The sequence below is a fragment of the Mesocricetus auratus genome, unplaced genomic scaffold, assembly GCF_017639785.1.
Source record: "Mesocricetus auratus isolate SY011 unplaced genomic scaffold, BCM_Maur_2.0 Super-Scaffold_6730, whole genome shotgun sequence".
NCBI lineage: Eukaryota > Metazoa > Chordata > Mammalia > Rodentia > Cricetidae > Mesocricetus > Mesocricetus auratus.
The window spans coordinates 44,911,937-44,984,025 of record NW_024429184.1 but is presented as its reverse complement, the minus strand read 5'-3'; the positions used below and the strand labels follow the sequence as shown (position 1 = coordinate 44,984,025).

At 40.3% G+C, this 72,089-nt stretch overlaps 1 protein-coding gene and 1 long non-coding RNA gene across 5 annotated transcripts; one reads left to right on the top strand and one right to left on the bottom strand.

Moving 5' to 3' along the window:
• Positions 1-12,385: 12,385 nt before the first annotated feature.
• Positions 12,386-54,766, bottom strand: Tmem64 (transmembrane protein 64). 4 transcript variants are annotated; one of them, XM_040741245.1, is made up of 5 exons: positions 53,836-54,766; positions 41,792-41,947; positions 39,572-39,743; positions 20,644-20,682; positions 12,386-12,501 (listed from the first exon to the last, which is right to left on the bottom strand). In XM_040741245.1, the coding sequence occupies exons 1-4, from the start codon at positions 54,622-54,624 to the stop codon at positions 20,678-20,680; spliced, it is 1,122 nt and encodes a 373-aa protein (XP_040597179.1). In that variant the 5' UTR covers positions 54,625-54,766; the 3' UTR covers positions 12,386-12,501; positions 20,644-20,677. The 4 variants fall into 4 exon arrangements, with proteins under 4 accessions (XP_040597179.1, XP_012966428.1, XP_040597182.1 ...); XM_013110974.2 differs by lacking the exon at positions 20,644-20,682; XM_040741248.1 differs by lacking the exons at positions 20,644-20,682; positions 39,572-39,743.
• Positions 54,700-70,911, top strand: LOC121138592. Its single transcript, XR_005875513.1, has 3 exons — positions 54,700-55,479; positions 61,291-61,364; positions 70,701-70,911. It is a non-coding gene; the product is annotated as an uncharacterized LOC121138592 (long non-coding RNA).
• Positions 70,912-72,089: the final 1,178 nt, after the last annotated feature.

The window sequence follows — 72,089 nt, the reverse complement described above, 5'->3', positions numbered from 1 at the left end:
AGTTATTTAGGATTTTTCCTTTAAAAGCTAATCCATATTCTTTTGGAAAATGATATGATTTAGAAAATTGTTTTGAGATTCTGGGCGCAGAATGAGCTTTTGAAACCTAAAAGCCTACCCTCAAGGCCACACCTCCTAATCCTTCTAGTCTTTTTGAGCAATTTCACTCCAGTGACTAAGCATTCAAATATACGAGCCTATGGAGGACATTCCTCTGCAAACCACTACACTTGTCTGACATGTCTCTTGGTCATATCTACTCTCTCTGAATCCCTCAACTCTCTCTGAATCCCTCCCTCCTCCAACTACATGCAAGCATGCAGTAAGTGCTTCTTGTTCAATTCTGGTAGATACTTCTGAATTTTATCAACTCTGTACTGAGTTAACTATTATTAACTTGCTTAATCTGGAAATCAGTCTACACATCTTCCACCAGCCTCCACTGTTTGGGAGAAATATATCAAAAAATCTGTCAGTATTGGCTCCCAGACAGTGAATGTTACTCCTTGCTCTCAATGAGTCCATGAAGGGCATTACCTTCTAACAAGCTGTCACCTCTTACTTTTCTGGTCTTGTGTCACACCCAAATCTTCTGATAGTTATTCTGTTCCTGGTCAGACAGAGTGACCTCTCAGGGTGAGGGTTTGTACAGCGAGCAGACCCAGCACACTATATGTGTTCTAACATTCCTAATCCATACTGTCCTTTCCATCAATCTGAAAACAAACAGCTTTAGGGCTGATTCACAGGCTGATTGGGTGCAGTTGAAGTTGATACTTCAACTGTGGATCCCAAAGCCTTAGTAGAAAAGGAAAAAACACAAAAAAACTGTAACAGAATGTAGGAAATGTAGCTAGTGCTTAGAGACTTCATGCTAACTGCACAATAGCAACGGCCTTAGTAATTCAAATCTTTGCAGAGAGTGAAAATGCCTCTTTAATCCTGACAGGGGAAAGGTCTCATAAAGTGATGGAAGAGCACGAGGACAGACCCCAGAGAACCCCGAATGTGTAGATGGGGAGTTGCCACAAATCCTTCATGATGCAGGCACTGATGAAGGGAGAAGTCGGCAGATATGCTTTGCTTGAGTTCATTCTTTTCCTTGTGTAGTGTGGAGAAAAGTTAAGTTTGTTTATAACTAATACAATCTAGTTTATTGCAGTTTCTTTCAGCTCATATCTTGTGATCCTTCCTAGGAAAGGAACCCGTGTTATGGTGGAGGAAAGGGAGTAAAACACTGAACAGAGAGATAAAGTTTTCAATTTTTAATGAGGTTCATGGAGTTTGTTAAATATGTCAGGTTCAAAGGAAACTCTAAACAAATCGCTGTGGTGCCATTAGCGTACCAAGGCGCAGGCTGGCCTCCAGGGTCACTCAGTCTCTGTGGCTCTTCTCACCCCATGTCCTACCCTAAGCTTCTCTAGCTCTCAGGCTTCCCTTCCCCTAGCTTCTCCTTCCTATACAGCCCCACCATTTTGCCCATGTGCTCTCCTTTGCTCTTTCGTTTTGTCTTTCTCTCTCGGTCTGCCTCTCTTGGTCCACCTCCCACCCCAAGGTCAGGTCCAATCTGCTGCCTATGTTCTCTTCTGCTCTGGATTCTTCCAGATGCCTCTGGTTGTGCTCTCCCATGTGTCTACATTAAGTCCCTCCCCTGAACCACACCTTGGTGCAGTAATGATCTCACTTTATACATAATCCATGCAATCACTTCAATATCAAACAACCAATAAGCGGCAGCACCTCCCTTTGTTGCCTTTCTGTGTTGGCCAAGCCTTGCATCCTGGTGAACCTGCACTGATTGCCTCCAAGTCTTCCAAGCCATGGCATTTCCAGTGACACCCAGTCCCTGTACCGATGACACTGTGGCTTAGGCACATAGTCTGCTGATCCAGCTTCAGACTCCAAATGTAAAACAGCGACCATAATGTATCTAAGTATGAAGAATTGTGAGGATCAGGGCAGATATGGGGGAAGGGAATTTACAGTGTGGTGAGGTTTTTGCTGTTTGTTTTTGGTTTTGTTAGTTTTTGAGGTTTTGTGTTTTTTGGGGGGTGGTCCCAAAGCAGGGTTTCTTTGTATGGCTTTGGAGCCTGTCCTGGAACTCAGTCTGTAGATCAGGGTGGCCTCCAGCTCGCAGTGATCTGCCTGCCTCTACCTCCTAAGTGCATGTGCCACTACGAACTGGCAGCACCACCACCCGGGAGCACAGCCACTGCAAAGCCATTTTCAGTGTTTATATGAATATGCTGGTATCCCTAGGCTCTCTGGTCATGGTCAATCCCAGGGAGAACCATTTCTCCCCTCTCCATTTATTTTTTCTGCTTCTGCCGCAGTAGTCTACACACTGGACAGATCAACATTACAACTTCTCAAACTTGTCCACAGACGTCCCTTTAACGGCTGAAGGATTCCACAGATACCTATGGATGGACTGGACATTATCATCAAAAGCAACTCAACAAAGATGCTTTTGGAAGAATTTACCAAGACTTTTACTCTGTTCTCTGCTACAATAAACTTTAAAGTGTTCAATGAAATGATATTCATATTTCAATCATGAAAAGGATTTCCACTTACAAGATGCAACTTCAGCTCCATTGTAAAAACAACTGTTCAGTTGGTCATTTATTTTGGTTTTTAAGATAGATCTCTCTGTGGAGCTCAGACGTGCCTTGTCCCTGCCATTTTATCCTTACCTGTCAAATGCAGACACCGTTACACCTGGTAAAAAAAATGCTTCTCATGTTGCATAAAAACAACACCTAGGTGTATGGCACTATGAAGGCTTTAAATGATAGCAGACTCCGATATAGTCAAAGTTCTATTTGTCTCAAATGTTTCTAGTGGGACTTTCAAGGTAAAAGTAGATCAGTACAGAACCATTGCCAGGAACATACTGTAATACTTGACACCATTGATTTTTGCATTATAGTAAAGCCTTCGTTAAAACCAGAAGCTTGGGCATGTAGCTCAGCAGTAGTGCATTAGTTAGAATGTGCGAAGCCCTGGGTTTGACTCACAGTACCATACACTCAAGAAAGAGGCCCTAAAAACCAAAATGCTACCTTGAATTACGCCTTTTTTCAGAGCCCTGGAGGCACCTGGGTTCCCTTCTGGATCATCTGTGTGAATGTGTACCAACCCTGCTGAAGTGAGCCAGCACCGTCAGACCCTGGAATCACTGTGGTAAAGTGGAAGGTGGCTTTGAAGTGACTTTGGCTGAGATCCAAATAGGACTCAGGAATCTGAGCAGAAGTGGAACGGGGTCATCAGCCTAATAGTCTCTGTGAAATCTCCATGCTGATCTGCAATCATTAGCTCCTCTCTGGAGAATGACTGGTAAAATAGCTGAATGCAAAGGCCTTTCTGATTGGAATAAATGTGTCAAATAAACTACAGTAAGCACAGAGAAGGACAAGGGATAGGAGCAATATAAAACAAACACAAAAGACTACATGGAGTTCATATGTTGCCTCTTCTTAGTATGTTTGATAGCCTTTGACCAGTTGCACCCCGGGATAGAGTTTTTGGCATTTTTTCAAGCCTACAATGTGATCCAGATAGCAGAAATAAGAAATTAATACAAACCTTCTGTACAGAAGAGAATAACACAAATTCTTCACAAAGAAATTTTAAGTCTGCAGCCTATTTCTCAACACTAATGGTCACTCAGGGGTATACCCCCAAACACTCTAAAAAATAAAAAGAAAGAAAAGAACCCAAACACTCTCAAAATTTTCTTGGCATTTCTTGAAAACATGAGTCAGTTTGTGGTCCACATTAACTCATTGTTTTACTAAAAGTGTTACCAATCAGGTAACTGGTGTCCTTTCCTTCTACCAGGATATAAATCCTGAATGCACCAGAAGCTCGGCCCATTTAGAACTCCCCAGCTCTAGACAGTACTTTCATTACAGCATCCCAGCGTAAGGTTTGTCAAAGTTTCCAAGACCCTGACAAAGAAGAAGGTCACAGTTTCAGGCCCAAGAGTTCTCAGGCCTTTGGCACCGAGGCCTCTCCTGCTCTTCTACTACCATTGTTGATGCTGCGGCTGCTGCGGTGGCTGTCACATTGACCTTGCTTGCTCTGAGGCTTTACTCTGCCATTGCCATGGTTGCCAGTGACTATGGCTCCTCTGTTTCTGTAACTCTGCCTGCCTGACATTCACAGGGTGACCTCCTCAAACACAACCACAAAAGGGACATTCAGGCCAACCATAGCATACCTTCATGTGACATTTACACCAAGGAAGACATGACGTCTTTTGCTGTGGATGTAACAGTGCAGTTGCTAGGCCATGAGAGCAAGTACTTCCCCTTTGGCCTGGGTGACTATGATGGCAAAGAAAGTTTGGTGCAAGTTGTTTGAAACAGTTGGGGCAGCACCTTCAAAGCATGAGTCATGCTATAGTCAAGGCTGTCATCCCACAGCATTGTTGATACAGTCATTGATACTCCTCATTGACTATCCACATGAAAGCACCTGCTCCTTACCAGTCATGTGTCATAATCCCTACGGTTCCTTGCTCAATTTTTCCATCCTTTTCCTGTCTGTGAGATATCTGTCACAGGGCACTTCAGCACTGACTTTAAAAAATAAGTCAGTCTTTATAAACATCACAAATGAGTCCTAGAAAGGGATTCTCTTGGTGAACTAACCAGTCACCACCGCAAATAAAAATCTTTGCTTCCTTCCATGAATAGTTACATAAGAGTTTTCTCAGACACAGAAGGAAGGGTTTTACACACACACACATACATACACACACACACACACACACACACATACACACTTTAGGTACTCAAGACTACACAAATGCTTTTGTTATCCAGCTAATTATTTTAATGTATGTGGCAGTATTGTCTATTATGACAAACTTCTAGAAAACATGTATATACATCATTTACTTACTTAAAAATTGAAATGGATTTTTAATTCATTTCTGAAAGGTTTGAAAACAGTTCATGCATTAAATAAACATGCTGAGTAAGGTAAGACTACAATGTGTAAAGGAGGTGAACAGATGTTTTTAGACATGTGAATGCAGTGGGTTGGATCATTTAAGCCACATACTAGTTCCAAAGTTCTTAACTCACAGTCTGGTAATGTCATAGCCCATCACAAGGCAAAAACACATTTAGTGTATCTAACCTGCCAAACATCACAGCCCAACCTACCATAAGGTGCTCAAAGCATTTATGTTAGCCTGCATTTGGGCCTACTGCATAATGCAAAGGTGTTGAGTAGCACGTGTAATTTATGAACTATTGTACTCAGACTGAAAACCATTTTGGTTTTTTAAATTTTTTTATTTTAATTTTAAATAGCTTGTTTTACATGTCAATCCCAGTTCCCTCTCCCTCCCCTCCTCCTGCACCTCCCATCCTCCCCCAGCCTCCCACCCTATTGCCAATTCCTTCCACATAGGGGATATCTAGAGTCTGTCATTTCACTCAGGGTAGGGTCCAAGCACTCCCCTAAGAGTCCAGGCTGAGAGAACATCCCTCTTTGTGCTATGGACACACAATGTCTGTTTGTATTCCAGGGATAAACACTGATCCACTACTCAGGGCCCCATAGGTTGCCCAGGCCTCCTCACTGACACTCACATTCGGGGGTCCGGATCAGTCCCATGCTGGCCTCCCCGCTATCAGTCTGGGTCCAAAGGCTCTCCCCTGTTCAGATAAGCTGTCTCTGCTGGTTTTGCCAGCCCATTCTTTGCCAATTTGCTCATTGCTCCTCTCTCTCTGTCACTGGGTTCCTTGGGTTCAGTTCAGTGTTTAACTGTGGGTGTTTGCCTCTACTTCCATCAGTCACTGGATGAAGGCTCCCGGATGGTTATAGACATCAAGTTCATTATCAGGAATGGGCATTCGAAGTGGTCTCTCCACTATTGCTTAGCTTGCCAATTTGTGTCATCCCTTTAGATCACTAGAGGTCACACTGGTGCCTGATCTGTCTTCTAACCTATGATTCCCTCTTCCCCCTATTCTACCCTCCCCCACTCAACCTTCCTGTTCCCACATGACCTACTCTCTCTTCCTCTTCTCCCCCTCTCTTTTTCCCAGCTCCCACTCCCCCTCCCACCCCTGGCCGTGTTCCCCATCTGTTCAGAGGATCTTGCCTCATTCCTCTTCTCTTGGGTACTATGTGTATCTTTTAGGTTCTTTCCTGTTTCCCAGACTATCAGTGGAAGTGCAGACTGGCACTATCCTGTTTTTGAAGTGATAGTAGCAGTTGCCCACTTTTTAAAAAAAACACTTGTTAGCCTGTAGAATTTTCAGATGGGAATTCATTTTAGTGATTTTTATTAGAACTTGTTCACATATTAACACACTTTAGGAACTAGAAAGTTCCTTTGAACAGAACATTTTCATACCTACACCGTGTATTAGATCTTAACCAAAAAGAATTCATGCCAATGCTCTGGAAACACAGAGAAACAAACACCTAATGCGAATCGGTGGATGTCTTCCATGAAGGAGCACTGTCAAAGCAGAGTGTCACAAACTAGTCTGCTTGGACAACAGAGATTTATGGCTAGAAACATGAGATGGAGGTGTGGGCAGAAAGGGGCTCTTCATGAAAGTGTAAGAAAAATCCCATGCAGCATGCTTCTCCTGGCTTCTCACAGCTTGCTGGATGGCTGGTTTCTTAGCCTGACATGCATTATTCCGAATTCATGTCCATGTGATCTTCATCTCCTTTAAAAGGACACAAGCCATATTGCATTATTTCCCCACCTTAGTTAACTGATTGATTGTATCCGCAATGACTATGCTTCCAAATAAGGTTGCAGTCTGAGGTAACGGGATCAAAAACCTCTTCACAGGCCTCTGGGCAGAAGAAATCAATTCGGCCTCTTGCAGGGCACTGTGGGACAAATATTGTAACAGAGCTAACCAAATACAAATGCAAACCTGGGGTGTGGAGCTGAATGACTGCCTTTACTCAGTATGTAAGGCAAGCTATTTACAAGTACCAGTTCATATTTAATTCCTGGCCAAACGTCTTGTTATCTACTCAGTAGTAGAAAGACTTTACTGCTAAAAGCTTATGAATTAGACTCTATGTGAGACACTTAATTATTTCCCTATCCAAAACTGTGCCTCAATATCCTATAGATGCTTGGAACCTTATCAATATACCAGATGTTATCAGATGTTCTACAAATATCTGTCACTAGGGCCCGTGAATGATAGGGACAACTGTACCCATGTGTACACCAGCAGGAGTATGACTGCATCTCATGATCCACTATGTATGTCTTCACTTTTCAAACACATGTCAGGATATTATATAAAAATATTATCAGTGTCTTGTGTGTGATACTTCTAAATGGTAATGCATTTCATTGAGGTAATGTGTTTCTCTGAGGTGTTAGAGAAGTTTAACTCGGCATCCATGCTCAGTGCCTACTGTCCTCCCTTATCTCACCTAGCTGACTGTGGAATTGAACTCTGATGAGGATTCTCGGGCTGGAGGACACAGTCTGTGAACACGGCTTTCCTTATTTGCCTTGACTCATCTGAGAATCTCACTAAAAGAATGTTTTTTTAACTTGACTTTGACTAATAATTTACAGCATTATGCTCTTTTATCCAAAGACCAAATTATTGAAGCCTGACAGAAGCTAGTATAGAAGAGAATCCTGAAATTAATCCTCAGTGAGATACTCTTTTTCTTATCTAAAAGTCCCTCAATTTTTCAATCCAAGCACTCGGGGAGGCAGAGGCAGGGGAATCTTTATGAGTTCGAGGCCAGCCTGGTCTAGTTCCAGGACAGGTTCCAAAGCTACATAGAGAAATCCTGCCTCAAACAAACAAAAAGTTTCTCAACATTGCCCTTCTTATCTGTGATTGATGCTTCCATTTTTACAAATGGCTTGAATAAACTGGCTAGTCCTGAAAGTCTGTGGAAGAAACTGGAGGGAAGTGACATACTAAAAAAAGCATAGGAAGATAATGAGGTTTTAAGAACTGTTAATGGATTTCCATATAAGTTTCAAAGGCTCAAGATATAATTAGCTAAACATATAAGTACGAATAGGACAAGGCTACTGCCCAACCCAAAAAATATTTTAAAAGTTTGAGGAAAAGTTTAATTCCTTTGGCCTAATTTATTTCAAAGTGTGTTTTGCTTATCAATGGGATCTGCATTGGTGCTCTTTGCCAAACAAAGTATAGACTGTTAGACTGTTTTAGAGAAACTTTATCCATTAATACTCTGTACCTTTTCATCCCAGACCATTTCTATTGGGAGAATGGTATTTGAAACAGCAAAGTTGATATAAAAGAAGTTCTACAGCTTCAGTAAAACTTTGCCACATAAATAAAGACTAGTAATGCTCCATAAGGCTAGGGAGATAGCTGGTGTGTGCGTGAAGACCCGAGTGTGACCATCATTACCCAAGAACAAACCCTGTGGCACACGCATGAAGTCCCAGCTCTGGGGAGGTGGAGACAGGCAGATCTGTGACTCACTGACTATCAGGCCATAGCTAATGGGGGAGCTCCAGATTCAGTGAGAGACCCTGTCTTAAAAAAGCCACAGAGATTAAAGAAGGCACAGATGTCAACCACATACACACACACAAACAAACACACACCATACACTCACATGCACACACAGAAACACACACACACTTTTTAAAATAGTCTAGATCATAAAACTCTCTAGAATATATCAAGTCCTTATCAACATCAAATTGTAGTACCAATGGAATTAAAGACAATTCATTGAATAGAGAATATAAAACTGAAAATTATCTACTAAATTATATAATTGGTTTGCTGTTTGACTGCTCAGTATGAAATCTAGGATGAGCAAAGACAAACCAAATATACTGAAAGAATTAAGTGAAACTTTCACTGGCCCTGGAAGGAAGGCAATTATTTAACTGGCTGGTGCAACCATGCAATGCTATTATCAGATAGAAGGGAATGGCCATGTGATCAAGTGGATTAAAAGCAAGAGAGAACACTTCATAAATACCATACTGAGCTGGACCTTACAGCAGGCAGCCATGAAGGTTGCAGTGTGTGCTGGTGTAGCCATCAAGGACTCTGTCCCTGAAACCTGACAAGATTATACACATGTAGTCAAGTCATTTAACTTCAGTTTTGCCACTGAAATACAAAAAAAAATCTGTGTTCTCAACTCACAGGACTTCCTACTGGGATTAAATAACACCAAATGTGGAAAAGAGCAATGTAAACCATAAACCTGTAACTTTTACTAAGTACATGTTTACCAGAATTCATTTACAAATGAGCTTTGATATATACCATCGTTTGTATAATACAGTGGCTATAGATAAAATGCACTCCATCAGTTCAATCTGGTTGTCAACTTTTAGACTCCTCCTGATAAAATACCAGCTCACCCTTCACACGTGGCATATCTTAATACAGCCCTTCCTTGCAGAAACAAATTTCAGTGTTCTTCGGGGCTTTGAATTGGGCACTGCTAGCCCTTTGAGAATGCAATGCCAACTTCCTAATTTACAATACAGATCTACAAAAAGGTCAGGCATATCCAAGTATGCCTTGAATCAACTAACTGGAATAAAATGTAAATATTAATCTGTGATATAGAATAATGGACAAAGATTATAAAACATGACCTGTTGCAATGAACCTAAGCCAAGGTCATATTTGAATTAAGATATAAAAAATAAGTCAGCAGTACTTTTGCATTTATAATCAAATATTCTGTTGAGAGCAAAAATTTTCCATCTTTTCTCTGGAATGAATGTTAAGACAGAGTAATACGTGTTCTGGCTTAGGTGGGTAGAAAGAGATTAGGAGTCAGGAAGAAGAGAGATAGATGGGGTCACTGCCTCGGTGGGTAAGCCCAAATCTGACACATATCTAGAAAGGGACAAAGAGGAGAGAGGTGGGTATCCCAGAAGGTCACTATGGCCAATGGTCAATGTACAACGAATATATACCAATTATAAAATAATAGTAATAAATCAAGAATCAAGTATCCTGAGGACCTGGGGGAAGACTCAAAACCTAAGAGCACTGGCTACTCTTCCAAAAGGCATAGGCTTGATTCCCAGCACCCACATGGCAGCTCATAAAGTTTGTAAGTCCAGTTCCAGATGATCTAATGTCCTCTTCTGGCTTCCACAGACACTAGGAACACATATGTTACAAGGACCTACGTGCTGGCCAAACACACATACAATATGATAATAAAATAAGAATCTCAAAAGCACCAAATATCCTACTAAATCATGTGTTATGTAGAATTTGTTGGCCTTGTACAAGTCTCCCAGTGCCTTCCTGCCCTGTGTTCAGTAGCATTTCCAACTGTCACTTACTATGTCAGTTTGTGACAGTGCTCAGGAAACTAGGGTTAGCAAGGCTAACGAACAGAAAAGATGGGAAGAGAAGAGGAAAACAGAGTGAAGAAATGGCAATTTAAGTGGTGAAGTGCCTACAGTGGGCCACAGAGCTCCAAGCATTGACTAAGGAGAGAGGACAAAGCCATACAGATACCACTGCAGCAGCTTCCGCATAACGCACAATGGAAGCCAGGCTGCAGTCTCACAAGTTATTTCTCCTCCTAAGCATGGGTCCAGGCAATGGAGATCAGCTCCTACAAACCAGGGCGGGAAGACAGACATGAAACAAGCGATGTGGTAAGCGGTGAAAGGAGAGAGGCTGGGATTCTATAAGGCACCAGAGAAGCAGAAGTCTGCAAGGGCTGGAGACTGGGGCATGAGCTGGTGTGTGAGGGGGTGAGCCGGCTGGGCGGAGACTGGGGAATATCCTTCTCTGAGAGTGAGTTCAGTAAACACACAGGAAGAGGAGTGTTACCACAGAAGGGAGGTAGCTCCAGCTTCGAGGAGGCAGTAGATGAAGAGGAGCGTGGATGGGACCTTCAGGACACCGGCAGGCCTAAGGGTCAAAGCAGATACAGCGGGAGCCACAGAAATGAAAACCAAATAACTTCGAAACAATTGAAACCACTTACCAATGACTGCCATTTAAACGTAAATTTACTTCTAAATTAGAAGCAATTAAGATAATTAACACTAGAAGATAATTTAGAGATTTGCAAGGACCCATGACCCAGCTGTGGCTTTTAATTATCATTAACTTTCCGTGGAGATGAATCCAGCCTGTCTTGAAAAGGGCCTTTGAACTAAGTCATCTGACAACGGTTCTGCGGTTTAACCTTTTTTTCATGGAAATGGTCTTTTAAAATTTTCTAGTCATTGAACGGCTGGTTATTTGAGTTTTAAAAAATGCCTTTTACATTTTAGAAATTTCAGAAGTTTAACTCAAATTTATGAGAAATGTAGGTGTTTTGTACCCTCAAGAGGTCTCTAACTTAACACTCCAGATTGTTTCTAATCACTGCTTAATCAATAAAAAACGAATTTTTGCAGGCTGGAAAAAACACAGGTGTTGGGAGTGCTTGTTGCTTTTTCAAAGGACCCAAGTTCAGTTCCCATCACCCATACCCCATAATAACAATCTCCTGTAACTCTAGCCCCAGGGAACTGATGCTCCTCTCTAGACTCCTAGGGCACACAAACACACATGGCATGTAGTCACACAAACACATAAATGAAAATAAAAATAAGCCTATTTTAAAAAATCATTTCAGCAGGTACCATCTATATGTGTATGTACACACATATACCTATACTTTATATATATATTATATGCTATACATACATATAGTTGATGTGTATACTATAGGTGTAGTATTCTATGTAAGTAATATATTTTAATCATTCTAGAACATTTATTCACATTTTAGTTTATTGCATACACATGAGTTTTTTTCTGCATGTACATCTGTGCATCATTTGCCTGCCCCATGCCCACAGAGGACAGAAGAAGGCATCGGATTTCCTGGACCTAGAGTTAGAGATGGTTGTGAGCTGAGATTTGTTTGCTGGGAATTGAACCCAGGTCCTTTGGAAGAGCAGCCAGTGCTCTTATTCACTAAGCCATCTCTTCAGCCCATGTATATAACATATTTTTAAAAAGAATTACTCAGCGAGTAAGGTTATTAAAGTCAAAGTTCTAACAGAACAGCAACTCCTTGAAGCTGCATTGCATGTTCACCCTTGGGACCACTAAGATTCGTGGGATCTTCTAGCAGGAGGTCTCTGTGGACTCTGTCTTTCATGGGCAAGGTCTACATAGGAGTCATTTCATTTCTGATATGGAGAAATAAACACTGGGTTTGTTTTGTGCGGATGGTGCTGAGAATTTAACTTCAGGCCTCACATATGCGCTCCATCATTGAGTTATACAACCAGTTCTTTGCCTCTTAATATATAGGAACATCTTCATATGGAGTTAACCAAATGTCCTTACTATTTAGATCATAAAAAAAAAAAACTCCAGCCACATGATTCACAGAGTCACCATTTATTCCTGAACGGATTCAACAGGTTATGCCGCTGTGTCCTTCACAAGGAATTTCAAACATGTACAGTGTTGTGGCTTTCTCGAAGCCTTATGCTTCTCGCTGCAAGGAACACAGAAGAACAGGTAAGTTAGTATTTTAAAATTAACTACAATGGCTTTGGTGAAAGCGAAGTTAAAAGGTTAAGAGGTTAAAATGTACAACAAAAATACTCATTGCTTAAAGTGCTCTGAACACCCCTTTAAAGGAATCCCAGGCTATCATCTATCCCAGATTTGATAACTGCACCTGTACCCACCACTGAAGACCTCGTGTGGGAGGCAGAGTATGGATGCTCAGGTTTGACGGGTTTTGAACTAGCTCAGTCAGTCACTGGAAAGTGTCAGGCAATTATTCAACTTTCGGTTCTCTACAGAATGTTTAAGAACAGCATAAATAGTCTAGGATTCCTGGGCAAATTAAAAATGCATGTTTTTAATATTTAAATATTATCAGTACTCTTAAATATAATATATTTGGTTTCTGATTTGTCCGGTTCTGCAATGTCAGTGTAGACTAAACTACCATAAATACTCAAAAGAAATTGAAGCCTGCAGAAATGTAACATCACATTGTGTTATAGAAGACTGTAAATTTTTCTTTTTTGCTCTGCGTCTTATAGAATATTTGTCTTCCTTGTTGACTACAGTTTGCTTTCAAGGTCTTTTTGAAGAGTCATTGTCATTTCTCTTAGAGTCAAAGTTAGCAAAAAAAAAAAAAAAAGAGTTATCAATCCTGCTCTGCAGCAGGAGGCAGAATCCTAAGGGTCAAGGATGAGAAAGAATGAGGTTTAAAAAGCATATGTGAATTTTGAGGTAGTGGTTCCTGCAAGAAGTTTTTGCTTAGGCCAGTCGGCGTGTCTGGTCTAGCCTTGGAAACTGACAGTCGGATCCGGGGAAAGATCAGTTTCCTGGTGCAGAACCAAGAGGGGAAAGAAGCCAGCAGCATTCTGGAGGCGGGAGAAGGCGGGGAAGCAGCACAGGAATCCACTCACGCATTTCTTTGCTGAACGCAATACCAGGCTGTCTGCCTTTCTGACAGGCCACCCACCCACCGCACGGTTGGTTTTCACCACCTCCCTTGCCCTTGTATTTTACAGAAAAGTCTGTCAACGTTCAGACAGCATAACTGCTTCTCTAAGATCGCTTAAAGAAACACCATATAAGACAGCATTTGTTTGCTGGGGTGAATTATCTCAATCTGGGTCATGGGCATTGAAAAGAGGAGGTAGGTGAACTAAGGGGTGAGTCTGATCCCAGATTTTTAAATGGCATATGTGGGACACTCCACCTGACCCTAGAGCCACACTTGAGTTCAAAGTTCACTGCAATAAAAAAAGTGAAAAACCAGAGGTGTTATGCAGATGATCCCTTACCACACACATAAGCTCTCCTGGGAGGTACTTGATATATCTGATCACACTTGTTGCTTTTGTCCAGGACCTGACAGCATGGTGTGACACTGAGGAAACTTTTAGGGAAGCCTTTCTCTGAGCTCAGATGTGTGACACAAAGAGGCATTATGCAATTGTTATACATCAGACAGAAGTTTACTTTAAATAAAGCTTTTTTCTGAATAATCAATTAAATCTCTTGATTTTGTTTTCATAGCAAACATGAAACATTTGGGCCTCATTGCCAGCTGTTTGGTTTGCTTCCTGACCCACAAAATTCCTGGCACTTTGGAAGAGCAGAAAGGAGGCTAAGTAGGGAAGGCTGCTGGACTCAGATGGGGAAATGCTGTCTTCATCCGAAGTGCGAGCATCACAGAATTTAAACTTGTTTCAGAAAGGCTTCCTGATTGTCTGTGCTTTCCTAAGAAGCAAACCAACAACAGACTCCAACTTCAGGCTGGCCGGTAGCTCATCTGGGGCTTGCCTTGGAGATGTGACAGCAGAGTGTGGAGTGTGGCCTCAACAATGGACTCCTGGAAGTTGACCTCTGACCTCCACACATATTCCTTGGCATACACATGCCTGTGCTCACACACATTCACACACTAAATATATAAAAAAAAATACAAGAAGAAACAAAGAGGGGGGAAGTAAATTTATTGACTTTCCCTGTTGTCCCCTGCTGTTGGCTTGATGGCTGTGCCACTTCAAGCATTTGATGGCATTTTGTTAAATGGTGTTTAGACTGCACTTCCTTAGTAGTTTTGGTTTGCCCCATGTCATACCCTGCTTCTGAAACTGTGGGCTGTTCTCCAGAGTAATTCCATCAGTGATCTACTCCTGTGGTAAGTAGGGAGCCCACCAGGGACAAAGTCACTCGGGAAGTATGAAGATCAACTCTCTTGACACCAAGGGAAAACACGCTTGACTAGGATTACAGTTCCTGGAAAATCAGAGCCAAGACACAGACAGCACTTCTGACTTTAAGAATGTTGGCCTCTGTTCTGGGAAGGCCTGGCACACAGGAAGCTAGTGTCCACTGACAGTTTTCTTGAAATGCAATGTCCCCACCAAGGTATTAGGACTTGACTACTGACAGGAGACTCCTCCACAACATCTTCATGTTCCGCTTCTCATTTGTTCAGTGAGTATTATGAAACAAGTGATCTGAGGACTGGAACAATAGTGCCATACTCTGTAAGTGAAGTGCTCACGACAGACCATTATGGGAACAACGGTCCAGATGGAAGATGTGAAGGGGGTTCCCGAGGAGGGACAGTTGGTGGGATGGACAGCATCAGTGAGCCATTTGGCCTCTTGCCTCCCACAATCAGTAAACAATTAACTTAGTCTTCCCATCTCTAACACACCCTTCGGACTCCTCTTCCTGGTGCTCTTTCCTTTGCAATAGTTCACGGTTGTCAAGGCCTCGAGGCTCACAACCTCAGCAACAACCTTTTTTCACCTTCTAGAGTTATTTGGCCAGTATTCTGGGTGGCAGGCCGATTGGCCAACAGTCAAAGGAGTTGAGATGGCCACTGCCAGGGGAAGAAGCTGGGTTGGGCATGTTTAAATGAATAGCACTCTGATTGATGAAGTAAATCTATAACAGCAAATTTTTAAATTTATTTACTTATTTATTGCCTCCTCCTCATCTACAACATGGTCTCCTCTTTATTAGGAAGCTTCTAATGAAGTCAAAATCTGAAGACGCACAAATCGTGCTTCCAGATGAGATCAGTTTTGGCATTGCAAATAAATCATTTTTCTATCACAACAAAAAACACTAGAGGAAAATGTTTGTGCGTCACTACACATCTACTTAAACCACTTGAGAATGTCAGTTGAGTTCCCTTGGGCTATTCTTATGGTGCACAGGGATTGCAAACCATTCTGTCTTCCATCCCAGGTATCAATGTGAGGTCCCTAACCCAGTTCATTTATATATATATAAATTTAAATTAGAAACCAGGTTGCTTCACATGTCAATTCCAGGTCCCTCTCCATTTCCCTCCCCTCCTCCCACCCCCCTCCCACCAACTCCCCCCCACTATCCCCTCATTTCCCCAGGGAGGGTTAGGCCCTCCATGGGGGTGACCATAGTCTGTCATTTTATCCAGGGCAGGGCCTAGACCCTCCCCCAAGAGTTCAGGGTGAGAGTTCATCTCTCATTGTTGGACGGGAGTCCAAAGTCCATTTGTATACCCTACTGATCTACTACCCAAGGCTCAATAGATTACCTAGGCCTCCTCACTGACACCCACATTCAGGGGGTCTTGATCAGTCCCATGCTGGATTCCCAGGCATCAGTCTGGGATTCAAGAGCTAACCCTTGTCAGGTCAGCTGTTTCTGGGGGTTAAACCAGCCTTAACACCTTTGGTCATCAGTCCTCCCTCTCTGTCACTGGATTTCTTGAGTTCAGCTCAGTGCTTAGCCGTGGGAGTCTGCCTCTTCTTCCATCAGCCACTGAATGAAGGTTCTGTTTCCCAGACTCTCTGGCCATGCGATTGTAGGCTGGCACTCCCCAGATCTATGTCTAAAATCCCTATATGAGAGAGTGCATGCCATGTTTCTCTTTTTGTGACTGGGTTGCCTCACTCAGGATGGTTTCTTCTAGTGTCATCCATTTGCCTGCAAATTTCAGGATTCCATTGTTTCATATATGATTCTTTTCATCATGCTTGCCAGTACTACTTCTTTATTGAACATTTGCTCATGGACCCTCACAAACCTAAACACTTTCCAGTTCTGGTTAACTGAGAAGCATTTGGTCACAGAAATAGTAATGTATACATACATATATAATCCCAGTTTTAATGATATAAGAACTCTAGTTGAAATCTAGATGAGTCATGTGTGCATGTGTGTGTGTGTATGAAAGATAAACATCCTGATTAAGAAGAAGCAACATGCAGCATAACAAGAAAGTAATGGTAGAAATTATTTCTCTTAGCCCTTGAGCCATATGCAATGTACATATGTAATTTTCATATGTAAAATACTTGCACAAGAGGCAAAACAACAAATGCTATAAAAATGAAACATCTCTTATTAAAGGATTGCTGAATCTGGACACTTAATGTCAGTGACAGATTAGAAACCGTATTTCATGGATTTCTACATGTTTTCTTCCTTCTAGGGTGGTCACTGGCTGGACCCTTCCACATTGTGGCACAGGCACCTATGCACTATTTAAATTTGTGATGCTCCTCCCAGGCCTACGGTACTGGGATCCAGGTTCTTCCAGAAGGGCAGGCTGAGAGGATGCACTTGGAGATGTGTTTGCAGCACCTTCCCTAGCCTGAGAGCAAGAAAGCATAGGCTAAACTCAGCCTAGAACTGTCTTCCAAAGCACTTCCTAGTCATGATGTTTACCCTTCTGTAGAGTGCTTGCAGTTCTGCCTGAACGACAGTGGGAGCTCAAACACGTTAGACTGTACACTGTATTCAAACCCCAGCATTGTCTAAGTCAGACTGTCTTGAATAAGGCAGATCAGCTGCAGTGGAGGGAGGAATTCCTTCTCCCTGGAGATGAGGGGGCAGCTGTCACTAGAGAAAACTCTACACTGTTACTATGGAAATACCCGTGCTCTGCTGCTAAAAGCAGCTTCACAGCCACACTCACATTTTTCCCAAAAATAATTCTAGAAATAAAACAAAATTTCAATGGATAGACAGAGTCGAGCTTACACAATTTACACCACAGATGTCTATTCCAGAAATGACTTCATTTTCTATATTCAAACTGTCATTTAAATATAATTTTTGTCATACCAGCATTTTCCATCATCAAAAAACTAATAACGAAATATGAAAAATTGGTATATCTTAATATGAATTTAATTAGGCTAAGAAGGAATTTTACTTACAAATTAAACAGAATGTTTAATATTAATGTTAATATTTAATTCATGGGAGCTTAATTGTCTAGGTGCTTATGATATGATTAACATTATTTAGTTAACCTGTATATTCAGTTAGAAAATTACTTCCTACTAAATAAAACTGAAACATAGTCGATGGACAAATTCTACTGTGATTTGAGTTTACAATATTTTCAAAAGGAGTTTTACACAAAGGGGATTTCATTGTAATTTTACTCTAGGATAATACAGAACTCAAGAAATACACAAATGGATTCAAATGACAAATTTTCAACATTAATGTAAAAAGGTACTTAAGCAAAAATATTTTTTAAATATTTACAGCCAACATTTCTTTTCTAATTTTTTATTCAAGGTACAATTATGACTTCTTTAACAAAATGTTTTTAGGCTTTTTCATCCTTTCATTTCCCCACCTCTCCTGCTCTGTCGCTGTCATTATTTATAGTGATAGGTAGAAATAAATTCATGGACTCGAAGAAGGAGATATCAAACGTTTAATAGGATTTATTCAAATCTGCTTTGACTGATGTATAAACACTGTAGTGATTTATTCTACAGGTATGAGACAATAGTCAGCTCATCTTGGCACAGCTTCATCTGGGGACATTAATATACTGTTGTCATCTTAATCTCATACAGTGGTGACTAAGTTTAGTAAATTGCAGGTGTACATTTTAACTGAGTGATGTTTACTCCATCACATAATTTCCACCCTTCCCTGTTTTTTAAGTGGTATATACATGCAAAATGTTAAAAATTAAAAAGGGGTACTTTAAATATGCAGAAATCAAACTGAAAGGACTGAAATCTAATTTTAAACAAGTTTTCTTTTTATCTGAATTATTTTAGCAGAGGGCAAAACTAGTAAGTGAAATACTTATTTTTAATACTAGAATCAACAAACAATGTATAAATTATTGAGAACTTAGTGTTTGCCTCACTGGTATGAAACCCAGGGTTAAATCACAAAAGGAAAGAAAAAAGAAATCACTAATATATTCTTCATCAATTATGTATGTTATTTATACAAGTTCAGAAATCATTGAAGCAAATGTCTGGTTGTCTGAAATTCATTAAAATAATGTGTTTCCAGTCCCATTAAGAGTGCTCAAAGTTTTAAAATCCTGTTTGGTGGGGTATTATTTTATGGCAAGTAATGTTTCTCCTCATTTGAAAAAATCTGTCCATATGTCTGACATAAACCACTTGTTTGTGAACTATAAAAATGTTTGGCATGAAAGTAAATTTTTGAAAATAAGCATTTAAACTACTGAAAAATACAAGCACATCTTTTTCTTTTCATGCGTATGATGTGTCATGTGCATGCATATGTATATGCATTTTCATGTGTGTGGGTACGTGTGCATGTGCACATGTGCGTGTGTAGATGCCTGAAATTGATCTGAAGTTGATGTATAGAATCTCCTATTATTCTTCCATATTACCCTCTGAGGTAGGGTATCTCAGTCCCAAAGCTTGATGATGTGGCTAGTCTTGTTGGCAAGCTTGCTCTAGAGATTCCAACTCTGCCTTCCACAGCTGGATTACACACAGGCCTCCATGTCCACCCAGCATCTATGCAGGTGGGTCTGAACTCCAGCCATCTTGCTTGTATAGCAAGGCTTTAGCCACGGAGCTACAGCTCCTTTCAAAGATTAATTTTCACTAGTTGAATGATATAGCAGGTGGAAAGGGATGCTCTTGCAGAGAGCTGTGGTTTGGTTCTCAATACCCACATAGCAACTCATGACCCTTTGTAACTCCAGTTCTAGAGGATCCAGCACCCTCTCTGGCCTCTGAAGACATCAGGCATGCAGTCGGTACACTTACGCACATATACACAAAACACTCATACACATGAAATAAAACTAGATTTTGAAATTTAAAGTACATTTCTAAACCCTAATGAGGGTAGTCATTATACTGACTTATAAAAGATCCCTTGTTGAGTTCATTAAAAATACTAGTTTCTAACACACTCAAAAAGAAATGATAGGGGTTTGCTTATAGTAATGCAGAAAAAGCAAGACCCTTGTGTGGCAGAGTTGTAAGCATTAATTGACAACTCCTGTCGTTTCCATAAAATATAAAAAGTGAATGTGATTTAACATCAACATTTTTGAATGTTTATTAAATCATACTCTGCTTATGGAAGGCAATATTCACTTTACTTCAATAGTTAATCAATATTTCTAATGTTCCACTCATACAATGATGAGCAAGTCAAGAAAGTAAGACAAATGCTTGAGAGAGAGCAAGGTTCGGTGTGAAAATGCTGAGTGTCATTGGGTGTCTCTTAAGATACCATGAACATGTCTTAACTTCCACATATATGTCTCTGTTGAGCACTAGCTGAGGTCCCCAGTTTCCGCCATGAAAGCTAAGAAAAGCAGCTGCGCCCAGGCTACTGGCAAGCAAAAGTTTCCCCCAGGGTTTTTTGTTGTTGTTGTTGTTGTTGTTCTGTGTGATTGTAACTACACATGCCATTCATATACTTGAGCACACTGTTAACACTGATTTCACTATTAATGATCTGGAGTCTGGGGGATAAGAGCTCTCTGCTTGCTCACAGGTTATAGAACACAGACCTAGGGAACTGCCTGGGTCAGGTCAGCTTAGTGAAGCCTCTGGCCCTGAGTTAATAACCAAGCTAAGGCAGAGCACATTCTGCTGAACAGACAGACCCTCTGAAAGTCCTCAAGCCTTCTGATGTCAATACTCCCTGGAAGTCTCTGGACAATCTTGGGTAGGTCTTATACAAAGGACAAGTCACAGAGAGCAGTGAAGCAGACCCTTTGTCACTGGGAATGTCAGTGACAGCTTCCTGTTACTGTTACCCTCCTGCTGACATGATACCAGGCTCAGAAAGTGCTAGGGCCCTGGGAAGTGTTGCCTCCACACCTGCCACTTTTTTCCCTACCCACCTGTTAATGTGGCACTGTCAATGGTCCATCGCTTTTAACCTGCATAATTAGCAAGCAGAAAATATTTAAAAACAATGCACCTGTTTTGTATTTTTTAAGACACACATCACTTACAATTTTAGAAATAAGACTTTTGTGAAAGAAAACTTAAGCGGCCTCAAGAAAATTAAGTACCCTCAAGAAAATTCTCACAGCTCTTCTCATGATCACATGGATGGTTGGGAGGGTGAGTGTAGAGCCTATGGTTTCCCTTTTATGTAGGTAATAAAGCAAATGGCTACCTGTTTGTAACTCTAGGAAGCCCCTAATGAGCCTCCTGAGACAGTTAATTCCCAAAGCTCCTTTAAGGGCTGAGCCTATTTATGTGCATATTGAAAAGCTGCTTAGAGCTTCTTTGCTGTTTCAGCTGCCTTTACAACAGAATAACTCAGGAATGGAGATAGGAATGGTCGTCCCCCACAGCACTCCTTGGAGAAGTTGACAAACCCAGCACTAGCCATTTCCCCTTCACTATGCAGTCCTGCTTTTCTAGTACTTTAGAAGCCCAGGGTGTTGAAAATTCTTTAAAATTGTTCCATCAGAGCCTCTGTTTTCCCACTTCCAACTGACATATAATAGTTGAAGATGGCAAGAATTGATGTGCAGGCTTTCTCTCCGGCAATGTCATCTATCACAACGGCTCAGAGGGCTTTGGCTCAGAACTTCAGACTCCTAAGATTCTCATTCTAACTCCAGACCCTTATTACTAGATGCCTGCTAATATTTCTGCTTGGGTGTCTAATGGTCTTCTTCATTCTAATGTCCAAACCACTGCTCGCTGTTCTCCCAAATTCATTCCCATCTCCCTTGCTAAACTGTGAACACCCATTCAGCTGTTCAAGCCAGGAACAAAAGCAAATATGATCTTCAATTAACCTTTCACATAATGCTATGTCCAGTTTGCTAAAGACTTCTGTCAATTATTTCACTGGGGTCTATGTACTTTGGAATTTCTGTTGCTTACTCTAACTGCTGGCCTTTGCTCTCTTGTCTAGACACCGCAAACAGCCTTTCAACTGGTTGTCATTTCTTCTTGCCTCCTGGCAATCCGTCCATTCTCCACAGTCAACCAGACTGACTTTAGACAAGATTATCAAATTGACAATGAGGTTGCAATAACAGTGAGGGAAGGGTGGTTTCTGAGCCATTTCAAGCATGATAATCCCGTCTTTGATCCCGAATCCTTCCGTCTTTCTTCTACCTTCATCCATAAACACTAGCACATTGTTGTTATTTAACACAAAGAGCCTGTTTTCCAGTCATCTTCATAGCGTCTTTCATTATTAAAGAGTCTATTAGGGCCATATATTATATTTAGGTATCATGTCATTCCATTGTCATGTCCTTTTAGGATCCTTCAAGATGCAACGGTTTCTATTTTTCTCTTAAGTTCAAGCTTGGTACTCTTAGGAATACTTGCTTTTTATTTTCTATCACTGTCTCAGTTTGTCTTTGTATTTGAAATATTGAAAATATTGAATTTGAATCTTGAAAATATTCATATTATGTGCTTTTCAGTAAAAAGATCCACAAAGTGATGCTCCCCCTCCTCATTGCCTGCATCAAATGGTTGTATCAGTTCAAGTCTTCAGGAAGTAGAATGCAAGGCAGATTAAAGACAGTGACAGTGATGCCTACATCTGTAAAGGATGGGGAGGAAGAAGCAGGAAGGAGTAAGCAGTGAGAGAGTCACATGGCCTATGAAAAGGAGGAAAAACCAACTGCAGCACAATTCTGAGAAAGCTTCAGACTGGCTGATGGGGCATCTCCAAGCAGAGCTGCCTGATAAATGAGGTAGGAATGGGTAGTCCCAACCCCATTCCCTCAGCATGCTCAGGGATTGGCTGGAGAATCAAGGGAAAGGCATGACCTAAGAACTCGCGGAACAGCCTGATATGTCAAGCATCTTTGGCCTTCACAACATATTCTGTTACCACATTCACAGCCACCGTGCACTAATTTCAGGTATTGTTCCCTTGATGGGCGGTGGTACGAGCTCAGTTTCTCCATTGTTTGTTTGGTGGCAGCAGAAAAGTGAGCTGTGATGATCATTTTGCACATCAAATTTTCCCAGATGAGAAACCAGCTCCTGTGTCTTTCTGAGACGTCATTAGCATTCTTTAACACTTATTTACTGCCAGTACGAAAGGCGTCCAGACTTCACTTGTTCTTTCCTTGTCCCATCCCTAGGGTTACCACCAATTTCTTTTAGTTGAATGGCATATTAAAGCCAGCACCTGGATACTTTGTGACATTATTGCTATTGTGGTATCTTTGTTCCCAGGCCCTCTCAATGAACAGAGCCTAAACAAAGTCTATTTTATCTATTATCTACCTATCATCTCTCTTTATCTATATATCTACATATCTATCTATCTATCCATCTATCATCTATCTTATATCTGCTGTCTATCTTTAGAAACTAATGATAGTAAAATTGTAAACCAGCACCAAATGGTTCATTCTAAGCTTCCCGCTTTCCTTGTTTTTTAATTCCTGTCTTCCACAGTGAGAAACAGCCCTTCCTTGATTCTCATTGTATTTCAGTCCACTTGCATAAAAACAATTGTGTGATCTCATTTGGACCCCACCAGTGTTGTCCTCCTCCTTGAGCAGGTGTCTGCCTTCACCGAGGACACATACTGAGCTCCACTTCAAATCATTTCAGAGACACAGAGTTTTGAGACAACTCATGTCATTGCTGCAATAAATATCCAATAATGGTAGCCAGGTTGGACTTAACACTGGCATATAAACAACAAACAAACAAAAACTGAAGGAAAATACTAATTAAGAAAATGCCGGATATGTAGAGAGGCAGGAAAGATATTTGCCGACTGCAATATTTAGCACATGATTATATAACATATATATGTTCAGTGCTCTCCTAGAAGCAAAATATGAGGCAGGGAAAGAAGAGTGAGATACAAATCTAAGAATAACACAAGTGCTAAATAGAGAATTCATAGAAGCATAATTACTAATGAAATTATAACAGAAGATGTTTTAGAGATATTAAAGAAAAAACAGATGGGAATTTATCCTGTTAGAGAAAATAAGCAAAAGTAAAGATCGAAACATGTTGTGCATGATGGTGCAGACCTTTAATCCCAACACTTGGGATGCAGAGGCAGGTATATCAGGTATATCTGGTTGAGACCAGCTTAGTCTATATATTAAGTTATAGGCCAGCAAGAGTTATGCAATGAGACATGTCTCAAACACACACACACCACAACAGCAGATCAAAAAAGTTTTGCAAATATTATCAAATGTTGAGGATGGATCATAGAATTAAGTGGAAAATGTAAAACTATATAGACTTTTAGGGAAAAAAATGTAAGAAACTATCAATACAAATAATAATTTAAGTGAGTATCAAAAGAGCTACATTTACTCAGTAATCCCCCAAGATTGCATACTGTGTCATGGCATTAATATAATATTCTCAAAGTAAGAAGTTACAGGGTTAAAAAGTGAGTTCCTAACTGCCATGGATATAGGAGAGGTTGGGGACAGGAGTGGACACAGCTGTCACAGAGAATCCTAGGAGGTCTTTTCTTGTTATTATACAAATGTTCTGTATTTCTACTGTATCAAGGTCAGCATCCTGGCTGGGATATAGTCCAGAAGAACAGTGAGATTCTCCTGCAGAGGAACATTCTGTCTCTCTGCATCACTTATTACAACCACAGCAAATTTACAAGGATCCTAGAATTAAAATTTGCATTAAGAGTCTGTAGCTTATGATCTCTATAGTCTATGTAGCTGTTAAGTAGGTAAACAAAAGCATTTTATATAGGTAATATTTAGTACTGAAGTATATATGCTTGTAAAAATTTCTAGGCTTGTCAAGAAAAATTCTACCAATAGGATCAAGGGTGAGAGAGTATCTGAGAAGAGTTGGGAGAGGGAAAAGAATATGATCAAAATATACTGCATGAAATTTTCAAAACAATTAAGCACATGAAAAAGAGCTTCCAGACAGAAGCAGCTAAGTGTTTATGTTAAGTGTTGTGAAGCTGGAAGGTGAATTAAAAACTCTGCAACTAGAATCTATATAATTACTGGTGGAAAGTAGTAATTACAAATATTCATAGAAACACAGGAAGACTAATAATTACTAGACAGGATAAAACAAACCAATGGGGGAAATGCCTCTCATTTAACTAATGATGAGGAATGGAAGAACACAGAGCATTGCCCAAGATCCTGAGACTATTTTCCACCTCCTAAACAGGGCTGGTCAGTGGTGGAAGCACAAGCTGCCTAAATGTGAACCACAGGCTCACCTGTAATTTCAGTCTCAGAAGGCAGAGACAGGGGAGGCCCCAGAGCAAAGTGGCTAGCCAGACTGATGAGCTCTGGGTGTGACTGGGAGACTGGGACTCAGTGAATACAGTGAAAGCCCAGATATTCGACATCTACCCAAGTCTTTACGTGTATGCGCACACATTTCCATGTAAACCCTTCACACCTGTGACACACAAACATGCACACATGCACACACACATATAAAAAAATGAAAAAATAAAAGTACAAAACAGCATAACCCCTCCAAGATCCTTAGCAAGTATAAAATTTTGTTGTGACAAATTAGTAATTTTAACACTGTGAATACTTATGAATTAGCTTAATTAACTAAAAATGTCAAAAGGGCATTTACTTTCACACTTTATTAAAGTATACATAGTAATATGAATATAATATATATCATATTTTTAGCAACAAATAAAAAACAGGGAGGTAACAATTTCTTACATTACAAAGTAAAACTGTAGAAACACATGCAAATAGGGCTCAGCCAGTAAAAGCACGATTAAGGTTGTAACCTGAGTTCAATCCACTGAACCCATGAAAAAAGCCAGCTGCAGCAGCCCAATCTATAACCCCTGCACTCCTACAACGAACTAGGAGGTGTAGACAGAATTGCTCAGACGCTCCTGAGCCAGCTAACCAGGAGTCTACAACAAAGCAGAAACAAAAACAGATTCTGCCTCCATTATATAAAGGACTGAACTGACTCCTGTAAACTGTTCCCTGAAGCCATCACAGGTGCACACATCATACACACACACACACACACACACACACACACATAAAACAAGCTTTTAAAAATACATGCAAACATGTTAATAAAGTAATTAAAATTTCATATAAAACATAATATACAACAGCATATTCTTGCAAACAACTAAAATTAAAAAGATGTTTAGGGTTAGGTAACAATTCAAGTTGTAAAGTGTTTAATTTGCAAGCATGAGGAACAGAGTTGAATCTCCCAAATTCTACCTAAATAAAGATGGAAGTGACAGCAGACACTTGCAATACCAGCGCCGGGGGAGATGGAAACAAAACAAGACCTTGGCGCTCAATAGCCAGCTAGCCCAGACTAGGTGAGGCCTAAAGAGATAACGAAGTGCCTTGTCTAAAACCAAACAAACAAACAAAAAAACAAAACACATCTGACCTCATCTTCTGGTCTCCACTGAGAGGCACACATGTGCAGTGTGCACTCTCCCTCCAAGAGTGAGAACACACAAAGGTTTTAGATGCAGTCTACAAATTCTTTACAACTTGGTTTCTGAGTAAAATCGTATCAGATATTGTATCAACTTGACAGCTTGACAAGGAGATGGCATAACGTTTAAAGTCCATCCATCCTCAAAATATATTGAAGTGAAAATAATAATAGTTTATATAGTGTGTCACGGAAACAAATGCATGATCACATTTTAATGCAAGAAAGAAAAACCTTCAACGGCTTTTACACAAAGCACTAAAATATTTTATGCTGCTGCACTATGCACAACATTTGTAAGATAGATAAAGCAACTATTTAGATGAAGATCAAAAGTGCTCCATTGGCCTAAGAAGGTCATTACAGTATTTTAAAATAAAATATTCCAATTTTTTTAATTTTTAAAGTTTAAAATATAAAACACAATAAAAATAATTGAACATTAAAGAATACATATAGAAAAACTGGACAAAAAACCCCAAAACACAAGGGCTTTAGGGAAGTGGAATTCAGGGTTGGATGTTCAAATTAGAAATGCAAATTTGGGGGTTGGGGTAGAGTTCAGCTGTGGACACTTGCCTAGCACACTCCTGACCTCAAGTTTGATCCCAGACTTAAAGGACAGACAAAACACAACCTAAAGTCTACCCAGGCCCTTTTGTTCTAGTAGAAGCATGTTTAATGTTAGTCAACTCTTCTAAACAATGGTTTGAGTTCTCAGTGCCATTCTGTTGGGTGTGCAGGCACCTCGGCATTGGCACCCTTTTCCTCCCTCTGTCTATTCTGGTGCAGGAAGTCCTTTACTGTTTGTTTTTAATTATTTTCAAAACTTTTCAGTATAATTTCAACTATTTATTCTTATGTCTCAAACCTGGGACAAACGGCTAACTGAGGCACCTATTTAACATATCAAAGTGGACCAGGTTCTCCCAACATCCCTAGGTCCCTACCTTTTATGGCATATGGCTGGCATACTCTGCTCTTTACCCTAAACTTCTCCAACCCAGGGGCTGCCTACCTTCTTCCAGCTATCTTCCCTATATAGTCCAGACATTTTGGTTACCTGGCCCTCTTGTCTACCCTTTACTCTCCTGGTTCTCCCCTCTACCCTCCCATGTTTCCTCACACGGTCTGGCCCAGGGTCATGTTCACTCTGAACTCTCCCAGATGTCTCTGTCTCCGGATACCCCTACATCACTCCCCTCTCCCCCTCATATTTACAATAAATCTTCTTTTCTACCATACCTAGGAGCAGTCATGTTCTCCTCTTTCTTTTTCTTTCTTTCTTTCTTTCTTTCTTTCTTTCTTTCCTTCCTTCCTTCATTTCTTTTTTTTTTCACTCATCTTGCACAAAAACCCGGGAGTGACATAAATGAGTTTCTACCCAAGGAACTCTGATGCTGTGAACCAAGTTTCTGATCTGACTCACTTGAGGTACTTATGCATCATTTGCTTCTGCTGGTTCCTGCCATCCATCAAATTTGACCCAAATTCTATAGTTCTCAGCTACATTCTCCTCCATGTGGTCTAACCAGTCCTCTTCTTATCTATGCCATAAGCATCTCTCTGGCTCTGAGAGATTTCTACATAACCCCAAGTCACCATCCTGAGTACTCATCTCACATCTCTGGGCTCTGGCCTGTTATACAACTGTCTGGTTGTCTCTATTAAAGACACTTAAGATCTCTCCTCTACCCAGCTCTCTCATCTCTGTCTACTGGGTAAGTGTCATCCAGAGCCGCCTGCTTTTTCTGCTAATTGCTACAAAAGCTACGCTGGTGTGTCAGGAATCTCCTATCAGGCAACTTGGATCCTGGTCACATGGGAAGGGATGCCTCTGTGATTCCGAACACTTCTCTCTCTGACAAGTATTCTGTTCCCTTTGGGGATGCCCCGGATGAATGTTCTCATCATAGCACTTCATCTACCCCAGCTACTTTCTCCCCCCTTCCCCCAGGAACTGCAGTCTCTCCTGAAGTGTACACTCCCCCCTAGGAGCTGCCCGCTGGGTCTCTCTCTCCCTTAAGCCCTTCCAGGCCTCTCCTCCCATGGGCAGAGTCCATCCTGCAGTCTCTCAAAGAGCTCATCTGGGCTACTACCAAATCTCTTAGCTCCTCTGGAAGTTTATAGAAATTTCCTCCTGCAGACTTTCATTTTTCAACCTTCTCTCTCCTCCTGAGTTACACTCAACTTGTCCTCAGTACAAGTCAATGCGCAAAGATACACTTGATTTTCAAATTCTCTCATATGGTAACAACTTCTGCCACCCCAAATCGCTTGCAGCTAAATTTCTGCTCTACAATTGCTCTACTTCCCACTCTTAAAAATCCTCTATTTACAATTTCTCTGCGCTTTGCTCTCAATCACTTAAGACTATGCTGTGAAGTTTATCTCATGGTTTGGAAGTTCACTGGGTATGGTTAAAAATCTGTAAAAATCTCTAAAAATTTTGACTTAAAGCTTATAATTAAAAATCTATACATGGGTAATCTTAACTTGCTACAATTTACTATATAAGTGATTCAACTCATGCTTACAATAACCTGTATATGTAACTTGGATCATTTAAAAAATGTAGATCTCCCAAAAAATAATAGGTTTACCAAAAAAATATTTTAAGTAACAGCCACTTGACTGGCAGCCATCTTTACTGAGGTTACAAGGCACATGCCACATGATTTCACCAGCATCATGATTAAGATGACCACATGGTATAAAACACCTAGAATAGCATCTCAAAACATCTCAATCCTACCAAGTCCTCTGTTCATCACTGGATCTACTTTTAGACTAAGGGAGCAACAGCAGGTTTCCCAAATATCTTGGATAAGGATGGATTTTTATATGATAATAAATTAATAAGTTTATAAAGGCATACTCAGGTTAACATGACTAACTTAGAAATGTGCATCTAACTACTTTTGTCTTTGCTGACTCTAAAAAATTGAGATAAGTAACAAGATACGTTTGACAACTAAGGTTTATAAATCCCTAAGACCTACTCGGGTTCACAATAATATTTGTCCAGCCTCTGTCTTTGCTCACATGGTTAAGCTTAAGCTATTTGGATAAAATGAGTCATTCAAGAAACTGTTATATTCTGTAATTGTATACTATAGAAAAGATCAGGAAAGTTCCCAGTCTCTCTATGGACTGCATTCACAGTTTAAAGTTTATAGCATTTATGGTTTAAAGTTTGTTGTTGTGGTGGTGAGGTTTTTTTTTGTCATTATTGTTGTTTTGTTTTTTTAATGTGAAGGGTACTTCATTTAAATCTTCAACTCAAATTTAAAGATTCAAACTTAGCAGGGATAAAGCTGTAAAATCCTAATCTTATAAAAGCTACCAATTTATAAACTGTTACATAATTCATTTAATGACAAGCATTATTTAGCCTTTATTTAGCCTAAAGCAACTAACTAAATCAGGTATACTTAATAGACAAGTGAACCTTCAACTCTTCAGAGATCTGCTGAATATGAATTTTAAATGTTCAATAAAAAAGCTTCCCATAATAGATAGACAGGAACCCTATGGTCTCCAAAGAAAATAGATGGGGCACAATGAGTACACCTGAATTGGGTAGCACTAACCACTGGAAAAACTGCTCCATGCCTTGCCTGCCACCAGGACTCAGGGGACAATTTTAGGGTGATCTCCCTATTCCACCCGGTCAAAGTGAGGTCACTTCTCCAGGTTCCTCCTCTACTGGAAAATCTCTCAGAGCTGCGTCTGGTGGCAGAATGCACACAGAATGCTCTGTGTGGCAGCTGAAGATTAAATACTATTCTGTACAACAGCTAAAGGCTGACCACTGCTCCCATGAAGCCACAGGAGCCTAGTGCAACCATGTAGGCAGTGGGTAAGTCTCCGTCATTTTACCTGATACACAGGTCATTTGAGTTACACATGCTGCTATAATTTATCCATCCTAACCTCTTATGATATCTACTAACTGTCGCTTTGTCAGTATAACAGCTAACCGACTCCTCCCCAAAGGGAACAACTGGGAACTGACCCTTCGTATGTAAAAAATCCAAATACCTCATATATGTTCTCTCTCTCTCTCTCTCTCTCTCTCTCTCTCTCTCTCTCTCTCTCTCTCTCTCTCTCTCTCTCTCTCTCTCTCTCTCTCTCTCTCTCTCTCTCTCGCGCGCGCGCGCGCGTGTGTGTGTGTGTGTGTGTGTATGTGTATATGTGTGTGTGTGTGTAGATCAGGATGGCCTTGAACTCACAGAGATCTGCAAATATGCCTCCTACACACTGGAATTAAAGATGTGTGCCCTCTTTTGGAGACACAATTTCTTGCTGGCCTAGAGCTTGCCATGTAGGCTAGGCTGACTGGCCAGTGATCTGAATCCATGGATTTTTTTCAAGCGGTTTCAACAGATCAAACTCCCACTTTACCAGCTGATCCATCTCCTCAGTCCCAAATCATTCTTCTTCATCTCAGAAATTTGAAACTTAAATAATGCCTTATGTGTCAAAAGTCCTCATAATTACTATATGTTCTATAGGATTTAATACATTCAGAGACTTCTGCCTTAATCAAAATCTAGACTGAAGTGCAGGGGAATAATTTCACTAATTGCAGGCAATGGTGCCTGCTGTGGACAACAGGCATGCTCGCACTGATGCTCTAGGTCTCCTGATGTAGCGTAGAAAGCATGACGGGACAAGAGGATGCTCTGTCACTCACTTTTCCTGATCTTAAGAAAACGACTTAGCCTCCTGCCGTGAGAAATCTGAACAGCGTTCTCTTTAAAAGACTTTCCTAAAACTGGAAAACAAATGCTTTTTTTTTTTCAACTCATTTTCATGGAGACATAAGGTTTATGTACTCTGATGGGGTGTAGGATACTGAGTGCACACATGTGTACAGTGTGTAGTGATCAAGTCAGGATTAGAAGCATTTCCATGTCTTCCAAAAGGACTCTTTTTTATGCGTTGAGAATTATGTGGCCTCCTAGTTACTCTGATGTAGGTCATGGAGTGCTGTAACCAAATTCTGTTACAGAGACTAAATTTTCTATTTTATAGCTCTTATCTAACCCCTTGCCTCACTCCTCTCTAGTCTTTAGTTCTAACCACTATTCATCTAGGTTATTCTATGAGGTCAGCTTTTTACTTTCCAAAATATAGTGGGAAGATGTGGTATCACTTTTACTGTGTCTGCCTTATTTCTCACTTAGCACAATAAACATCCCTGAACTATAAACCCTGAGTAGAGGGAACCTTTATAATGAGTTTAGTAAGGGTGGTCTTGGATCTGCCTGCTCCTCTGAGCCTTTTAGTATTCTTATCTTAGAGATGGAAGAAAAAAAATACTTAAAAGTCATCCTAAGAACAATTACAGTTGGCATTATATTTACCCACAGAAACAAATATGCTACTTATTGTAATAGAGTCATGTTCCTTTTCAAGAAGAAAATTTTAAGTCAATTTTGTACTTTAAAAAATTCGTGGACCATGGAGGGATGCTCTCTAGGCCTGGACACATGGTGGTGGACCTAGGCCCTGCCCTGGGTTATATGATAAACTCTGAAAATCCCTCATGGAAAGCCTTACCCTCCCTGGGGAGCAGAAGGGAGATGGAGTGGGATGGGGGGCTGGGAGGAATGGGGAGCCAGGGGAGGAGGAGTGAGAAAGGGAACTGAGAGTAATATGTGTAAAAAGTTAAATAAAATTTAAAAACATAAAATAAAAAATCACATTTTAAGACAGAAAAAATTTGTGGACATTTTTTCAACCACTATTACAGATGATCTTTGAAACATTAGCTAAATTAAAAGAATAAAACACACGAACATCGACTCCCTTTATAAGGAAATGGGTATCAGGTAAAGGAGCAGTGTCCTGTGGACACAGCCTGCTGTTAAGAACATAGTGTAGCTAAGCTACAGTCAGAAATACAAGCTGTATTTATCATGCCACAGATTCCAAGCCAATGCTCCATTTATTCTACAGTGGTATCTTGTGAGATAAGCTAAGGGCATAATCCAATGAGTTCATATATTAATATAAACTGTAGATGGCAATTTACCTCACTGTTTAAACAACCGTCAGTCATTACATCTGAACAGAAAGGCTTTCTGAAGTGGTTTTCAATCAGCAGTGAATGCCAGAATTGACTGGGGCTCTTGAAAAGATATCCACACCCTGGTCTTACTTAGATATGAAAACTCAAGGGTGAGAAGGGCCAGGAATGGCAAGTGCTTTTGTTTCCTAGATGGCTTTAACGGGGAAAACACATCCTCATCCTTTCCCTACTCCCTAGTTGTGCTCTTTTCTCATTATTTTGTCTTATAGAAATTTACACTTGCACAGTTATTAGATGCTGTGGAATATTGGTTAAAGATGTGTTGCATTTGTTTATGCTGTGCAGTATTTGTTTAATGATGCAAAGATGTGCTGCATTCTTCTATGTTGCATTTGTTTAACTCTGTAAAGTTGTGTTCCCTTTGCCTGTCTAAAACACCTGATTGGTCTAATAAAGAGTCGAACTGCCGATAGCTAGACAGGGGAGGGATAGGTGGAGCTGCCATGCAGAGAGAATAAATAGGAGACATCTAGAGAAGAGGAAGGAGAGAGAAAAGGAGGAGAGAAGGACACCAGGTGCAAGCCACACAGTCACCCACACAGCCACCGAGTAATAAGGAAAGGAAGATATATGAATAAAGAAAGATAAAAAGCCCAGGGGCAAAACATAGTTAAAGAGAAATGGGATAATTTAAGTTAAGTTAGAAAAGCTGGCTAGAAACAAGTCAGGCTAAGGCCAGGCATTAAAAGTAAGAATAAGTCTCTGTGTATTTATTTGGGAGCTGGGTGGTGGGCTCCCCAAATATTAAAAAAACCAACTACAAATAAGTATATTAATTGAAAATACATGTGAAGTCAGAGGAAAGAAAGCCAGGCCTGAGTGTACATGCCTGTAGTCCTAGCTACTCAGGAAATTGAAGCAGGATGATCTCAAGGATAAGGCCTGTCTGAGGAATTTATTGAGGCTCTTGTCTCAAAAAGGAAAACTAAGTATCTCAGATTGGTGGCATACTTGCTTAGTGTATGGGGTACCAGTCACAGTGCCACATGGAGAAGAAAAACAAACTTAGAGAAAGGAATTAAGCAATGCACATCTTTTGGAAAAGCAGTCTCCCTTGACCTCAGGGTTTTTCTGTTATTTCTTCAGTTGCCATAGTTATCCAGAGACCTCCATTTCCTCACCTCCAAGTCACACAACAAACTTTCAGGAACCCATGACTCAGGCTTTCATGTACTGTCACTAAGATACCAACATCTTCTTAATGGTTAAGCTCAATGAACACATTTAAGTGCTTAATTGCATTTCTCCTTTTTGAAGCATTCAACTGAGTCCTTTCCAGAACCTTTCATCTCATACTGCTGGTGGCGCTCTTTCTCAGGCTTTACCACTAGGCTTAGACTCTTCTCATTTCCAGTTCTATTCTTGGTCACTATTATCCTCTTGTTACCAGATCTACCTCTAAAGCTATATATTCTGTGTTGACTCCTAAGCCTCTATCATAGCCCTATTCTTTCTTAAGTTCAGATCTATGTAGCCTATATGTGTTGATCGCCATACCCTAGAAGCATTTCAGGCCCCTCCCTTGTCAGCTATCTGGCCTTAAACTGCTCTTACTTATGCCACCATCCACTGCAGAAAGAGTGAGCCATCCTAGTGCCTTCCCCATATGCCAATCTGCATTCTACATTTGCCAAATTTATTTTGCAATCTCCTTCCTATATTTACTGTCATGTCTGATTTCTGGTCTTTACTTCTCCCCTGATTAATCTTTAGACTGATGGTTCTGGCATTCTTCAACATCCTTAAACTATTGTGTACAATTTACAATTCAGACACTCCTTCTACTTCAGTACTATCGTATCCATAAATATAAAATCCTTTTCCTGTATTATAAATGAGCCCATTTGTGCATTTACAACACAATCTTATGCATTAATCCAGTGTTGCTTTAATACTTTGCTTCCTGCCCTTCGTGTTCTTGCCGTACTTAAATATTTATGATACTTTCTTGTGCTTTGAATTCTCACATTCCTCCTCTTAACAATCTGCATTTATCCTTCAATTCAGTGATCACGGATTACGCTATACCTCTAATTCTGGCTCATCCCCTGCAATCCTAGTCATGTCTCTCCTTCTTTGTTTCTGCTTGGCCTTCTGCTACCCACAGGCCTGCTCAGGCTGCACAGCCATGGTTTTTCCTCCCCACCTCCCTCATAAAGAGTGATCTCACCTCTTGCCACGGTAACTCCGAGCCAAGCACATCTCTAGCCAATATTCTTTTTACTGAAAAAAGGTGACTGGATAAAATGCAAAGTCAGAGAACTTAAATTTTCTCTTCCTCACTCACAGACTGCATTACCATGACACAAAAGGTAAACTGGCATCATAAACAAGGATGGATGAACTAAGTAGCCCCTGTGAAGCGTGTGAAACTCAACAGCAGTAACAAATTCAAGGAAGTCTGCGTGATGCACTGGTGTAAAAGCTCTGGTGGAGGCGGCAGTTAACTGGGAAAGAAGTCCTGACATGGGAACTCATCTGTCTAGAAAAAATAAAACAAAAATCTGTTTCTTCACCTCTAGGACTTTAACCTTTGTGTGTCTTCAGCTAAGGGCTCCCATGCTTTTACAACATGCAAAAACAATATAACAGCCCCAACCTCACCCAACGCAGTGACTTCTCTAAGTGCTTTCCTTAATCCCATTTTATGCCAATGGGTTTTTATTTTGCTGCTGTATCAGCCATGCAGGGTTTGTTTTTTATGTTGTGTCTGTGACTTCCTGGAGCCATGTAGGAATTTCAGTGCTCCATTGGTCTTATGAATGGTTGGGTCATCTTAGCATTTTGTGAGTTTTCAAGTTTCCTATCCAGTACATCACCTTGTGGAATTCTGAGTCATTTTAAAACAATAGTGTTATCTAGTTATTACTAAACCTGGATAAGCATGTTTGTTTGAATCTGACAGGTTTAACACTACAAGAAACAGTATGCTTTGATGTTCAATATTTAACTCAGTGTAGTAATACCCTGTTGATATACATTTTCTCAAGCTTAGGAGTGCTAAGAGTATTCTAATAGCAACCAGGAAAGGGGCAATAGCCTAGTGGCGTATGGCCTTGGATGACAAGCACCGAGAAATGTCAGTGCTCCTATGTAATGTAGGCACTGATGTCACACCCTGTCTTAAGCTTCTGCAATATATGACTATTCCCTTGAGGCTTCTTTATTTTGTTTTGATTTTTGTTTTGTTTTGTTTTGTTTTTGAGACAAGACCACGTATGTAACCCAGGCTGTCCTTGAATTCACTGCCTCAATCCTCCTGCCTCAGCTTTGAGGAGTGTTGGCATCATAGGTATACATCATCACTCTTGGATTCCCTTGTGGACTACTTCTTTTCTATTCTATAAGGCAGTTTTGACAGCAAAAAAAAAAAAAATGAAAAACAGCATCAGATCAGGTAAAAAAGAAACAAGGGCAGGCATCATTCTGGATGCTAAAATGATCACTTATGGTAGCTGTCATTTCTTTCCAGGAACTGTCAGAGAAACTAGGAACAATCAACAGAAAATTAAATCAGGACAAGTTTTGGATTTTATGAAAAAGCTTCAAGAAACTAATACTACTGTGTCAATTAACAGATGACGTTTGATGAGGGGAGATGAAGCGCATAGGCTAGCATAAGGACTCGGCGTCACCTGTGCAGGCACCGCCCCTACAATCCTGACACCCGACATGACATCATGAGAGACATCCCCAGCAGGATGCTGCTAGAAGCAGGGTGCATCCCTCCCCCCAAATGCTCCCTCCCATGAACATGGCTTTACAACCATGGGAAAGGAAGAGAGGAGAGAAGAAAAATAAAATAGTTCCTTTTATTTTCTTAGGCACACGAGTGATGTGGGATAGCAATTTCCAAGACATTGCACTGCTTCGCTGTTGGAATTCTCTACTGTAAATCCCAACCACCTTTGAGAACAGCTTGCAGCAATCACTCTGCAGTTCAGATATACCAGGTTATAATTTAGTTGTGAAGTCAACAGTGTCTGTTCAATATGTGAGTTTATTCGAACTCCTGAGTTTTAAATTTTCCATGAGAGAAATCCCTCTCCTCATTTAAATGGCTTTTCAGCTTAAAGCAATAACCATGAAAATATATATCCTAAATACCTTATTATAGGAGAAACCAGAAAACTCTAATCTGAGAAGCCCGATAGTATTACATGGAGTACCGTTCAGAGCCTGGGAGTAGTAGCCTTTGGCTGAAACAAAATCTCAGCACCAAGGTCATCAACCTAGTTACGATTGTTCTCCGGCTTCACAATAAACCTTCTCTTCAAATGCTCCTTTTCTGTGAATGGCATACATTTACCACACAGTAAGGATTTATTTGCACCAATATGTCACACACCTAGCAGCTTTCAAGAACTGGAAAGATAGTCTCCTGGACAACAGATTTAAATTCTAGCAACTTCTCCAGGAAGAGTCCAAAAAGCCACCACAGGCAAATACATACAATGCTGGGGGCAAGTGTGCACCTCAACCATATAGCTTGCTTACAGTGAGGGCAAATAAGTACTGACCATAACAGCTTCGCAGGAGGGAGGCTGTCTGACAGTCACGCACGTGGGCACTGGGGAAAGCCACTGTGGAATATTAGCAGCTGGTTACAGAGCATGAAGGGTAAGTATGGCTGACTCTGAATAAATCCAGTCACTTCCAAACATAAACTCAAATGAACATTCTAATGACAGAGACTTGATGATACGATTTTCATCAAAAGTACAAATTTCAATAATTCACAAATCAGATGATCAAATAAAAATGACACAAAAGCACAGTAAGAATAAACATGGTTTTAAAAAGAAGTAATACAAAGTTGTCAAAGTGACAATCTTAGGGAAAAACAGAACAAAACTTTCACCAGATATGAAAGCTAGGTGAACTCTAAATGAACATAAAGCGACGTCGGACTGTTGCTAACCAGTGTGAGAGAATCCAACATTTCATTTCTGTGAACATGCATTTCATGAATACATATGGCTGGAGGTAATATGTACCCAACCCAATATGAAACCATTGCTGCCGTAAGTCTAGCTTGCAGGGTTAGAGACAGAGTGAGCACGGCATAGCTATGTTGCACACACTGCAGTGAACATAAATATCACCTAGACACTAGCCATTAGATGCACCTATCAAATAACATGGCAATAATAGACTGCTGATTACTGGGACCCTGGGAAAGTATAGCTAGGTTAGTATTTTAGAAATGGTCAATCCATACTATTATGAAAGTTGATGATTTATTATATAAAATTATGATTGGCAGAATACAAAAAATGATTTTTTACCTTTATATATTACAAATACTGGGAAAGTGTTAACATCTGGAAGAACTCATGACAAACTACCAAATGATACTTATTTGGTGAAGTTGTTCAAGTCACAAATGCTAAGTAAATAGGATGCACTTCAAAATAAATGAGTTGTAAAACAAGTATGAAAACAGTGATCTTAAATATTAATATTCACCTAACAAAAAGTAACTAATGAGAAACACAAGAAAAATGTTGCCAAGACATACCAAAAAGAATAAATCAAATATTTCCTTTATTGGGATAGTTAAACTAAACTAAAATTTAAAACTAAATAGGCAATGGGGGCTCAAAGTACATATAGTTATTTTTTCTACCAATAACAAAAAGATCTGGAGGCCATCATGAGCTGTAGACCAAGTGCTTCTCATCACAGTTACTCTGGTCTTCTACTGCTACTCAAAGGCAAAGAAATTTATGCATCAGTAAGAGAAGGAAAATATCCTGAATAGGACAAAATGATAAACATGTTCAAATTCATCTCTAGGGTAAGACTAGAAAAATCTGCTTGCAAAGGATTACATCAGGTCAGCAGTAACCAGGGCAAAGGTTTTACTTCAAGGAAAATGCAGAGGACAGAGCTCTGATAAGTTGGAAAAGCCAGAGAAAATGAAGTACTTAAAAGAAAATGTTACCGTATCTCTACAATCTCATTTGTAACAAACAAAATCAACTAACCATTAAGTTCACAATTAAACTACTTTAAAAATAAAGCTGATTAATGAATGCACGCCATATGAATCATGTTGGATTATTGTATTCTACAGTCCTAAGTGCTGTTAGTAAACACACATGCTACAAGAAAAAGAATTGAGAAAACTTCACATTTCAGAATTCCTGAGTCTTGTCAGGGAAAAGGAATACCAAAGCTCCCCCCAAAACAGCAATAACACAGCAGATAACACAAACAAGGGCATTTTGTTAATGTTATGTTTATAGTTTTAAAGCTGAAGACTATGGGGACAAATACATAAGTACTTTAATGGAACTATAAACATGATTTTAAAGCTTGGTTCTTTTTAACGAGGCATTTTGACTAAACAAGGCCACCTGAATGACAACTTCACAGATGGTAAGCCCACCATTTTGTAGGAATAAAATATTTATTTCAAAGCCTAATTATGAATATAAAAAGGGAAATGGTTTATTAAGAGTGCTATCAGCCAGCCCTTCGATGAAGTCTAAAGGGTGAAACCAATATAATCAAATAAGAATGTGGGTCCCACTTTTGAGCCACCACCCACTAGATAAGTTCCCTTTGCTTTGCACATTACACAGTGAAAATAAACAGGAATCTTAAGAGCACTTCAGTCCCACAATGTAGGATTTAAGCTTGTATGAAAAGGTAGGGGGTGTAAAAGGCCCACAAAGACATAATGCTTGATAACATATATTCAACTGAAATACATCTATTTTCTTACAAGCAAAGAAAATGAAGCAAAGTTGTCCTACTTAAAACAAACAAGGCAATAAGAAAACAAAACAAAAGCTAAAACAAACAAAAAAACACAGTTTACCCCTTCTGGAAAGACTACCTAAGCAAAGAACATCCAACAATGATAACATTTAGAACTGCATACTTTTACTTATCTTTAAAGACAGATGCACATAACTATTTATGGGCTTTATAAATAAAAATACTAAACAGAAAAAATATTTGGGTTATTTCTCTGTTCATAAGTTCCAGCAATAAAACAATTCAATAACACTAAAGTGCACACCTATAGGCATTACAGGTATAACAAGGGGCAGCCAAAGCTGCGTCTACATTTACATTTACAAACCCAGAAAATGATTCTTGCTTTTAGAAAATTTGTGCAATTTAAAAACTAGTCAGTTTGTTTGTGCCATAACACGACAGCACTTGTATCTGCCACTAGGTAAGTGACTATAGGCCTACAGAGCACAGGAGGCTCTGACAATCAGTTTGTAAGAATCATACAATATTGATTCCACCTCCAGAAAATGTGAGGGTCCTCTTGTTGTAGAAGGAAGGGCCACTGGGGTCTGGCTGACTGCCTTTAACCAGGGAGGTTTTCAGTTCCATCTCACAAGCTATGACAGCTGCCTTCAATTCCACTTGAGCTCGATGGACTACATAAAACATGAGGCCTATGCTTATAACAATCTGTGAATAAAAACAAAACACCAGTTACCAACATCATATACGTATAAAGGCCATGAGTTCAATAAATATGCTTCATGTGCACGGTCCTCAAAGAGGGAGGTAGGAAGTCACACATTTTTAACTGCTATTTGCCATTCACTGAGCAGTCACTGTTCAATAAAATGCTGATTTGGGAATTGGAAGGGTGGGTTTCTAAAGACTGTAATTGTTTTATTTCTCCTAAAGATGCATCATATATTTTCTGAAAAGTGAATGTTTGATACCTTTCAGTAGACTATAATGGCATGTAAAGAAATGGAGAGACTGTTAGGAGAATCTGTGCTGCAGGCTGTGTAAGATGCTAAATTTGTTTACGGCACACTTACTAAACTAGGAAGGTAGTTACTAGACACAGAAGTTACAGGGAGGGGCAGGGCAGAAGACACATACTTTGTACTAGCTTTCTCCAGCAGGCACTCACTTTCTTCCTTAGTCTTACGAAGTAGAAAAGAAAAAAGGAAAGAAACAGACAGGACGCAACAGCAACCCTCTCAAGTTTCTCTATGTAAATAAAAGGAGGCCAGAGGAAGAAGCCGTCTACAGAAACACAAGTGTCTCTCCACTACTGACTGGAAAGAAGGCAGAAGATTAAGGAGAAGAGACCGCTCACATAGGATGAGGGCTTCCTACACGGAAGCTGCTGATTCTTAAGGAAGAAGACAGGCAGTCTCCTGAGGACAGAGGGAGGTCAGGAGAGGACAAGTGAAGAAGCTTGAGTTACTTCCAATCAATAGCAGAGGAGGAAGAGGACAATAAAGCAGTGGAGATGTGGGGGAGAGCTGGAACTCTGGGGGAAGCCTGTACCAGGAACTGCCGTCTGCTTCATGGTACCTTTGACCTATACAAAGCAGATCAAACTTGAACTTGTGTGGGACTGGAGTTCTGGGAAGTGAGAAGAGAAACATACAGACATGAGGAGGAGGGGATAAGCACCTATGTCTGTATGAGAACAGATACAGGTAATGTTCCAATTTTCCAATGAGCAGGCTCTCCATGGCTGCTGGCTGTAAAACCCAGAAGGCAAATGATTTGCAGCTCATTTCTAGCACAGAAAGAATCTGGCAAGTGTATTTTCTCTATTAACTATACCCTAAGCTTTGCCTTTACCTTGCCAGCATCACCTTCATGCCTACTCCCTCTCTATTCTACAATGCAGTGGCATAAAATCCTTTCTGAGGCAACTTGAAATGTAACTAACATCAACAGGCCAAACCAAAACTTGCTTCCATTTTTTTCTATAAATGTCTAAGCTAAAAATCATGTGCCTTCTTACTGTGATGTATTATAAGTTTAAATATCCCAGTTCAAACAAAGGGGTTGAAAAATTACTGGAAAAGAGATGATTCTATAGTTTTAGGAAGCACTAATGGTTGCAGTTGAGTAATTTACAAAGATGGTATAAAAATATAAAGTTTAAATGGTGAAAATACTGTGAGCTAGTGAGGAATTCTACTCAAACACCATGTTTTTAAAAAGATATTTCAGACAGACTTCAAATTTCTAGAAAACAGAAAATGATACACAATTTATCTTAAGAAACCTTAGAAATGTATTACATGCCAGAATCATCATTGCACTTTGAAATGACGCGGGTAAATAATACATAATGTACACACAAAATTTAACATTATGTGATTAGCATGCCTGTCCACATAAATAAAGCAAGCAAAACAAAATTTGTAAACTTAGATTGAATGTAAAATATTGCAAAATTGTTGAAGGAAAAGCTTTTATACAAAGTCATGATACAGAATTTGACTTGAAATGATTTTAAAACAATGCCTATGAAAAATCTGATTTTTTTTCTCATTTTGAAGAAGATATCCAATGCATTTCAACAAACTCATATACTTCTAGGTGTCCACAGATTAAAACTATTATCCATATATAAGACAGTATTAGGGCAACTATCTAAAATGAAACAATTCCTCACCTGTGGTAAGGAAACACTAGATTTAAATCATCAATACAGAGGGGTAGAGCCAGACAACTCATGATCTTAAACTCACCTGTAAACAAAAGACAAAATATCCACTAACACTTTGTTCTGTGATGACATCTTCCATCGTCCGCAGCGTGGTACCCAGGTAAGAGTTCAGAAGCTGAGTGGGAAGCAGTCCAACTGAAGATGCCATTAGATAGTTGGGTAAGGAAAGATCAGCAATCTAGGAAGTAGATTGAAGGTAACAATTTGTCATCAAGTACAAAATCACAACATGGCCTCTCTAAGTCTTACCTGCTTTCTATTCTGGGTAGAGTGAACACAGTATGGATGAAGAATCCTAACTTATTAACAATTATCAAGGGAATACATGCAAACTATAGATTTAAAATGAAATTATAGTTTAAACAAAATTTTGCTATTCTACTCTATTACTATTAAAAAAGAAATGTAATAACCATTTTTTTACCTGTACATAAAATCCACATACAGATCACCATGTAAAAACTTTTCTGAGTCCCTCTCATCTTATTAAATAAGCATCAACATTCTTAAGTGGCAATGGGGTTATTATACTTGAACAGTATACTGCAGTGTTGACAACCCAAGGAATTACTGTCTCCATCACTCTCAATGCAGAAATTGCAGCACTGTATATTTCTCTGTATCCATGCAATAATTTTTGCTTTCTTGATATTAAATAAATAAGTCCACAAAGCCTTTATGGAATATTTGTTTAACTAGACAAAGATATATCTATTCATTTATGTTGCAGAATATTACTTTAACTATGTAAAGGTGTTTTACATTTGTTTATGCTGCATTTGTTTAACGATGCAAGGATGTGTTACATTTGTTTAACCTTACATGCCTAAGGTACCTAATTTCTCTAATAAAAAGTTGAGCAGCCAGTAGCTAGGCAGGAGAGGAACAGGCAGGGCTGGTGGACAGAGAGAGTAAGGAACCTTTACTATGAGAGTAACTTCACCCCCCCCCCACCTCCATTTAAACAGTCTTGTTACATAAGAAAGTTACCACTCTATTAAACTTTTAAAGATGCTTTTGTTTGTTTGTTTGTTTGTTTGTTTGTTTTTCGAGGCAGCGTTTCTCTGTGGCTTTGGAGACTGTCCTGGAACTCTTCTTGTAGACAAGGCTGGTCTCAAACTCACAGAGATCTGCCTGCCTCTGCCACCTGAGTGCTAGGATTAAATTAAAGGCAAGCACCACCAACACCTGGCTTAAAAAATGACTTTTAAGTTCTAGTATTTTAGCTATCTACAGACAGCTGCTCTAAAACTATCATAGAATAACTGTGTAAATTATAATCTCATTACACCTGAAATAATCTGTAGTCACAAATGAACAGGAGATGCAGCACTGGGTTGGAAAGAATATTACTGCAATGAGTTGCCAATTCATTTCATCTATCACTGAGCCCATAACTGTCCTTGCAAGATGCCCTGATACTTGCTGAAAGAGACACAGAATACAACACAGCGATGACACACAGCACACAACTACCTCAGACACAGACAGAAAAGGGACCTTGAGAAGAACGAAGTGCAGTACACTAAAGAGTAGAGAGGAATCAAGATTAGTTATGGGAGTCTAGGCCCAGGGGCAGCTTTGTAGAAAAGGAGGCAATAAGAATGGACACAAACATCTAAGCGTGGGTTTAGCAAGCAGACATGGGTACCATGAGGAAGGCAAGTGTTCTGGGAAAAGCATAAACACAGACAATGTGGGAGGGAAGTACAGACACATTAATGGAGTTGGCAGGACATTCTGGATTGTTTAGAGACACATGGGGGGGGGGAATCTTGAGCACTAAGGACAGTAAGAGTCACTAAGATGAAGGCTGTTAGCAGACTTGATAAAGAGGACCACGCCACTCACATGAAAAGAACCAGGGAGTTTACTCACAGAAGAGAGTTCTTTAGAATAAATACATTTAAAATATCCAATAAAAAACATGGTAAAAATAAGTGATAGCAACTTGGTGTGATGGTTTACATGAAATTTATCAAAATTATATTTACAATAAATATTGAGGAGGCCAGAGTGCTTGCTTGGGGTGGCTCCCAAAAGCCTATAACTTCAGTAACTCCAGTTCTGGGAATCCAATGCCCTCTTCTGGCCTCCATGAGCACCCACATACACACATAGCATACAGACACACACACACACACACAGAGAAAGAGAGAGAGAGAGAGAGAGAGAGAGAGAGAGAGAGAGAGAGAGAGAGAGAGATACCTTTAAAAAATACTAATGTTACAATCCAAAATGTTCTAATAGAAACTGTCAGTCCAATCTTAAATGTAATGGGATGTCTCTGAACAGAACCCATAATTTATATTCAAAGAGCATCAAAAATGTCCAATCAAGAAAGAAAACACATTTCAGAAATCTGAACACACTCAGATACTGCCCAATATTGAGTCAAAGTTCATCAAAACGTTCAGAATCAAACCTCATCATGGATAAAAAGTGCCACCACTTCCATGTATTGTTTCTATAGCGTTACCTAAGAGAAACAAATGGCAAACTTCAGACAATCACTCTTAACAGCTTTGCTATAGAGAACATAACACAAACAGTTCCTAAGCTATTAAGAACATTACTGAAGATAAATTCCAAGTTATTTTAATGTAGACTTTTCGACAAGCCCAAATTCTAGTCAGAAGCTGGATTTTGACAGACGCAGTCTCTGACAAGCACAGCTTCCTACAGAGATCTCCCCAATCTCCTCTCCCACAGAAGTCTAGGCTCACAGAAGTTTGTCTGCCTACTTGCCTTACTTTTCAGGGATAAAAATCTACCAATAATGCCACTGGGATTGTCTCCTAGAGTACCCTGGGATCTTGACTGTGGAGCTATACTCTAAATTCAAAGAGCCTACCGAAATGTCACTCTAGAACCTCAGTGTTAGCTGATAGATGCTATGGTCAGAGATAGACACTTTCTAGTGAGATTTTTCAGAGATCATAAGTGCCACCTGATAGACACATGTGTATAAGCATATTATACATAAATGACATACTGCAAAAATGTTCATTTTTATTTTGTGTATATATGTGTACATATGTGCCTGAGTACAAATGTGTGAAGTACAGGTGTGCAGGTGCCTGAAAAGGCCAGAAAAGGGTACCAGGCTTAAACTGGAGTCACAGGCAGCTGCACACTGCCCAATGTAGCACTGGGAACCAGGACCTTTGTCAGAGTAGAAGTACCATCTGTCCACACTGATTACATACTCTCATCTCCAGAGTTTCTGTGACTCACCTGGAGAGCAACCTGGAACCCACACTCTTCTCAGACGGGGCATGAGATGCAATTCCTGTGGAAGTTTGCTCCAGAAACATGCTCTCACCATTCTCAGATAGGGTTTTACAGGTTTAGTTTGAAGCACTAAAACATTATCATTTTTACAGAGAATAATTTGGCATAGTATTGCTGAAGAGCATAGAGGCAATATGTTCAAAGACCTCAAATTTTACTCATAACTAAGTCTAACAATGGCTTGGGCAAATTACACCTTCTTGAAGCAGGTGCATATGCATCTCCAATGTTGTTTATTGTCGGTTATTAAGACATTACATAAATTCTAAGTATCATATATTCAATACTCCACATGAAAATCATGAATCTCTACAGAGACAAAAGAAATTAAAGTGACTACTTTTCAAGCACTTGACATAGTATGTGCTCTCCCTGCATACATCACCCAAATACTTACTGTCAATGTTTCAGAAAGCTTAGAGTTTTCACTCTTCGGAAAATGAAAGGTATTTCAATTGGCCCAACAGACTGGGGCTATAGCTCAGTTGGGGAATGCTCACATAGCATGCATGAAGCTCCAGGTATCACCCATGTAGGTCTGCACCTGTAATCCCAGCATGTGTGAGGTAGAGGCCCCATGCTCTCAGGAGCTCAAGGGCATCTTCCACTACACAATGAATTCAAGACAAATGTCTGATACAGGAGATCCTGTCTCAAAAAACAAAACAAAACAAGACCCACCCCAAACAAACAAACAAACAAAAATCCCCTAGGTGTCACTGTCTCTTCTGCAGCATACCCTTCCTTCATTCCCAGTCTTGACTGCCCATGTTCACGACCTTAGAAGTCAGTCATACAGTAACATCTGCATTTGTCCTTCTACCTACTACAACTTGTTAAGTGCATCTATTAAATGTTTACCCACCACCTGCTCAGATACCCCCACTTAGAGTCCTACAGAAAACTCTTTAAAATGCAAACCTAATCCTTAGTCAGTTCTGGCCTGTGGCTCTCAAAATGGATATATTTCTCACTGTTACCTCCAACTCATCTTGGCGGTCCAGCCTTTGACCATCTAATGCTTCAGGTCACAGGCCTCCAGCCATATCTGCATGCTCTTAGCTCCCGGTACATTCTTTGCTCCTGGAAAGATACCCAGGTTTCTTCCCACTCTCTGACTAGGGCAACTGTCACTCACTGCACAGCTACAGATTCCTCCAGGAAGTTCTCATATCCAAAGACAACATTTAAGAAGTGCTTCCAGGAGGTGTGAAAGATAGCCCTTGTCCCCTCACTCTGTACAGCAATATGAGGTCTCACAATTTGTTTGTCCTTGGCCCAGACTACATTTTGTGAGTAAAGAAACCCATCTGTCTTGTTTTCTTTATGCTCCTAAATCAGTATGCAAAATATCTAATATGTATTAGCTGTAAATATATGTTAGTTGGAGGCTAACTGTATCAATCTCAAAACTAACTTGTTTACAAATATCGAAACAATAAAGGTTGATATTTACAAACAGCCTGAGATTACAAAAAAAGTCGAGCATACAGAAAACATTTTACCTAGAAATTTATCACCAACAGAATGTACACCATATGCCTAGTCTCCACTGGAATGTCCATGCCTTAGGACTTGAAGCTTTGGCTCATTCACAGCTATGTATGTGCAGCACCTAGAGCAGTGGTGAGTACACGGGAGGCCACTGCTAATCACCTGCTGGATGGAAACTAACACCGCAACTCTGTCAAAACTGAGATACTCTGGTTAAGTGGCAACCCTGATATTCCTGAGAAAAATCTTGTTAGTAGAAAAAGGTAGGACTCTGGGGGACCCCACTCTATCAGATAGAGAGGACTTCAGAACAAAGGGGATCCTAGTGACAGAAATGGCTTGGTCATCTGATACAAAATCCACCTTCACATATGCAAACTTTGTCAGATCCACATTTCTATATTAGGGACTGCTCTTAATGGTTCCCAAGTAATTTGGAGACCAATGGCCCTTTTGAAAACTTGATTAACACGTAACACTCAATCTTCCTGAGGGATAGGGAAGGGTGAAACCTTATTAAATATAACCTCTAGAACACAAGTTGAAAATTCTTTACATACTTTGATGAATTATAGGTTTACTTTTCCTATTCATTCAACAAAAATTGGTCAAACACTTTTTATACATAAGGTCCAGCCCTAAGTTGGAGTTAAAAAGATAGAGACAAGTATGACTGTGTGGTCATTAAAAGTTATTTGGCAGTACATTGATCAAGAGAAGGTCACACAAATCATTTATAACATTAACTCATGTCAGAAAAATAGATCAGTAACAACAAAGTGAAGAAAAGTAAGCACACAAAAAAAGTGAAGTACTGTTTTCTTGGCTTGTACTTTGTAAGCTCTTTGTAAAGGGAAAAAACAGTTAAAATAGCTTTCAGATTTCTCTGTTTTTTTGTTTGTTTGCTTGTTTGTTTTTTCTTTAGTCCAGGCAGGGTTATTAAGACACTCACACACTGCTATGAGCTACAGATAAAGATGTGTAAACTTAAGCCTATATATGACAGAAACAGCAGAGAAGCAGAGTAGATAATTGCAGAACATTAAAAGAGAAAAGAGCTTCAAGGAAATCATGAGCAGCCAGCTGTCTTCAATGAAACAGGGAGGTCTGAGGATGTGGGCTAAGATGCTATCTATGTGCTAATATCTCACCCTATCCAGCCCTTTGGAGTTAGACCCCAATTCCTCCAAAGTTGACTATCTCCCCTATTTCTGTTCTGCACTGCATGTGCAGCAAGTCAGTGTATTTTCATAGGTAAACAAATGATGATGTAAATAAAACACTATCTCAGGACAAGTATCACACACAACCTATTATCTTTATTCCAGTGTATGACTATATTCATAGAATAGAACAAGAATTTAAGGAAACCAAGGCTTTTTTTTATAAAGCATAATCTCACTACATTCTTCAGAAAAATAAAGAAAAAAAGGTAAGGTTAAGTAACTGCTCAAAACACCTGCTTTTAAAAAAGCAAACTCTGAGCGCTTGCCTACTCTTGTCAGTAAGACAACTGGAGGCCAGATTCAATGACTTCATCATGGCCCCACAGTAGCTGACACAGAACAAGAAGTCCCCAGAGTCCAACATTATTACATTTATGCTTTGGATAGACTTTCCAGAACATCTTTAATAAATTAATTGTAGTAAGTGAAAGTTCATCTGTGAATAAAAACACTAAAGGAAAACTCTTCTTGATAAATCAAATTCTAGGGAAATGTATTCAAGGGTAGTTACAGCTCCTTTAAGTTATAATAGCATCTTTGGCTGTCAGTATTCCAGTCAGCATAGGCTCCCTGGTCTCTCACTCAGAATAAATAAAATAAACAAGCAAAGTTCTTCTTTGGCTGCTTCTAACCTTCTAAGAGTCCACACAAACAGCCAGAGTGATGAAAAGCTGGGTATTGTCTCTATTTCTTTATGTTTATTGTTTCCATTTTATACTTACTAATTCTGCTTAAACTGCTTTGTCTTGAAAAGATGAGGCACATCTGAGAACTCACAGGCCTCTTTCCAAGGGCCCCAACAGTAGCTGAGGCTTGGTGGGTACTTTGCTGCACTGACTATAAAGCAGCAATGGCTAAATTCTTTCCGTGAAGTGGGAAGCAGTAAATATTTTAGGCTGTGCAGGCATAGGGTCTATCTCAACAACTGAACTTTTGACTTTTCTAAAATTAAGCAAGCCAGCCTACAAAGAACACATATATTAAGCACAGATGCCCAAATCTGAGTTTTATAGAATGTTTATGTGCATAAAATACTATGCACCACATACACTGTGATATAGTTTGCTGACCCTTGGTCTGACAGCTAGCAGACCCTGTACAACATCTGACAGGTAGTAGGTCCAAGATGCTTGCTATGCAGGGTTCATAAAGAGAGCAGACCTCTGAGAAAGCCAGTTCTTGTTGCACCGCTGAACCAGGCACTAGCTAGGGGCAAGTTATTTTACCACTTTGTGCTTCAATGGTCTCAACTCTAAGATAAAGATTAATGTGAATATGAAAAAAGTAATGTGTACATGAGAAAATGGTGCCCAGTATTGCATATAGACAATGGAGAAATTGCTAAAAGTTTACAAATAAGCTCTATGTCCTAATTTTGGAATATGGAGAGTAGGAAAAAAACAGCAAATAATGAGCAAACCGTAACACATCACAGCTTTGTAGCAGATATTATTAAACATGATTTACAACACTAGGTCTCAAAAGAGTAACTATAACTTCCTCAGGATGACTGAGTGTATGTCAGAGTCGAGTCTGATTTAAGATTGTGACATTTGTCCTTTATGAAACCCTACCTCTTAAGGTTGACATGACTCTAACAACTGCTGTGACGGAAAACTAAGGGATATCGTGTTTGTAAACCTGCTCTCATATGGAAGTGGCACACAGAATGCAAGACAATCCTGTATACTACAGTTTATTTTACTATTTAAGGTTAATGAAAACAAATGTCCCATGCACCTTTGCTTGAGAGAAGGAGTCTTACAGGACTTTTTGACTTTGTATTCTTTCTCTAACTGAAGTAGAAATGTTTTTTAGGAACTCCAATGACACAGTTGTACATCAGGCCCCTTCAGTTTGGAAATACTATTATGGATTTCATTACTCATACAACCCATGATTGTGGAGTCTTTTGGGATCAAGAACACCTTTTATTGAAAGTAACCTTGAAATGCAGGTCTCACAGAATGGATATTGCGAAGATAGTTCAATGTTTATTAACTACGGGGTGGGACAGAACAGATTTTTCAAAGCATTTCTTCTAGATTTTACTCCTTAAGAATGTTGTCTTCTATACTTATTAGCAACAGTGCCTTTCTCTCCTATACCTATTAGCAACAGTCCCTCTTTATTGATCTGAGTTCCTTTCGACTGGAAACTGAGCAAAGTAAAACCTGATGTTTCTAGTAGAGGTAGGATTTCACTAGCTAAATTCAAACAGTGCCTACAGGTGCCAAGGATTAAATAAACAAAAACATCAAAAGGTGCATAGCAACTAACCAACTATAGACAGTAAAGAGAGGACTTAGTCCAAAGGTAGATCGAATTCATCCTCGGAGAAAAGGAAACTTATTGAGGAATTCACAGATAGCAATAACCACATCACATTTGTACTGCAGTTATTTTTCAGATAAAGATAAGAGAGTGTAAGCCTGAAGCAGGAACACCTGGTTGAGGTAGAGGCTTCTGAATCAGAGCAGAGGTCGGACTGAAGCATCAGGAGGCAAAACCCACAGGACTTAGACAATCATGCCTGGGGATATGGAAGGTGTGCCATGTAGCAGAGGCATTAAGACTTCACTCGGTGTTCCACTGCTGTCTCCTGCCACCACATCCGTCACTCCTGTGAGGTTAGTTATGAGTTTAGGTCAGGGAAATGGGATCTGCTACAATGGACACTTGGACGCCCAGAATTAATTCACTATTCTCAGCAACCGCATGCAAGGCAATACAGCTTGTATTTGGACTTGGTCATTTTCAAAGTCCTGGTACTGCTATCATAAGGCTGGTCAAAATTTGAGCTCCTAGTTCACACTGAAGGGCTGAGTATCTGGGAATCTCAATGTGAATTCTAGTTTAGAATCAGACTTTGCAAACTCAGCCACCCAGTCCCTTTAAAAGTCAAGTCAAAGCTGGGTATGGGAACTCAAGCAATGTGACAGGCAACTTGCTCATGTCCATGACAATGCAACTTGTTCAGTCTAGGAAAAAGAAAGATCTACTACAAGAGACACTTTAAAGTACAAATGCAGTTCCATATTGACAGCAACCAAGGGCAAGGTAATGGCTTTGCAGACCAAACCCCCAAATCAAAACAACGTAAGGTTGTGGGCCCCCCACCCCAAAAAGAAGTTCGATCTACACCTGTATAAAGCAGAAGAAGTGAACCTTTGCTCTTAGCCTACTGAGAAATGGAGGTTGTCACTGCAGTCTAATTAGCCTACCATGAACCATCTAGTAAGAAAAGCATACAGTCATCTCAGATGTGTGTCCAGTCAGGAACCGTACTTAGCAACAGGCAAACTGTTAAGTGCAGAGAGACCTGCAGATACAAGATTTCACCAAAGAGGCTGTGAGGAGGGAGATATTTCAACTGTTTCCAAGAAGAAATGAGGGAAAGGAAATGTAAATACAGACTTGAAGAATTCTATTTCTTATAGCTTAAGCACCAATACTATAAGGTGCTAGAATTATGAATGTCAAATGTTGTGTGTCACTTGCTCATCTCTTTATAGCACATGAGGAGAATTAAAGAATTATGGTAAATAACTGGAAGCAAAGGGAGACCCTTTTCGTATTTCACATACTCAATTTTTACAACTGGCTTCTGCCTCTATAATATAACTACCTTGAGCACCAACAATAGCATGGGTCAGGTAAAATAACGCCTCCAAAGCATGGCTTAATTGACACTAAAGACTGTAGCATGTTATAAACCAGGAAGCATGGAGTTTACACAGCAGGAACCAAGCGAAGACTATTTTCAAAACCTGTGCTTTGCATGACCTTTAAATCTAACTTCCTCTTTGAGCTATTTTATTCATGGTCATTGAGTAAATGAGAAGATAGCCTCAACTGGAGTGGGGAGGGGTACTTCCCATAAGGCTCCATAAGGAGAAAAGCAGAAAACAAAAGTATGCCTGGGTAGATATGATGGGTATGGGGCCAAGAGGGTGGAGGCGGAATGGCGTTCCAGAAGGCAAAAGGGAAAATGGGGTTAAAGCCAACATCACCCTACCTTTGTATTTCTGAGCAAACACCACAAAAGGTCTCTCCCCCTAGAAACCAGCTTAGACGGTGCAGACTGACAGACCTTGTGTAGTGGCTTCCAGACTTGTTTGTGTTTGAGAATTTTATAACATCGCAACAGCTGATTGCATTTAAACTGAAGCTCTAGCTCTGGCAGTGACTCTACAAGTTTCAGGATAAGGGAGATTTTATTTCTCTCTCTCTTTCTTCCTTCCTTTCTTTCTTTCCTTCCTTTCTTTCTTTTTAATTGGCACCAATGCCCTCTTTAATAGAAATTTGTCTTCTTTTTCTCCTGATCCAGTAATGCCAAAAGTACATATTAAGTAATTTTAAACTATTTCCAATAGTAAAGTACTTCTTACAAATTTCTGCAAGAGACATTAGGAGGGAAAAAGCAAAGTATCTTCCTCAATGGCCATGACTTTACTATGGGCTACATATTCCCTAGAAAAACAGAGAGGGCTACAAGTTGAGACTCTATCTAGGTCATAGTTCCAAGTTTGACTCCATCACTAGCTGCCAGGTGAGCAGGCAGAAAGAGCAGAAAGAGCAAACAGTAGACAAAATGCAGCTTGTGTTTGCAAGCCAGCTCTGTTGCATATACTAATCTTATGCAATCCCAGTCATCTATCACACATGGTCCAATTTACAGACAGAGATGAAGGTACAGAAAGAAAAGAACACAAGGTCAGCAGACAAGACAGCGGTACTTCAGAATACCAGCCCAGTTCTCATCTGTTGTAGGCAACAAAAGTAGATGTGTACAGTCACTTCTGCCAGCTGAGGATAGATACTAGAAAGAGCCTAGACTAGCAGCACATTCTGTGTAGATAAGGAAGATGCAGGGTGTGCTGGACATAGAGCAAACTATCAGAACGAAGCTATACACCAACCTGAGCCCCAGTCAGCTCTCAAAGTCTTGGTACCACTGATGTATAATAAGGCTGATGAAAATTTATGTTCAAATTTCACAATGTGGAATGGTAAAAGTTGAAAGGCAGAGGCCAAGTCTCTACTGGATCTCAATATTCCATGCAGTTCCCTTTTAGTTGACGGGTTGAGTACCTGGGAATCTCAGGCGTGAACTCTAGCTCAGAATCACCAAATATGGGAAAGTCAGCTATTCAGTCCCTTTATGTAAAAGTAAGTCAAAGTTGGATACGGGGATTCACACTTCTACTCCAGATGTCCTCAACTAAGGAGGTGGAGGCAGGAGAATCACAGCTAGTCTGAGGCCAGCCTGAGCTAGAGTTGTCTCAAGACAAAACAAAGTCAGACAGGTTTAATAATTTGTTCTAAGCCATAAAGTTTCCCATCAAGTGGCCACTATCTCACCAGCAGTGTTTCTACCTTACACCAGGTGTGTAGTAGCTATGGAAACCTACACGGAATAAGCAGAACGTATAAACCCAAGGGCAAGAGTCTTTAGATGGAGTAAGAAAAGTGGATGTTCATTTTGTTTTATTAACCACCCAAATGATTTCAAAATACAATTCTAAAGAAAGACAAACAGGATTCTCAGCTTTTACATAGTATTACAGCAAATTACAAATCTAGGAAAACTTCAAAAACTGTAGTCTACTTCTGTCTCTCCACTGTTAAAAAAAAAAAAAAGAAAAAGAAAAAGCGGTCCTCAGTCCCATGTAACCAACCTGAATCAAACCCGGATGCATTTATGCAGGGCAGAGAGTAAACTAGGGAGGTCAAGCGATAAAGCCTTATTGCCCAAGAGCTGCCAAAGCTGCTTCAGATGTGCAAAGGCAACGGAACACCCAAGTTTAAAGGATACCTCATTTATCAAACTCATACACAAACACACGCGCCCAGAGAGACAGTTCTTTATCGGGTCTTCCAAGGAGCTATGTTACAAGCATTTGTAGGAAACATTTCTCAGGGTACCAAAAAAAAATGATAATTACTCCTCTGCTGGGTATATATCTGACGGAGCGCCTCCCAGGGTGGTCACAAAAGCCAGTAAAAGGCAGATTTCGGGAGAGGGGCAGGCCAGAGGGATCCCACTTACCGAAAACACTGCATTCTGAAGCCCAAAAGGTATGGGAGTCAGCCGGGCCAGCGCCACCACCTTCAGGCCGCTTCCTCCCTCCACCACGCGGATAACGGCGCTCAGCTTGTCGCTGCTCTGGATCCTGGCGGCCACCCAGGCGGTGAGTAGCCGCTTGCAAACCACATGAGCGATGAAGGTTCCGATGAGGACGCCCACTACCATGAGCCCCATGCCTAACACGAAGCCATACAGGTAGCCGGCTGCCACATTGAGCACGATGTAACCCCAGCCACAAGGGAAGGAGACCACGATGAAGCCCACGACGAAGAGCAGGACACCGAGCAGTGAGTCGAGGCTCTCCACCCAGAGCAGGAGGTGCTGCAGGTAGCGGCGGACCAGGGCCAGGGAAGCGAAGCACAGGGCGGCCAGCACGCACACCAGCACGAGGCTCCGGCACCAACAGGTGCTGCCGAGGCAGCAGCACCGCCAGTTTCTCACCTCGGCCACCCCGACCACCACGCAGCCGCCCCCGGGGCCGCCCGCCAACGCCCCGGCAGGCGCCGGCAAGTCCGAGGCCGCGGGCGGACCGTGGCGCTCCAGATAGGCGCCGAGCAGGGCGCCCGAGGCCGCCGCCGCCGCAGCAGCCGCGCTGGCCCCGCCCCCGCGGAGAAGGCGGTCCTCGGGGCAGTCCCCGCCCACCGTCGGCTCCGGTGCCCAGCGGCCCGGCTGCTCCGAGCCTCCCAGACGATCGGAGTGCTGCAAGGCCCGGGGCAGCGTGTGGAGCAGGCTCCCGCCGGGACTCCGCATGCCTGGGCCTCAGCCGGCCAGTGTCTGCGCTCCCGCCGCGTCCGCCCGCCAGCGGCCTTCCATGGCACCCCGCACGCCCGGCCTCAGCTCCCTGCGTCCTCTCGCGGCGATGGGAACGGCCGGGGAAGGGCGGCGAGTGGCGGTGGCGAAGCGGTCCCGCCGGGAGTCGGGCGACTCTGGACCCCGCGCCCGCGAAGCCCTCCCCCTTGGGCCCGAGGGGCGGGGCGCGCGCAGGGGGGCGGAGCCGTAGCTGGATGGTCGGCCACGCCTCCGTGACGCCCGTCCCGGGCCGCGGTGAGTGGCGCGGTTTCTAGGTCTCTGGGGCAACGGAGGCCTGGGCTGCCCCGGCAGATGAGTGGGGCCGAGGGACGCCACGGGAAGCGGAAAGGGGACCCCGGGCTGCGCGCTCCCCGCTCCCACGAGCGCGCGCGTGCCTGCGTGTCAAAGACCCTTGGCCGCAGCTGCTGCGGCACCTCTTGCCAAGTGCCTGCCTTCCTGGCAGTTTCCGAAGTGACCTCTCCTGCGAGCTGGCAGTGCCGCTGCTCACTTCCAAGGCTGTCTGGCGACTCTAGGGGAGGAGTTCTTGTTCAGTTTAGAGGGTAGACGTGCCTTCCCAGAGAGCTAGGTCTCCCAATGTGTTCTTCACAGCCGGACCGTTTAGGAACCCAGGGAATTGCCTGTGAAGTGCCACTCTTCAGAAAGTGTCCCTTCTCAGTCCCTAGTCCTTTACTGAGTGCCAAGCACTGTGTCGGGGTACAGTGGAAAAGATCCCAGGAAGACCTTTGTTTAAGGGTTCCTGTTACCAGGGGACCCATTTTCTCTGCCTATAGACTGATGACTGAATGCTAGAACAAGGTAAGGAGTCAAGGATACAAAGGATACTATCTAGAGTTCTTATTTGAGGTGGTAGGTAGATAGGGATCCACTGCTTAAAGGAAAGTATTACAACTGTGCAAAAACAAACAAAAGCCAAATGAGGTTGATGCATGAGAGCTGAGCTGCCCAAAATACCATCCAAATGTGTCATTCCAGTAGATGGTTGAAAATAAGCATATGACATTGACATGAGTTATCACTCCTAGAAATGTTGACACTGGCATACAGACAGCAATTAAAATCATGGTTATGGGTGAGTGAGAGTGGTGATAGGTGTGCCAGATATTCTGTACCCTTCTCGGTACATGGTAGGCTGACTTGTCTGTCCAAACCTTATGTTTGGGTCAGTCTTCACGGCATTTTGCCAGTGAATTGTGACTAGCTTCTGGATGCTGATGAAAACCTTCCAAAATCCTTTCACTCTGTGCCATGCCAATTATCAGTGTTGCAGAGACTGAGCTCTGTGAATCTTCATCTTGAGAAGGTGAAGAATACGAATCCTAGTTACCTTTCAATGGAAATGTGGAGTGAGGAGTAAAACCACTGATGTGGGAGAGTTTTATTACAAGGGCAGGTCTTTTTCATTTCTGATTGGTGTGAAGGAGAACAGGTCTAAGAAACAAACTTTGAGACATTATTATGCTTCTTATACCCTTGTGAGGAGAATCTGGAAGAATGCCTCAATATCATTTGATAGTAATAATAATAATAATAATTAGGAACCCCTATTTCCCACCGTGTTTCTGCTTTCTGTCCCTGGCTTACTCCCATACCACCAATTCCATACAGAAGTCTTGAGTTAGTCTCCAGTTCATATTGCAGAAGACTCTAATCCATTCACAGATCCCTGAGTACTGAGCCAGCTCATGGTCTGCCAGCCGGCCTACATAGATAGGCCAATCTTGGATCATGAGTTCTTCCCTATCTACACAGCGTCATGCCTATCCAAGATATGATCTGTCTCCAGGGTCCATAGTGCTTTGGCCACTGAAGTGTAAGTGCAATGGAGCATTTCCACTCTTGCCCCACTGGAATGTTCTTTTCATAGAACTGTGAAAATTATAGTTTACAACTGGAAATGAGGCATGCCTTGATCCACACACGGCAGGCCATCATGATCAGCCTAACCCCCTTCTGGAAATATAGCAAATCCTTACCTGCCCTACAAAGGTGTTTATGACGTCACTTTCTGCTGCCACTCCCACCTCATCACCCCTTGCCCTTTCACACACTAGCACCCTGGCCTCCTCTGTCACTCTCTGGTGTGGGCAAGTTTCCTCTTCAAAATTCTATTTCTGCGGATCGCTCTTGGGTGAACAATCTTCCCTTATCACTTAGAAATCCCAGTCTTTCCCCCTTTTTTATTAATGTTAAGCTCTACTGGCATCTACTCAGATGACATCCCTAATGACTTTTATTTGAAGGACAAGTCTGCCTCCCAAAGAGTTGGGCAACCCCTACTTTCCTCCTCCCACAACCCCTGCCTGACATTGCTTTGTGTGTTTAATTGTTCACCATCTGTCTCCCCCAAGTGAAGACACTGTGAAAGATGTCATTGTTAATGTCTTGTGATCCCCAATAACCCAGCTTTCAAGAATACCTGGCTTGTGTCTTTAATGAGTTAATTTATTTTGTTTATTGTCATTGTTAACATCCAAAGGAATGTGTTTCGTTATGGAATTTTAATAATGTGTTCTTATTTGACACCTTCTATTGTCTTCTACTCCATGACACACTCTTAATAGTCACCTTGCCTATGACCCCTTAATTCTCTCTTGCATTCACGTAACAATTCATATATTTTATAATCATCTCTCTTCCACCCCTTCCTGCTTCCTTCAGACCTAGACTCACTGTCTAGTTTCAACACACATACACACACACACACACACACACACACACACACACACGAACACGCTCGCAGCACACACACATTTTGCATATGTCAGTACACGCAGTATTTGTCTTTGATTCTGGCTTATTTTGCTTTACAACAGTGTGTTCCATCTTTCTTTTTTCTGCAATGTCATAACTTCACTTTTTGTTAGAGCAGAATAAAATTCCCTCATGTATACCTATCATACACACACACACACACACACACACACACACACACACACTCACACACATATATATATATATATATCACATCACATTTTCTTTATCTATTAGTTTTCTGGTAGGTCCCAGGTGGTTCCATTTCTTAGCAGCCATAAACATGAATATGCAAATACCATAAGGTCCTTTGGGTGTATACACCCAGGAATGTTTGTTGTTGTTGTTTTGTTTCTAGTATAAAGGTTTTTGGTTGGTTGTGTTTTTTGTTTGGTTTGGGACTTTTTGGTGTTGTCTGTTTTGCCTTGATTTTTCCTTATTTTTGGAGAACCCTCCATTGTGATTTCCATATTGACTGACAGCACTCTAGTAGCTCACCCACTAGCAGTGAGTAAGAGTTCCTCTTCCTACATCCTCACCAGCCTTTGCTCTCCATTTCCTTAATAGTCACCATTCTACCTGTGGTGAAAGTAACTCTCACAATGGTCTAAGTTACATTTCATGAATGGTAAAGGAATTTATTAGCTACTTGCTTCTTCCTTGGAGAATTGTCCATTCAAATAATTAATTCATTTATTGATCAGAAGGTTTGGAAATGTATAATTTTCAGTTATTTATATGTTCTAGAGATTAACTTTTGTTAATGAAATTTGGCAGTGAAATTTTTTTCCTATTCTGTAGGATTTCTTTTTCATTCAGGTAACTGTTTCCTTTTCTACATAGAGGCTTTTTACCTTTTGCATAATCCCATTGTCAGTTCTTAGAGTTATTTCCTAGGTTGATAGGGTCATTCTCAGAGAGTACTTGCCTATGGTTATATATTCAGATGCTTTTTCCTAGCAGTTTCAAAGCTTCTGATATTATGTGAAGATCTTTGATCTATTTTGAACTGATTTTTCTTCTGGGTAAGTAATGTGGACATAATTTCATATTCAGTTTTCTTGACCCCACTTATTGAAGAAGTTGTCATTGTTTCCAATGTATGTTCTTGATACTTTTGTTAAAAACTAGGTGGATACAGCTGTGTATGTGTGAGCTTGCTTATAGGGCCTCTATCCTGTTTTTTATTCTGCATATCTAGTGTGTTTTAATTGCATATATCTGCATCATAATTTTCTGTACTAGTGGTTAGTTAGATATTGTGATACTCTCACTGGCAAATGGAACACATCTCCACACCACAGTAGCAGCTGTCTAAGAAGTTTTTTGAAAACCTCTACCCATGTCAAATTAGATTGATGGTTCAATAAAGAAACAAATTTCAAGGCAATCAAAATGTGAAGCAAAATTGATATTATTGAAGATAGAAAGGTTCTCCTAGACAGAAAGGGTAAGTACACACAATAGGACAAGTATGGGCTTCTCTAAGAAAAAGTCACAGTTGGGTTTTAATACAATAGGTATATATTTGATTGCACTGTGATACCCAAAACTGTGTTAATAAAATCAGTTTTGGATCAGGTAGCAGAGCCAGCAACTAGTTGACAGGAATTAGCCATAGAGAGTGTGGAGGAGCCAGGAAGATGGATAGAGAGATACACAGGAAGGTGTAAAGAGGGACTTGGAGTTTCATGGGCTTTTGGGCTTGGCATGACTGAAGAGGCACTCTTCATAATGAACAAAAAGATGGACTTATTTATACATTCACTCATCCATAGGAATAGAGGCCTATTTTTGTTCTGACTCTCCTCTTCTACCAGTCCACCCAGAGGCAATTTGCGATCTGCCATTTATGCAGAAATGGCATAGTAACTATCGTACATGCACCAAGGAGAAGTGGGCAGTGTGCTCGTGTGCTGCCCATTCTCTGCTGATCCTCCCCAAGGCAGCCAGTCCATGTTTGAAGTCAGTATTCATACAGATTTGTGTAGTACTCAGCACCAGCACAGGATAGGATAGGAGGACTGAAAGGCAATCTGGATACACATCTTTCTAACGAGTTTCCTCTGTGATTTTTTGGCATTGGCTGTGTTCCTACCTGGACAGAATTCCTATTTTCTAAGTCTCCAGGTTCCCCCCCCAACTCTGGTCATGGTCTCCTGGTGTTTCACCATTCCCATGTGATACTTCTTGATTGGCTTATTGTATTTGTCAGGAGTCTCCAGAGGAACAGAACCAATAGAATATACAGTTATGAATGTATCATATTAGTGTATGTAATTATTGGATCAGAGGCTAACTAGTCCTTGCCTGTGTGCTCAGAAAGACTAGAGAGTAAGGGATAGCAGTAGTCACTCAGTCCAAGAGTCCTCCAAACAAGATAGATCAAATGATACAGATCCAATCCAAGGGTTCTCAAATCTCATGTCCTCATGGAAAAGCAGCATCAAGTATAAACCAAGTCAAAACAACATCAAAAACTCACCAAGAGCAGACTATGAACCAGCATGAGTTCCTCTCTCTTTCTGTATGGTACTTTCCAAATCAGGGAGAGTCTTCCCCATTTGTCTCCCCAACATGCCAGTCTTCTTTGTAAACACCTTCATAGACATACCCCAAAATGTGCTTTATCAATTTTTCTATAGATCATTCAATCCAGTCAAGCTGACAAAATAAAACTGTAAAGCTATACTGTTGTTTTTGTTCCAGGCAGAAAGCCTGCCTGACACAGACAGGCAAACCAGAGGCAGACCATTTCACTACAGTCCGCACTTGTTTTTAATGTAGCTGTCCAAGGCCACATAGGCAAAGTGATAGAACTGTGTTTCACAATATAAATAAATTCAAGGAATAAGAGGAATCAAGAGAACTTTTGTATACTAGAAATATAAGGAAAAGAGGAGAAAGAAAGAAGGGAAGGTCAACATTGCCCAAGGTAGCAAAAGACCAAGGTGAGAAAAGAACCAATTTACCCCTCTTCAAAGTATGAGGGGTAAATAAGAGGTAGGCATGAGGAAATAAATTTCAATACCTTTTCATAATCTTTAGGGAAAGTAAGGAAGCTACAATCGAATGCAGAGCAAGAATTATATGGATATTAAGGCACTCCAGTGCCCTTATAAATTTGGGTTAAGGATCTGAAGAGAGGAAGTAATGGCTGAGTGAGTTGAGCATGAAATGGGAGAGGGTGGGGATAAGATATGGGGGAAGATTACAGGAGACAAGACATCTTCCCTGAGAGTCACAGGAGAGCTGTTTCTCCTATTGTCCATCCTATGTAACCCGGATGGGCTCTGTCATTTGAGCTTTTATTTGGCTATGGTTGGGAGATTGTGTATAGTTTTGTCTCTCCTTTGATGGGCTAGGCCAGTTTCCATAAATTTTCTTGAGCATTAAGGAGAACTGATTTATGCTCCCAATTTTTTCACATGTCAGCCATACAACAGGCAAAGCTTTTCAAGTTCCATGTAATATAGATGGAAGAACATTGTTAACTAATGTCGTTTAAATGCCAAATGTAAGGTGCTATTAAAAACAGATTAAATGTCAAATTACTCTCCACACTCCAAAGTATCTACCACTGTGGTATTCTATATGCCATATTTTCTGTATACTTCTGTAAAGGTTGGCAAATCCATAATAATTTTTGATAAGTGGATATTGGAACTCTTGATATCAGTTCACTGTGGTTGATGTTCCTCAGGAAATCATCTCTCAAGTGCAATTCTGTATTCTTTTGCTTTGGCATGATGGTCTGAGATGTATTTGCCTTTCTCTGCTGCCATTTAAAATATTTGATTTGAGGGGATTTTAAGATTCTGAACTCAAATTAGGACTTGGTTTATTTTGTTAAAGGGTTCCAGAAGCCTTGAATTCTTCAGTCACCTTTTTATCAAGTAAACATATATACCAGGCAAGACTGCAGCCAGGTGAGTATAAAGCTCTCCAACAACTGGTGGCCTTCTGGACTGGGACTTGGCTTTTTTGACAGGAGGCTTGCCTAACATACGCAAAGCACTGGCTTGATCCCCAGTAGCTCATAAACCAGGGCTAGCAGGATGTGTATGTAATCCCAGCACTTGGGGGATTAGAGACAGAAGTTCAAGGTCTTCCTTAGATATATAGCAAGTATAAAGCCAGTGTGGGACACATGAGAGACACCCCACACACATATACACAGCTGGACCTTGAATGACAGTGTCATTCTTCAGTGGCTCTAGTGAGGAAAATAGTTTGGATGCATTTTATAAAAGACAGGTATCTTTCTTCTCAGGCTTACTGAAGCTATATAATTTAAATAAGTGCAAATATACCTGGATCCTGCATAAAATTGCCTTTTCCCATTACCCACTAATATTTTCTAAATGATGGACTTTCAGCTTATTTGTTCAACAGGAATATATTGAGGATATATGCTATGGCAGACTCCTCTGAGAGCAGAGGGGTGGATTAAAGGCACTTCTACCATTGGGGAATGCAATCCAATTATAAGAAAGAGAACAATAACTCCATCACAAAGCCTGTGTGACAGGAGCATCAGAGTACCACTCAATGGTTAGGATGCAGGCATGTGGAGGATATGCTGATAGGGTGTCTTGTTTCAGATGGAGTTCTTCCTTCTGTTACTTGGTCATTGTCAACTAGGTACTTCAAACTGAAGGATTCTTCAGCACTGAGCTGATTGGGAAAGCAGCCAACTTCAGCTGCTTCTTCTCCTGTAGCCAAAAACACTGCAGTTTTATCCAGGCTTGATCTGGCATGATTATTTGCATGTCTGCCCATACTTGAGTAAGCGCATAACTTTCTGAGTGTCTCTGGCCTCTCCCACCTCACCCACTACCCCTCACTACATATTTGTTTGGCCCTGAAGAAGGAGAATGTGATGGGGGGGGCTCAGATTCACATCTGCCAAGTAAATGTTTACCTAATTGTTATTCACAATGAGAGAATGAAAACATACAGGTTTGACTCAATGGATGGAACTTCTAGTCCAGAGTGGTCATATGACTTGATGATTGCAGATGCTGTACTCTAAGCTCTGAGGGAAAGGTATTCCAGGATTCCAAAACTGTTGATCACTTATAATGAATGAGAATACCAAATCTTTTATTTTATTTCTGTTATTGTGTAAGATCACGTTCATACAAGCTGCTGTTTGATCTAGCTACTACACTAATGCTATATACCAAATTAAGAAGAAAAATCAACAGATAATGATTTTGAATTCTTGTTTAAAGATGTACAAAAGGAAAACTCAGAACACCCTATTACTAAGGAGACTTTGTTTCCTAGTGTAGAGAAGACTGGTGTATAAAACTTCCACAAGACAAACATATCACATCTTAAATAAAAATCTCTTTACTTTCAGTTTGTATTTTTTATTACTTTGTGTGTATGTGCATGTTAGCACATGCATGCTATGGCAGCGTGGACATTGGTGACTTCTCTGGAATTCATTTTCTCCTTGCAATTTTACGTGGGTTCCAGGGATGAAATCAGGCTATCAGTCTTAGAGGCGAGTGCTTTCCTCATTGATACATCTCAGCAGGTCACACCCTTGCAGAAAGAGAGTTGCACATTTTCTAATGTTTAAAAATTTTTGTTGTTGTTTTGTTTTTCGAGACAGGGTTTCTCTGTGAAACTGTCTTAGCTGTCCTTGAACTCACTCTGTAGACCAGGATGGTCTCAAACCATATGCCTGTCTCTACCTCCCGAGTGCTGAGTCTAAAGATGCACACCACCACTGCCTGGCTGAAAACTCTTCTATAAAGTAACAAATTGTGTCTAAGAGTAAAAGGTTTACGTTAGGTTTATTTCAAATTTTTCAGTTTATTAGATATGAATTTGGGACTTAATGTTACTGTTGACCTTTAGGTACAATATGATTAATCGACTGGTAGTCAAACTATGCCCTCGGTTATAGAAGAGGAATTTTCTCTGGAAGATGATTTATCTCAATGGAAAAAGGGTGGGAAGAGAGTGGAAATAAGCAAAAATAGAGTATGGAGTACCTACTATAATCCCAGGTCAGGCCTCAGGCATCCATCTCCCACTGTGTTATATACTACATAAGAGTTTAAGATTGCCTGTGGGATCTGACCACACCATTGAAGAGTTAATTTTTCAGGCATAGAAACTACCAGTTCATGTGTGCACAAAATGGCAAGACAGGCTTGTGATGTGATGGGATATTCTGAGAGTAGACGCAGAGTACATCTTGGAGCTTGGAGGACAGGAGCAACACCAATGTATATTTGCCTTGCTGTAGATTTCAATCTTGAGTGTGTATCACAGTACCACAGTTGCTTCTAAAAGCAAACTTCACTGAACTTCATCCCTAGGGACTTTGATTTTGCAGGTCTGTGCCTGGGGAAAGCGTGGAAGAATTTGCACTTCTCACAAATTCCTGAGGGATGCAGGTGCAGCTAGTCCTTGAAGCACATTTTAAGAAACACTCCTCAGTTTTTGGATTTTATCCTACAGTAGTTAGTAGTACATGCAAATTTTGCAATTGGAGAAATAGATGAATAGATTTGAATTTAGCTAATTTACTGGACACTAATGAGGAGAACTAGGGAAGGCCTAGTAGATTATTCCACATGCCCAGAAGAAAGATTAAACAGGTCTAAGACATTTGAGGAAAAGTAAAATTAGACTTGTCTTTGCTCAGTGGACTGAGATTCAGGATATGTAAGTCAAATAAATCCCTTTCTCCCAAATTTGCTTTTCTGCGTGTTGTTTCATCACTGCAGTATTAATCCTGACTAAGATAGTACAGAAAAAGAGCTACTTTTAAAGGTAGTGAATATCAAACACAACACTCAATTTTAAAAATCAAGAGTATGTCTTTTAGACTATGAAGGCTGTAATCAAATGTGCAATTGATACTGCTTCTGCCTAAGCTGTATTTAATCTTCAAAAGCCATTAAAGGAGATCTCAATTTTTAGGAAGTTATCATTTACTGTTTTTCCTCCTCCAATCTAATGTTCCTTCTGGCATACTAGTAGCATTTGAAGCTGTATTCACCTAGCTAGAGATGCTACCTCTCAGGCTTATCCAGAGGTAAAGAAGATACACAAATGTGTTCTCACCAACACACTGATGCTGCTGAAGTGATGTGTGCAACTCCAACCCACTGTGTTGGAAAAGAACCACCTGTTCTTGTTACTAAGCTGGGATACTGGTGTGGTGGAGTTTTCTTGATATCTAGTTCTCTCTCTCTCTCTCTCTCTCTCTCTCTCTCTCTCTCTCTCTCTCGTGTGTGTGTGTGTGTGTGTGTGTGTGTGTGTGTGTGTGTGTGTGTGTGTGTCTGTTCCCTGGTAGCCCTCTATTGAATGTGTGGTTAGTAAAAATCTTTTTCCATTTTGTAGGCTGTGACTGTCTGAATGATGGTGTCCTTTGCAGAATCATTTCCTTCTGTACGAGCTTCCTAACTCTGTGGTTGTTAGAACTGTAGCACACAAATCAAAAGCTTCAAAGCTAACATCCACATATAAAACATGCTCTGTTTATCTTTTTGTCTGGATTACCTCACTCAGGATGGTTGTTTCTAGCTCCATTCATTTATCTGCAAACATTCAAATTTTAGTTTTCTTAACAGCTTAATAATATTCCACGTGTAAACATACACATGTTCATCATCCATTTCTCAACTGAGGGACATCTAGGCTATTTCCAATTCCTGGCTATTAAGTATAGAATGGTAATGAACTTGGATAAACAAGTATTTCTATAGTAGGTCAGGTGCATGGCCAAGTGATATAGCTGGATCTTGAGTTAGACTATTCCCATCTTTTCAGTTTCATTGTTGACTGTAGTGTCTATGCTAATAATGTTCTCGTTTGAAAGTTTTCTCCTGTGTCAGTGCTTTCAAGGCTATTATCCACTTTGTCTTCTACCAGGTTCAGAGTATCTAGTTTTTTGTTGAGATCTTTGATCCACTTGCACTTGAATTTTGTTCAGGGTGATGTGAGTCTATTTCTGTTCTTTTATATGCAGCCATCCTGTTTGACCATCACCATTTGTTGAAGATGCTATCTTTTTCTAGTGTACATTTTCAGGTTTTTTTTTCAAAATTCATCAGAATGTGGACTAGGTCTAGGTCTTCAAGTTGATTCTGTTGATTAACATATCTGCTTTTATGTCTACACCATGTTGTTATTATTACTATTATTCTGTAGTATGTCTTGAAGGCTGGGATGGTGACACTTCTAGTAGTTCTTTTTATTATTCAGAATTGTTTTGGGTATCTTGGGTTTTTTGTGCTTCCATATAAAGTTGAATATTGGTTTTTCAATTTCTGTGAAATTTTGATGGAGATTGCATTTAATGTGTAGGTCGTTTGGTAGGATGGCTATTTCCACTGTATTAACCCTACTGATCCATGAGCACGGGAGAGCTTTCTGTCTAATGTCTGTCTAATGTCTTAAAGTTTTTATTACTTAACTATTTCACTTGCTTGTTTAAAATTATCCCATGATATTTTACTTATTTTGAGGCTACTGTGAAATGTACTATTTCCCTGATTGCTTCCTCAGTATGTGTGCCATTTGTAGCGATTTTTGCATGCTCTGTCTCTTGCTACTTTGCTAAAGGTTGCTTTTTTAACTAGATGTAGATGTTTTCTGGTTGGGTTTTGGGAATATTTTATGTATAAAATCATATAATTTGTAAATAAAGATAGTTTGACTTCTCAATTTCCAATTTGTATCCTTTGCTCTCTGTCAGATTTCTTATTTCTCTAGCTAGACTACACTTCAAGTACTATATTGAAAAGATGAAAAAACTGGGCAATCTTGTATTGTTCCTGATTTTAGTGGGATTGCTTTGAATTTCTCTCCATTTAAATTGCTTTTGGCCATGAGCGTCCAGTAAACTGCCTTTATTATGTTGAACTATGTTTCTTGTATCCCTAATCTCTCTGGCACTTTTACCATGAAGGAGTTTGGATTTTGTTTGTTTATTTACTTTTTGAGTTTTGGTGGTTTTTTTTTTTTTTGAGACAGGGTTTCTCTGTGTAACAGCTCTGGCTGTCCTGGAACTCACTTTGTAGACCAGGTTGGCCTCTGACTCACAGAGATCTGTCTGCCTCTGCCTCCCAAGTACTGGGATTAAAGGCATGTGTCACAACCACCACACAGCAGGGTATTGCATTTTTATCAAAGGCCTTTTATGCATCTGATGAGATGATCATATGATGTTTGTCTTGTTTATTTATGTGGTGGATTACATTTGATTTGCATATGTTGAACCACACCTGCATTTCTGGGATAAAGTCAACTTGTTCATGGCAGATGATCTTTTTTGATGTGATCTTAAATTCAGTTAGCAAATATCTTATTGATAGTTTTTAGTTCTATGTTCATGAGGAATATTCATCTCCAATTTTACTTATTTGTTTTGTTTATGCGTAGTTTTGGTACCAGGGTAATAGCAACCCCATAAAAAGAGAAGTTGGCATTAATTCTTCTTTGAAGGTCTGGGGTAGAATTATGAACTGAATACATCTGGCCCTGGGCTGTTTTTATTTGGAAGATTTTTAATTACTGTTTCTGTTCACTAGGGGTAGGTAATAGGTCTGTGTGTATTGTTTATTTAACCTTGATTTACCTTTGGCAAGTCCTGCCAATCCTGGATGGTAAGGCTTTTTTCCTCGATACAGCAGAAAACTAGGTGTTGTTTTCTAATTCAGTCTATTAGTCTGTGCCTTCTTATTGGGTAAATGGGACAATTAATATTCGAGTTATTAATAATTATTGATTTTCATTATTTTGTTGCTGTACCGTGTGTGTTTACCTCATCTTTTGATTTACTTTTTTCAGTTATTTATTTCTTATGTCCTCTGAGGTGATGTTAACCTTTTAAGTTCTTCTAATATCTCTGGTAGGGCTGGATTTATAAACAGATATTGGTTGTATCATGTAGTGATTTCTTTCTTACTCTGTTGATAGTAATTGATAGTTTTCCATATATAGTAGTCTGACTTGGAATGTTCTCTCTGAAGTTGTAGAATATCCATTTAGGACCTTCTAACTTTCATAGTCTCCATTGAAACCTCCGGCCATATTTTAGTGGGCCTGTCTTTATATGTGACTTGGTATTTTTTTTGCCTTTAATATCCTTTCTTTTTTCTGTACATTTAGTGTTTTAAGTATTATGTGTTACAGAGAATTTCTTCTCTGGTCTATGTGCTTCTTTTACCTTGATAGGCATCTCTTTTTTTAGGTTGGGGCGATTTTCTTCTGTGATTTTATTTTTGAAACATTTTCTGTGCCTTGACCTTGTCTTCTGTGTCTTGACTGATTCTTTTTTCCTTCCTCTATAGTTATATTATTTATACATTTGTATATTTTTTTCAGTGTCCCAGATTTCCTGATGTTTTGTGCCTGGATTTTTTTTTTAATATTTAGCATTTTTTCTGACTATCTGTTTTTTTCTACTTTATCTTCAGTGCTTGAGGTTCACTCTTTTATGTTGGTGAGACTTACCTCTGAGGTTTTAGTTTGACTTCGTAAATCTTTCACTTCCCGTTTTATTTCAGTTTGGGGTTTCCTTTGGTGATTCTATTTCTTTAATTCTACTTTCTTGACATGAATTGTTTTCATTATTTCAGTCTACTTTTTGTGTTTTCATTGACTTTACTGAGGAATTTATTCATGTCCCCATCCCCCACTCCCCCCCACCCCACCCTCCCCACCCCCCACCCCCACGTCTTTGAACATAGTCATGACTATTTTGAAGTCCTTGTCTAATGCTTCAGCTCAGTTGCTTTTCTCAGGGCCTTTTGCTGGCTTCTAGAAGAGGCGTATTGGCTTGACAGTTCCTGTTTGTGTTTTTGTGATGCGATGTAGGAATCTGGAGTTATGAGGTTTGGATTGTTTCTCAGTGTAGATACCTGGTCCTTGTCTTTGTTGGCTGAGAGGTTTGTTCTTTGGTTGCTGTTGTCAACTGTGGATCATAGACAAGAATGGGGATGTGGGCCTTTGCCTTTCAATCCAATGTGACCACTGGGGGGTTCCTAGTAGATTGTGTTTCTTTGAATTGGGGACTCACACAAAGGAATTCAAATGAGAAGGGCCCCTGGGAAAGTACTGGGGCAATCCTAGGTCTGAACCAAGAGGTGAGTTCTGAGGAAATGGAGTGGATTGGGGGGAAGAATTCTTCAGACAGGAAGGCTGTATGCAGTGGGACTAAGAGAAAGTCTGTCAAGAACAGAATCCTTGTCTTATTTTAAATAGAAATTCCTGTTTCTATTTTCTGTTTTTCTTCCGACTTCAAGTTCTTGAGACTTGATTTTGTAAAAATCATGGTGATCACTATTTCTGTTGTCAAATTATCAGGTCATGTTTGTTCTTAAAAGGCTGCCTTGCAAATGTTATGTAAACATTTGCACAGGAGCAGATCCCCAGATAAACCCAGGTCCTGTTTGGTCGATGTAGACATTTCAACTCTGGAAGGGCTATGTCTGTCATAGGCCAACTAACTTGTACCTTGTGCCTGTCTGCTGGGATAAGTCCAGTAGTTTGCTTATTTGACAGACTTTGGGTAGATGTTAAAGAACAAAAATAATTTGGAATTAAAACAAAATATGCTAACATTTCACAGATAGAGAAAAATGTGTTATAAAGAATCAAAGAAAACTACAGACTTGAGGGTGACCATCTGCTTTTGGGTCCTGCATAGCTTGCCTGTCTATCTATAGATGTGGCTGAAGAAACTGTGCCATCAGGCCCATTCATGCTTCACAAGGCAAGTTTAGCTGGGCATTTTTCAAGGAGCTACTAAGCAAGCAAACATAGGAGTCAGAAGATGGGAGAGAACTTCAGCCTAGAGATCAAATTTTGAGAGTGCCAGTAATGTACTGAGTCATTAACCCATTGGGAGTAGATGACATTTGCTAGGAAGAAAGAACACAAGCTGTGTGTATAGCTCATTGGCAATGTTCTTGCCTAGTATACACTAGGTCCGCGGTATAGTCCCTGCTACCAGGAAAACAAATACGAGTGCAGTGTCTTTTCCAGCTCTCTAAAAGCCGTGCTCCTTTGAACAAACTCTCTCCCCATCATGGAAATTTTTAACCATTGCTGTGTTTCACCCCCCCCCCCATGTTTCTCTCTCCCTTTTCTCCATCCCTCCTCCACTCTCTACCAAGGCATTTCTCTCAGCACTTGTTGCACTGTGTGACTCCCTTTCATCCTTGATTCTGAATATAAAATATATACACATGCCCTCAGGCCATACAGTGCCAACAAACACTGGCTGGAACCCATCTTAGATGTAAGACTATTGCACATTAAGGAAGTGTTTTTCCTGTATATACAAAGTTTTTGTAGTTTTATAGAAACAGTGTTTTAATTAGGAAAAGACAATATTTTATATCACCATTCCTTGGCATATATATTATATAAGTATACCTTTGCATTGTGTTATGTTTAGAATATGTTATTTGAAACCTTTCTGATTAAGTTGCTAAATTGGGCATCATAAAAAGTATTAAATGATTGTTGTTTGGAATTAAGATAATTTCTGAAGTGTTCCCAAACATGACTGTGATATTTTGCAAAGCAAACTTATACAAGATGATATTCTTACACTGATGATGACAACAAAAAATATTGATCAACTCTGAGAAATATTGAAAAAGATCTATTTCCTGCAGTATCAAGTATTCTGGCATGATTTAATTATTTATGCAAAACAAAAAGAACATCTTTATCAGTATACAAATATTCTTTTATTGCTAATAATTGTTAAATTATACATACATATAAATGAATTGCTTTAAAATAAAATTTTGTTTGATTTATACATGGTGTTTATAAATGTTTATTCCCATGATTGTATAAATGTTTGACAGATAAAAGGAGTCACCATGAAAGAAGTGTAAGAAATCCTGATCCAAAATTAAAAATCAAAAATTTTGGCTTCATTTTCAAGTTATACTCATGTGCAGCATAATGGTTTATCAGTGGTAGACAACCCAGGCAACAGTGCCTTCTGATGATTATAATGAAGCAGACACATTTTTGTCCCCCAAGTGACTGTGTTGAACAACTAGTGATTCATGTGTCTGTGGTGATGCTTGAGTCAACACAGCTGCTGCATGGACAGTTATATAAGTAGAGCACAAACAATTGCATATAGTACACAGCACTTGGCGATAATTAATAACAATGTCCCTCACTGGTGTACTCACTATACTATACTGTTGAATAATCATCTTAGCGTGTATTTCTTCTGCTAATAAGAGTTTTCTGTGACGCAGTATGGAACAACCTTATCTCCTGTTTCCTGTATCTCTAAGTCCTTCCACAGCATGGGTCCTGGAACTCTGACTCATGGTGAGTAGAGAAAGCATTGCCAGACCCACAGACACAGAACAGCTTTATTATGGTCTGACCTCTCAGATGGAGAAGCTCCATGTGCTTCTTATATACAGCTGAACATGTAGGTGAGGTTATTACACACAGATAATAAGGAAGCAGGGTTATTGTATACAGCTGATCAAGGACTCGGTTAATCTCATCCTGAGCAGGCTCTGCAGGGGAGCAGTCTTTAGACTGTAAACATCTGGGGGAAGAAAAAGCAATGGTGGACATTTTCCTTTCATACTGACAAGAGTTCACACTGGGACCTGATGGAGGTTTTGTCATCCTTTTGAGCCTCAGCTGGCGAAGGTTGCCATTCCCATGGGGCTGAGGTGTTGGTGTCCCTGACACGGCTGTGTTCATGTCAACCACACACGTCCACTTAGGACTTCACTCACTCCTTCCACTGTATCTCCTGATCATGTCAAGAGGTCACACTGAGTGTTATACCACACCTCTACATCATTTAGATTTGTGCAAGAATACTATGTCAGAGACAGACTGACTTCTCTAACACTGCAGTGTAACCCAGATGTTAAGCAGCATAAGCCTGTACTCAACTTTAATGGGCACTTTAAACTATGCATGCGAAACCTCTAATGAATAATGAAGAGCACCAGGTGATCATGGGAAGGAACTCTACGAAGGGAAGATCCGCTGCTGGTCCACCCCCATTACAGGTTGGTTCAGACTGTCAAACAAAGCTATACAGGTGGAGATCTCTGAGAATCAGATAATCAGAATTTACATGATACCCTTGCTAGAAAGAGGTAATACTTCTAAGTGTGTGCAATGGGAAGTCCTCATATTTATTACAACCTGGTATATTGCCATTCATGGCACAACTTGAGTGTCTTGACTACAGTGTGACTCATGGCAGATATATGATGCTCCTACAGTGGTTTAAAAGAAAATGGCCCCCAAATGGAGTGGCACTATTAGGAGGTATGGCCTTGTTGGAGTAGGTATAGTCTTCTTGGAGGAAGTGTGTCACTGTGGGGGTGATCTATGAGGTGTTTTTCTCAGGCTTCATTCAGTGTGACACTCAGTCAACTTCCTGCTGCCTTCTGGTCATGATACAACTACAGTAAATGGACTGACCTCTGAAACTGTAAGCCATTACCTCAAATGTTTTCTTTGTAAGAGTTGCAATGGTCATTGTGTCTATTCACAGCAATAAGGAACCCTAAGACACTACTGGTGTTCACATCACTTGTCTCAGTTTTGGTTTCCTGTAAATGGGAACCTGGTAAGTCATGTGAGCAGTGCCAGGACCAGTTGTGCCA

Bases quoted from the DNA above. Each gene is read 5' to 3' on its own strand.
- Tmem64 (XM_013110974.2), bottom strand. From the start codon at position 54,624: ATGCGGAGTCCCGGCGGGAGCCTGCTCCACACGCTGCCCCGGGCCTTG. The intron at 39,744-41,791 runs GTGAGTTTAAGA...TTTTATTCACAG, and splicing joins ATTTTGTCTTTTGTTTACAG to ATTGTTATAAGCATAGGCCT. The intron at 12,502-39,571 runs GTGGAATCAATA...TGTTCCTTGCAG, and splicing joins GACCCTCACATTTTCTGGAG to CGAGAAGCATAAGGCTTCGA.